At 45.6% G+C, this 72,089-nt stretch overlaps 1 long non-coding RNA gene across 1 annotated transcript; it reads left to right on the top strand.

Moving 5' to 3' along the window:
• Nucleotides 1–43,367: 43,367 nt before the first annotated feature.
• LOC121008400 lies at nt 43,368–51,539 on the top strand. Its single transcript, XR_005780575.1, has 2 exons — nt 43,368–43,470; nt 51,469–51,539. It is a non-coding gene; the product is annotated as an uncharacterized LOC121008400 (long non-coding RNA).
• The last annotated feature ends 20,550 nt before the right edge of the window (nt 51,540–72,089 follow it).

Raw genomic sequence — 72,089 nt, 5'->3', positions numbered from 1 at the left:
TTCCACTAACTTGTGACAAAAAATAAAAAGTTCCATGAACTCACTATGCCCATCAGCGAATACCTTGGGGTCTCTTCTTTCCAAAATGGGGTCACTTGTGGGGTAGTTATACTGCCCTGGCATTCTAGGGGCCCAAATGTGTGGTAAGGAGTTTGAAATCAAATTCTGTAAAAAATGACCTGTGAAATCCGAAAGGTGCTCTTTTGAATATGGGCCCCTTTGCCCACCTAGGCTGCAAAAAAGTGTCACACATCTGGTATCTCCGTAATCGGGAGAAGTTGGGGAATGTGTTTTGGGGTGTCATTTTACATATACCCATGCTGGGTGAGAGAAATATCTTGGCAAAAGACAACTTTTCCCATTTTTTTATACAAAGTTGGCATTTGACCAAGATATTTATCTCACCCAGCATGGGTATATGTAAAAAGACACCCCAAAACACATTCCTCAACTTCTCCTGAATACAGAGATACCAGATGTGTGACACTTTTTTGCAGCCTAGGTGGGCAAAGGGGCCCACATTCCAAAGAGCACCTTTCGGATTTCACAGGTCATTTACCTACTTACCACACATTTGGGCCCCTAGAATGCCAGGGCAGTATAACTACCCCACAAGTGACCCCATTTTGGAAAGAAGAGACCCCAAGGTATTCGCTGATGGGCATAGTGAGTTCATGGAAGTTTTTATTTTTTGTCACAAGTTTGTGGAATATGAGACTTTGTATGAAAAAAAAAAATAAAAAAAAAAATCATCATTTTCCACTAACTTGTGACAAAAAATAAAAAATTCTAGGAACTCGCCATGCCCCTCACGGAATACCTTGGGGTGTCTTCTTTCCAAAATGGGGTCACTTGTGGGGTAGTTATACTGCCCTGGTATTCTAGGGGCCCAAATGTGTGGTAAGGAGTTTGAAATCAAATTCAGGAAAAAATGAGGAGTGAAATCCGAAAGGTGCTCTTTGGAATATGGGCCCCTTTGCCCACCTAGGCTGCAAAAAAGTGTCACACATCTGGTATCCCCGTACTCAGGAGAAGTTGAGGAATGTGTTTTGGGGTGTCTTTTTACATATACCCATGCTGGGTGAGATAAATATCTTGGTCAAATGACAACTTTGTATAAAAAAATGGGAAAAGTTGTCTTTTGCCAAGATATTTCTCTCACCCAGCATGGGTATATATAAAATGACACCCCAAAACACATTCCCCACCTTCTCCTGAGTACGGAGATACCAGATGTGTGACACTTTTTTGCAGCCTAGGTGGGCAAAGGGGCCCATATTCCAAAGAGCACCTTTCGGATTTCACTGGTCATTTTTTACAGAATTTGATTTCAAACTCCTTACCACACATTTGGGCCCCTAGAATGCCAGGGCAGTATAACTTCCCCACAAGTGACCCCATTTTGGAAAGAAGAGACCCCAAGGTATTCGCTGATGGGCATAGTGAGTTCATAGAACTTTTTATTTTTTGTCACAAGTTAGTGGAATATGAGACTTTGTAAGAAAAAAAAAAAAAAATAAAAAATCATAATTTTCCGCTAACTTGTGACAAAAAATAAAAAGTTCTATGAACTCACTATGCCCATCAGTGAATACCTTAGGGTGTGTACTTTCAGAAATGGGGTCATTTGTGGGGTGTTTGTACTGTCTGGGCATTATAGAACCTCAGGAAACATGACAGGTGCTCAGAAAGTCAGAGCTGCTTCAAAAAGCGGAAATTCACATTTTTGTACCATAGTTTGTAAACGCTATAACTTTTACCCAAACCATTTTTTTTTTACCCAAACATTTTTTTTTTATCAAAGACATGTAGAACTATAAATTTAGAGCAAAATTTCTATATGGATGTCGTTTTTTTTTGCAAAATTTTACAACTGAAAGTGAAAAATGTCATTTTTTTGCAAAAAAATCGTTAAATTTCGATTAATAACAAAAAAAGTAAAAATGTCAGCAGCAATGAAATACCACCAAATGAAAGCTCTATTAGTGAGAAGAAAAGGAGGTAAAATTCATTTGGGTGGTAAGTTGCATGACCGAGCAATAAATGGTGAAAGTAGTGTAGGTCAGAAGTGTAAAAAGTGGCCTGGTCTTTCAGGGTGTTTAAGCACTGGGGGCTGAGGTGGTTAATGGGGTTCTGTGGCTCTAGTTCAGATTGTGGTCCCCCATTCCAAGTCCAGCTGATCACAGGGGGTCTTAGTGCTGAAACTGCTTTGTGATCATTTCTTATTGCAGTGGAGCCAGGTGAATATAAATGCTATTAATTATTACTGCAGTGCTACAAAGGGCAGTTATTACAGGTCTTATGGGGGAGGGGTTTCTTGATCTAAAGCAGCTAACCCCTTTAATTATGCATTCTTTATCCTGAGGACAAGTTAACGGTACAGCTGTTGTGCTGTATGGGAATGCTGCCTTCATTTGGAACGATTTCAATACCACCATATGCGTCCACGAGCGTAGAATACATAGGACATGCTGGGTGCATGATGTATATGTTGGTTTTGTGTGTGTGGCTGCAGCAGGTATGTGCTGGATGAGGAGCTCCAAGCTGCTGACTTCCTTTTGTGTGGAAGGGAGTTCCCTGCTCTGCGCTGACTACAAATCACTCTGCAGCAAGAAGAAAGTCCAAGCAGAGGAGACAGCCGCAGAATGAGAATGAGGAGGGTAGAGAGAGCCCAGCTCCTCCGAGCTCTCCCACGCACATAGGGTACCTCTTCACTGCTGGTGATCTGACTCTCCAGAAAGCATGGGCCTATGTTCTTCATGTCTGGTGTAAAATACATATGGTGGTTTATTTGTCTTGGAGAACAGTGTGACTACTATTTGCTTATCCCAGCAAAGTGAGAATTGAAATTATACAAGTTCCCTGGACAGAGTGCCCCACTGACAAATCTTACTGCATATTAAGATTTTGTATTTTTCTTAGGGTAGGGCTACACTGTGGTCTTGGATGTGCGAAAGCTGTTGCACCCTAGTGTCACAGGCAGTGTCGGACTGGGGTACCTAGGGACCACCAGTAAAATCTATTTTAGGGGCCCACCGTACGGATACATTCAAATATAATAAATAATCTAACAAGTTTTTTATATGAACATAGGCTGGTTGAGGTGCTGTACATTGAATATATGTATGTAGTGTACTAAATCTTATGTGTTATGTGCCACTTGTGCAGGGGGTGGGAGACTAGGGGCCCACCTTGCTCAGGGGCCCACCAGGGGATTCCCCTATACCCCTGTGGGCCAGTCCGAGCCTGGTCGCAGGGCAACCAAAGAAATGAATAGGATTGCAACACAACTCGTACGTTTGCCACGACCATGACCCCAGAATTGCAAAGAAAATCCAACCCTGTGGGATTTTTTGCTATTTTGGGGTTGCAATCGCACCAAACATGCAACCACATTAATTTCTATAGCTGCCCTGCTACTCTGCTTGGACATGACTACTTGTGTATAGGGCAATGGAGTGTGCAGGGACTGTACAGCTTCACACAAACTCCCTACAGCAGGGATGCTCAGCCCTCCAGCTGTTGCAAAACTACAACTCCCATCATGCCTGCACAGCCTACATCTATTAGGGCATGTTGGGAGTTATAGTGTTGCAACAGCTGGAGGGCTGCAGGTTGGGCATCCTTGCCCTACAGATTACACACGCTGGGGCAGATTTACTAATCCTAAAGATGACCCCCATTTCCCCACAAAGTCATGCCCCTTCTCATTAAGCCCCACTCCCTTTTAGAGCAAGACAAAAAATTGGAGAAACCCTAGTTGTACCATATTGCACCCAAATTGGCCAATTTGTGCCACTTTTTAGACAGGTTCCAGGCCTATACACTTTTGCTAAATTTTTTGTTAGCATTTTATACTTTAATACCGTTGCAACCACCCACTGTCCAATGAAGGTAGGCAGTGCAGGTGCCGAGTCTCCACTAACATCTTTTGGTGTCACTGAAGTAATGTCCCTACAGTCTAGCTACAGCAGGTTGGGTCCCCAGCTTTCAGACTCAGCCGGGGCATTGAGGCGTATAAGGCTGGGTTCACACGAGCGTGTCCGGATTAGGTCCGGATGCGTCCCGGTGTATTGCGGCAAACCCGCGCGAGTAGGAACGCAATTGCAGTCAGTTTTGACTGCGATTGCGTTCCGATGTTCAGTTTTTATCAGGCGGGTGCAATGTGTTTTGCACGCGCGTGATAAAAAACCGACTGTGGTACCCATACCCGAACTTCTTCACAGAAGTTCAGGTTTGGGTTCGGTGTTGTGTAGATTGTATTATTTTCCCTTATAACATGGTTATAAGGGAAAATAATAGCATTCTGAAAACAGAATGCTTAGTAGGTGATCAATTGAGGGTTAAAAAAAATAAAATAATTAACTCACCTCCTCTTGTTCGCGTAGTTGCCGGTCTCTTCTTTACTTCTTTAATGATGAGCTGTGGGCTAATGGACCTGTGGTGACGTCAGATCACATGCTCCAATCACATGGTCCATCACCGTGGTGATGGACCATGTGATTGGAGCATGTGATCTGACGTCACCACAGGTCCTTTAGCCCACAGCCAAGTAAAGAAGAGACCGGCAACTACGCGATCAAGAGGAGAAGGTGAGTTAATTATTTTATTTTTTTAACCCTCAATTGATCACCTACTAAGCATTCTGTTTTCAGAATGCTATTATTTTCCCTTATAACCATGTTATAAGGGAAAATAATACAGTGAATAGACTGTCACCTAGCAACCATGCGTGAAAATCGCACTGCATCTGCACTTGCTTGCGGATGCTTGCGATTTTCACGCAACCCCATTCACTTCTATGGGGCCTGCGTTGCGTGAAAAACGCAGAATATAGAGCATGCTGCGATTTCCACGCAACGCACAAGTGATGCGTGAAAATCACCGCTCATCTGAACAGCCCCATTGAAATGAATGGGTCGGGATTTAGTGCGGGTGCAATACGTCTACTTACCGCATTGCACCCGCTCTGAAATCTCGCCCGTGTGAACGCAGCCTAACTCTGTCTTCTTTATTCTCTTGTGAAATCTACATAGAAGTCAATGAGCACTATGTAGTAAACAGAGGAAGCAGCTATGCCACTGCCTCTATGATCGCCAGGTACCTCTTACCATAGCAGTGCTACTGGGACTTGGGCTACGCTCACATCAGTAAAGGTATCTGTCAGAGAACAGCCTGCTGGAGTTCACCAGAGCCAACATTTCCGGATACTGCCATTCACCACTGGACCCCAAAAACTATAATGGGATCTGGTGGGGATATGGCTGCTTTCCGGCATGAGTGCTGTGTTTCGACTGGACAAAAACCATACCAGAGGCTCAGAAATAAATGATGTCCCCCCTCCTAGGGTTTTTTTATGACCTCTTTGGGAAGAATACCATTTAATAAAAAAAATACACTTATTAGGTACTAGCTGAAGGACCCAGGTATATTTCATCTATTTAATGTAATGTTCGTGTGTGTCATTAAAAGATATTGACAGTATCCACTATAACAGTGACATCTACAGCACCCCACCCCCTTAACAGTGAACTCCACAGCCCCCCACCCCTTAACACTGACCCCCCCTACAGTGCCACGTCTCCTTAAAATGAGATGTCCATAGCAGCCCACCCCCTTAACTTTGACCTTCACAGCAGCCTGCCCCTTTAGCAGTAAGTTCCACAGCACCCCACCCCCTTGACAGTGACCTCCACAGAGGTCCGCCCCCTTAACAGTGACCTCTACAGCACCCGTCCCTTAACACTGACCATAAGTTACAGTCCCCTTAACTGAGACCTCCACCATTCCCGGCCCCCTTAACAGAGACCTCCACAGCGACTGCCCCTTTAATAGTGACTGCCACAGTACCCCACTCCCTTAACAGTGACCCCACAGTACCCCGCTGACTCTTTAATAGTGGTCTCTACAGTCCCCTCCTCCCTTAACAGTAACCTCCACAGTGCCCGCCCCTTTAACATTGATCTCCACAGCGGCCACCCCTTCATTAGTGACCTCCACAGTACCCCGTTTCCTTAACAGTGATTTACAAAATAACCTGCCCCCTTAACAGTGACCTCCACAGATCTCTGTTCCCTTAAAATGTGACCTCCACAACACCCCGCCCTCTTAACAGTGACCTCCACAGCATCCTGTCCCCTTAACAGTGACCTCCACAGCGACCTTCCCCTTTAACAGTGACCTCCACAGTGGCCGCCCCTTTATTAGTGACCTCCACAGTAACCTGTCTCCTTAACAGTGATTTCCACAACCCCCGCCTCCTTAACAGTGGCCTCTACAGCAATCTGCCCCTTAACACTGACCTCCATAGCGGACCGTCCCCTTAATTGTGACCTTCACAGCAGCTTGCCCCTAGGGTGGCCAGAGGTCTGGTTTTAGGCAGGACAGTCCGGCTTTCAGACTCCCTGTCCTCCGTCTGGCGCAGGGCCTGGAAGGATGCCCTGGAGCGATGTCCCTTTGAACAGCTCACTCTCAGACAGCAGCACTGTGCTGTCTGAGCGTAAGCTGCAGGCAGTGTCGGACTGGGGTGCCTAGGGCCCACCAATAAAATTTATTTTGGGGGCCCACCGTACGGATACATTCAAATATTACCTGCTCACACAGCAGCAAGATGCTACCAGATGATGGAATATGAGGGTCCATGCAGCAGCTTTGAGAAGGGAGGTCCTGGGGAGAAGAGGACACTGGTGGCTTTCCTCTATACCTAGTAGTCATCTCAGCTCTGATCGTGTCTATAATAATAAAGTGTGTAGTTTCTTTAATAATCTATCTCTTTATATGAACATAGGCTGGTGGAGGTGCTGTACATTGAATATATGTATGTAGTGCAGTAAGTCTAGTGTGTTATGTGCCACTTGTGCCTGAACTGTGACCTTCACAGCACTCTGCTTCCTTAACAGTGTCATCCATAGCACCCTGCTGCTTTAAAGGAAATCTGTCACCAGGATAGTCGCTATTGAAGTAAAGCCATGGCCTAATAGCACTTAGTACCTTATTTCTAGATGTGCCTTTGTGCCAGCAATAGATGTTTTTAATCCTCTGAAAATCCAGTTTATTTGGTATGCAAATCAGCCAGTAAGGTTCCCAGAGTGGCGTCACTCTTGCAGGAAGGAGCCCAGGCACGCCTCCTGCTAGTGCCCAAGCCCGCCCTCAAGCTGGGAGCAGGGAAAAGGGGGGCAGAGTTATGGCTTGAATATGATGTAGGAGGGGTGGGTGGACACATTGTGGCAGGAGGAGTGCCTGGGCTCCTTCCTGCAAGATTGACGCCCCTCTGGGAACCTTACTGGCTCATTTGCATACCAAATACACCTGGATTTTCAGAGTATAAAAAAAACTCTATTGCTGGAACAAAGGCACTTCTGGAAATTAGTTACTAAGTGCTATTAGGCCATGGCTTTACTTTAACAGCGATTATCCTGGTGAGAGATTTCCTTTAAAGCTCACCTACAGCAGTGAAGAAAAATGGCTGGGTTGTTATGGAAACCTTGTGTAAAACTGGTTGTATGTGGAGACTAAGAGCCTGCGAGCTTGTATTGGCTGATAAGGGTCATGTGACCAGTCTTCTATTGGCTAATGCATTTTTTGGGAATATCTCAGGAACGGCATATGCTAGAGAGCTGAGACCGTCTAAAACCTTCCCGGACACCTGATGTACCCGTGTGCCAAATTTCGTGATTGTAAATGCGACGGTGTGGATTCCTTTAGCGGACATACACACACACACATACACTCAGCTTTATACACTGCGTGCAGAATTATTAGGCAAATGAGTATTTTGACCACATCATCCTCTTTATGCATGTTGTCTTACTCCAAGCTGTATAGGCTCGAAAGCCTACTACCAATTAAGCATATTAGGTGATGTGCATCTCTGTAATGAGAAGGGGTGTGGTCTAATGACATCAACACCCTATATTAGGTGTGCATAATTATTAGGCAACTTCCTTTCCTTTGGCAAAATGGGTCAAAAGAAGGACTTGACAGGCTCAGAAAAGTCAAAAATAGTGAGATATCTTGCAGAGGGATGCAGCACTCTTAAAATTGCAAAGCTTCTGAAGCGTGATCATCGAACAATCAAGCGTTTCATTCAAAATAGTCAACAGGGTCGCAAGAAGCGTGTGGAAAAACCAAGGCACAAAATAACTGCCCATGAACTGAGAAAAGTCAAGCGTGCAGCTGCCAAGATGCCACTTGCCACCAGTTTGGCCATATTTCAGAGCTGCAACATCACTGGAGTGCCCAAAAGCACAAGGTGTGCAATACTCAGAGACATGGCCAAGGTAAGAAAGGCTGAAAGACGACCACCACTGAACAAGACACACAAGCTGAAACGTCAAGACTGATTTTTCTAAGGTTTTATGGACTGATGAAATGAGAGTGAGTCTTGATGGGCCAGATGGATGGGCCCGTGGCTGGATTGGTAAAGGGCAGAGAGCTCCAGTCCGACTCAGACGCCAGCAAGGTGGAGGTGGAGTACTGGTTTGGGTTGGTATCATCAAAGATGAGCTTGTGGGGCCTTTTCGGGTTGAGGATGGAGTCAAGCTCAACTCCCAGTCCTACTGCCAGTTTCTGGAAGACACCTTCTTCAAGCAAAGGTACAGGAAGAAGTCTGCATCCTTCAAGAAAAACATGATTTTCATGCAGGACAATGCTCCATCACACGCGTCCAAGTACTCCACAGCGTGGCTGGCAAGAAAGGGTATAAAAGAAGAAAATCTAATGACATGGCATCCTGGTTCACCTGATCTGAACCCCATTGAGAACCTGTGGTCCATCATCAAATGTGAGATTTACAAGGAGGGAAAACAGTACACCTCTCTGAACAGTGTCTGGGAGGCTGTGGTTGCTGCTGCACGCAATGTTGATGGTGAACAGATCAAAACACTGACAGAATCCATGGATGGCAGGCTTTTGAGTGTCCTTGCAAAGAAAGGTGGCTATATTGGTCACTGATTTGTTTTTGTTTTGTTTTGGAATGTCAGAAATGTATATTTGTGAATGTTGAGATGTTATATTGGTTTCACTGGTAAAAAGAAATAATTGAAATGGGTATATATTTGTTTTTTGTTAAGTTGCCTAATAATTATGCACAGTAATAGTCACCTGCACACACAGATATCCCCCTAAAATAGCTAAAACTAAAAACAAACTAAAAACTACTTCCAAAAATATTCAGCTTTGATATTAATGAGTTTTTTGGGTTCATTGAGAACATGGTTGTTGTTCAATAATAAAATTAATCCTCAAAAATACAACTTGCCTAATAATTCTGCACTCCCTGTATATTAGATTTACACGACCTGAACAACCTGAAGAATTAATTCAACAGGTTGTTTAGTTGGTGGCATTTTTTTTTTTTAAAGTAGCATGCTCTGTGTTTTTCTAGTATTTCTGATATTCTTCCCCATAGGTCTGTTTCACACGGTCAATATTTTGCATCAGTATCTGTTCAGTATTTGTAAGCCAAAACCAAAAGTGAAACCTACAGAGAAAAGGTATAATAGAAATTTTTGTGCATCTTCTGTGTTTTGGACCCACTCCTGGTTTTGGCTTACAAATACTGACCAAATATTGACCATGGGAAAGAGGCTATAGACTTTTCTGTAGCACGTCAAAAAAGATAAAAAAAAAGTGTTTAACCACTTAAGGACACAGCCATATTTCACCTTAAGGACCAGGCCATTTTTTGCAAATCTGACCAGTGTCACTTTATGTGTGAATAACTTTGAAATGCTTTTACTAATCTAGGCCATTCTGAGATTGTTTTTTTTTGTCACATTTTGTACCACATGACACTGGTAAAATGGAGTAAAAAAAAATATTTTTTATTTATAAAAAAAAATGCCAAATTTACCAAAAATTTGGAAAAATTAGCAAATTTCCAAGTTTCAATTTCTCTACTTCTATAATACATAGTAATACCTCCAAAATAGTTATTACTTTACATTCCCCATATGTCTACTTCATGTTTGGATCATTTTGGGAATAAATTTTATTTTTTGGGAATGTTACAAGGCTTAGAAGTTTAGAAGCAAATCTTTAAATTTTTCAGAAATTTTCTAAAACCCACTTTTTAAGGACCAGTTCAGGTCTGAAGTCACTTTGTGAGGCTTGCATAATAGAAACCACCCAAAAATGACCCCATTCTAGAAACTACACCCCTCAAGGTATTCAAAACTCATTTTGCAAACGTCGTTAACCCTTTAGGTGTTCCACAAGAGTTATTGGCAAATGGAGATGAAATTTTAGAATTTAAATTTGTTGGCAAATTTTCCATTTTAATACATTTTTTCCAGTAACAAAGCAAGGGTTAACAGCCAAACAAAAGTCAATATTTATTGCTCTGATTCTGTAGTTTGCAGAAACACCCCATATGTGGTCGTAAACTACTGTACGGGCACACGGAACGGCGTAGAGGGAAAGGAGCGCCGTGTGGTTTTTGGAAGGCAGATTTTGCTGGACTGGTTTATTTACACCATGTCCCATTTGAAGCCCCCATGAAGCACCCCTAGAGTAGAAACTCCATAAAAGTGACCCCATCTAAGAAACTACACCCCTCAAGGTATTTCAAAACTGATTTTACAAACTTTGTTAACCCTTTAGGTGTTCCACAAGAGTTATTGGCAAATGGAGATGAAATTTAAGAATTTCTACTTTTTTGGCAATTTTTCTTAATTTTAATCAATTTTTTCCAGTAACAAAGCAAGGGTAAACAGCCAAACAAAACTCAATATTTATTGCCCTGATTCTGTAGTTTGCAGAAACACCCTATATTTGGTCGTAAACTACTGTACGGGCACACGGAACGGCGTAGAGGGAAAGGAGCGCCGTGTGGTTTTTGGAAGGCAGATTTTGCTGGACTGGTTTATTTACACCATGTCCCATTTGAAGCCCCCCTGATGCACCCCTAGAGTAGAAACTCCATAAAAGTGACCCCATTTTGGAAACTACGGGAGAAGGTGGCAGTTTTGTTGGGACTATTTTTAGGGTAGATTAGTGGCGTGCCCAGGGGGGGCGGTGCGCCCCGGGTGCCGGTTCTGATAGGGGTGCCAGCAGGCCCAGAAGCAATGAGCGCTTCCATCAATACAGATGGAAGCGCTCATTGCTGAAGCGCTGACACCCCTGACCCAGTCCCACATACTGCGGCAGGGCCAGGAGCGGAGAGCATAGTTCCCTGCCCCACCGCCGATCACCGCCATAGGCTTCAGGCCTAGTAGGCCTGAAGCCTATGCGGTAGTGAAATCCCGGCGCAGGCGCGCGTGGTGACGTCATCGTGCGCCTGTGCCGGGACTCAGCAGCACAGTGCCAGGACTCTGCAAGCAAGCGCAGGTAAGTATTTAGCTTTTTTCTTTTATGTGCCAACTTTGGGGGGACATGAGGGGGCCGAGGTGGACAGAGGATGTGTGGGGGCAAACTTTTATTTTATAATGTGGCAACTTTGGGGGACATGAGGGGGGTGCACACAGGAGGACGTGGGGAGAATATGGTGGGATACTGTGTGGCACAGTGGGGGGGCAATTTATTATGGGAGGGATGGCAATGTGGGGGACACTACTGTGTGGGGGGCATCGTGGTGGACACTACTGTGTGGGGGGCAGCGTGGGGGACACTACTGTGTGGGGGGCAGCATGGGGGACACTACTGTGTGGGGGGCAGCGTGGGGGACACTACTGTGTGGGGGCAGCGTGGGGGACACTACTGTGTGGGGGGCAGTGTGGGGGACACTACTGTGTGGTGGACACTACTGTGTGGGGGACAGTGTGGGGGAAATTACTGTGTGGGGGGCAGTGTGGGGGACACTACTGTGTGGGGGGACTACTGTGTGGGGGGCAGTGTGGGGGAAATTACTGTGTGGGGGACACTACTGTATGGGGGTAGTGTGGGGGACACTACTGTGTGGGGGCTGTGTGGGGGGACTACTGTGTGTGGGAAATTACTGCGTGGGGGACACTACTGTGTGGGGGGCAGCGTGGGGGACACTACTGTGTGGGTGGCAGTGTGGGGGAAATTACTGTGTGGGGGACACTACTGTGTGGGGGGCTGCATGGGGGCATTGCTATTGGGGAAACACTGTAGAGGCCAGTCTATTATTTCTGGGGACACTATAGAGGGATTATTACCTGGAGCACAATATAGGGTGTTATTATTATTACTGGGGGCATTCTAGGGGACGTTATAGCTGCTGTAGACACTCTAGGAACATTTGGGGTCATTTATCAAACTGGTGTAAAGTAGAACTGGCTTAGTTGCCCATAGCAACCAATCAGATTCCACCTTTCATTTTTGACAGCTCTTTTGGAAATCCAGTTCTACTTTACACCAGTTTGATAAAGGACTCCAATTATGTCTATTAGGGTAACTATTTTTTCAGCAGTATAGTACCTGGGGCATTGGGGGGCACAACGGGCACAGGTATTGGGGGTGGCAGCAGGATGACACTGTGGGGACACCAGGATGGAGAGGTTGATGGAAAAATTGAGAAATCTAACATGTCTGTTTTACAAAATCTGTAGAGACGAGATGCGGCTGAAAGAATTTCTCATGGCGGTCTAACGGAGGAGAAGAGGAAAGAGAAGGTCTACATGACAGGAGATGTCCCTGGATGTAAGAGGTATGTGGTCAAGTATTGGGGGAGGGGGGGGTGCCAGAGAAATGACCCGCCCCAGGTGCCAAACACCCTGGGCACGCCACTGGGGTACATATGATTTTTGGTTGCTCTATATAAAATTTTTGGGAGGCAAGGTTACTAAAAATAGAAATTCTGAAATCTCATCTCCATTTGCCATAAACTGTTGAGGAACACTTAAAGGGTCAATAAAGTTTGTAAAATAAGTTTTTAATACATCGAGGGGTGTAGTTTCTTAGATGGGGTCACTTTTATGGAGTTTCTACTCTAGGGGTGCATCAGGGGTTCTTCAAATGGGACATGGTGCAAAAATAAAAAGGCCATCAAAATCTGCCTTCCAGAAACCATATGGCGTTCCTTAACTTCTGCGCCCTGCCATTTGGTCATACAGCCGTTTCCGAACACATATGGGGTGTTTCTGTAAACTGCAGAATCAGGGTAATAAATATTAAGTTTTGTTTGGCTGTTAACCCTTGCTTTGTTACTGAAAAACATGGATTAAAATGGAAAATTTGCCAAAAAATAGCTGTTTTGGCACCGTTTTTATATATTTTTTTGACCGTGTTCATCTGAGGGGTTAGGTCATAGGGATTTTATAGAGAAGATTCTTACAGATGCGGAGATACCTATGTCTACTTTTTTAAAATTTATTTAGGTTTTACACTATATTATCCTTTTTTAACCAAAAAAAAACCATTTTAGTATCTAGTCTAAGAGTCAGTTTTTTTTTTTTTTTTAGCTGATTGTCTTAGGTAGGGGCTCATTTTTTGTAGGATGAGAGGACGGTTTTATTGGCACTATTTTGGGGGGCATATGACTTTTTGATCGCTTGCTATTACACTTTTTGTGATGTAAGGTGACAAAAAAAGACCTTTTTTTGCACCGTTTTTATTTTATTTTTTTAACCATGTTCATCTGATGGGTTAGGTCATGGGGTATTTTTATAGAGAAGATTCTTACGGACGCGGCGATACCTAATAGGGCTATTTTTTATTTTATTTTTAGTTTTACAAAATATCATTTTTGAAATTTTTTTTTTTTTGGGTGTCTCAAGTCTGAGAACCATAGTTTTTTCCGATTGTCAGTGGCTAAATGGAATTAAAATTGGGGCAGGGGATTATAAATTTAGTACTCCATGGAAGTGTGGTACTCCCTGAAGCAACCAATAATGCAGAGGCCCAGATGATCGGGGCACGTGTCACACTGAGTGGTGGTGTACTTCCGTATCCCCCTCCTGTGACACACTCCACACCTTTTTTAGGACCATCCCTTCTTTCCAGTATGGGGGACCACACCTGGAAAGTGTTGGCCAGGGACGATCTGGGCGCCAACAGTTCCCGAGGTACTCCGGCCTGCTCTTTCCCGGTCAGAAAAGATCAGGTCCTTGAGGACCTGAAGGAATTTCCCTGTGTTGCCAGCGCTCTGGGACAGCACAAAAGCGTTGTACAAGGCAACCTGTACCAAGTAGACCGCAACTTTTTTGTACCATGCCCGGGTTTTGCGCATGGCGTTATATGGCTTGAGGACTTGATCAGAGAGATCAACTCCTCCCATATACCGATTGTAGTCGACGATACAATCGGGCTTGAGGGGTGATGCCGTTACCGTGAATTGTGGACAGTACAAGGACATCCCTCTTGTCCTTATATCTGACCAGCAACAGGTTTCCACTGGTAAGGGCACGGGTCTCTTCCCTGGGGATAGGTACCTAGAGGGGGAGGGTAGGGAGGCCGCGTTAATTTTTCTGCACGGTCCCACAAGCGGATGTGGATCTGGCGGCGAGGGACTGGAACAAGGGTATACTAGTATTTAAGTTATCCACGTACAGGTGGTAACCCTTATATAGCAGTGGGTGCATAAGGTCCCACACAAGTTTCCCGCTAACACCCAGAGTGGGGGGACATTCTGGGGGTTGAATACGGGAATCTCGCCCCTCGTACACACGAAACTTGTAAGTGTACCCGAGGTACTCTCACAAAGTTTGTACAGCTTCACGCCATACCTCGCCCGCTTAGAGGGAACATACTGGCTGAAAATGATTCTCCCCTTGAAAGCAATGAGAGACTCAGCGACCTCCCTTCCAGGTACAAAGCCCTCCAAAAATTGCAGGCATTTCCAAATGGCATCAAAACGGGAACGTGTCATGGCCATACAGTAGAGTGGGGTCTGGTAGAGGACGTCTCCACTCCAGTACTTCCTGACACTGTTTTTTTTTACTAGGCCCATGTGCGGCACGAGGCCCCAAAACGTCCTCATCTCGGCTGCACTGACCGGAGTCCAGCCACCGGACCTAGCCAAAAAGGAGCCCGGGTGTTGAGCAATAAACTGTTGGGTGAACAAGTTCGTTTGCTCCACCATCAGATTCTCAAAGTGGTCACTGAAAAAACCCCGAAAAAAGTCATATTCAGTGAAGCCTACTGTGGGAATCTGGATTCCTGGTTGGCCAACAAAGTCAGAAATCACGGGCTCAAAATCCTCTGGGGTACACCAGACAAGTTCACCCGTAGGGGGCTCAGGTGGACTTATCTGGTGGGCCCCAGAGCTGCTCGTACTAGTGTGGGCCACAGGGTCCCTGACATGGCAGTCCCCTTGCTCCGCCTGGCGGCGTCTCTGCCGCCTTGGGGGCTCATCATCATCGCTAGATGATGAGGACGCGGATGACAAGAGGAAAGTGGGGTCATCCTCATCCTCACTGGGGCTCTCGGAGTCGGAGACAAGCTGGGCGTATGCCTCCTCGGCCGAGAACATCCGGCGGGCCATAGGGGAGTGTGTGTGTGCGTGTGTGGAAAACTTTATTTAGTGTGCGTGTGTGTGGGGGCACGGGTGTTCGCGGACTTTGCCCTGAACCTGACAGAAAAAAAAAACTAAATAAAAAAAGTGAAAACCCCAAAAAAGGCAAAAAAAAGATTCAAACTCGCTGATCAGCCGTCCGAAGCTGATCAGCGGTGGGGTGGGCAATGTGCTAACAGTGGCCGGACGCTAAGAGTGCTGGCCACAGTCAGCGTATGCTAAAATAAAAACGTGTGTGGGGGGGGTGGGGCGGGGGGCAAGCTGCAGCACCCCTTGGGGTCTAGGGTCACACAGCTGTGCTGTGGACCCCAGACACCCGATCAGGGTGATGCAACAGTGAAACTTTTTTTTTTTTTTTCCTAAACTTTCCCTTAATATCCCTGCCTAACCTAACCTTTCCCTAACCTGTCCCCAAGTACGGTACCTTTTAGTGCCAGATGGCACTGTGGAGGGTCAGAAGGGGGGTGCTGGGCAGAGATGGGGGTGCTGGGTCAGATCCGACGCAGTCTGCTCTCTCTCCTCGCTCCCGGACACAGAATGGAGGAGGAGAGGAGAGCTGGGGAGAGTTAACCCCTGCCCGCCTGCGCAGCCAATAGCAAGCGATCCTGAGAGGTAATGTCACCATTACCTCTCAGGATGGTGATTGGTGGTGTATTATCACACCACCGATCACCATCCTATTCCGGGTTATCGGATCACCAGAGACCCGAATAACCCGGAAATGCAGCAAACCGCAGGTCTGAATTGACCTGCGGTTTGCCGCGATCGCCGATATGGGAGGGTCACAGAACCCCTCTTGGCATTGTGACAGAGTGCCTGCTGAATGATTACAGCAGGCACTTTGTTCCGATCACTGCGTGCCGTGCGGCGGTGATTGTAAATGCACATGACGTACCGGTACGTCATGTGTCTTTAAGTACCAAGGCATCATGACGTACCAGTACGTCATGTGTCCCCAACAGGTTAGAATATGAAATGCCATGAAAACCACTTGCTTCAAAATTGCCATGAAATATGCATTGTATACAAGACTTTAAAATGCTGAAAAATAGTGCGAAGAAACACTTATAGACCTATTTCTGGGTTCCCATATAGTATATCTGCCCAATGGCTGTAGTCAGTGTTGGGCTGGCACACCAGCATACCAGTGGACCCAGTCTTTGAAACCACAGTCCAGGGGAATCCCATTTGGAGCTGACTTTGGAGCTAATCATTTGCCACTGGGGTCTATTTCTTTGATTCAAAACTTATTGGACATTATTGATGATATAGGAGTTGGGCTGCATGGTGGGCCCAAGAAACTCCAACACTGGCTGTAGTTTCCCTACAGTTTCGTACAGAAACACTGGGAGGGAAACTGATGCCAGAACTGATCCCACCGTTTGCTATGGGATCGTTCCTGTCACCCAGCTCTTCAGTTTTGACACCAGAAGTCTCCTAGCTACAAACAGAAAAACGTATAATATAATATAACAAGAGACCAAGATAAGAACACTCAGAGATAGTAGACTTTTTTTTTGGGCTTTTTTCAATTTTTTTTGTTTGTTCATGCACATTTTCACTTTTCAGAGAAATACAATGCTTTATGCCCACAAAACTCCTGATACATTGAAGCTTCCATCTATCTTGGGTACACAAGTATGAGTTGTGCAATTATCCAGGAAATTTAATTTTTAAAGTATCCAGTTCAGAGAAATGCAGTTTTGCATTCAGTTATTTGTACTAATAAACCCTGCTCTGGGTAAAAAACAAACAAAAACAAGTACATATGCGGCCCAATAATGACTGACAATGCAGAAATGTGGCGGCTTTGATTGCTGGATCAGTATTTCAATTCTGTGTAATAGAAATGCTAATTACAGTGTCACTAATATCAATATACAGTACTATGGCCTGAGAAACCTTTAGTCATTAATGTAGAAATGTAAATTTCTGATACTAATTAGGGAGAATAGCAAAACCATCTTAGTTATTGCAAAGTATAGAATGGCTCTCTGAGAGTGCGGACAGTTATATTCTTAAATGGAATCTGTCAGCAGATTTGTACCTATGACACTGGCTGACCTGTTACATGTGCGCTTGGCAGCTGAAGGCATCTGTGTTGGTCCCATGTTCATATGTGCCCGCATTGCTGAGAAACATGATGTTTTAATATATGCAAATGAGCCTCTAGGAGCAACGGGGGCGTTGCTGTTACCCCCACAGGCTCTGCTCTCTCTACAACTGCCACGCCCTCTTCACTTTGATTAAGAGGGTCAGGCATTGTAAAAGTGATCACACCTGGCCCTGTCAATCAAAGTGCAGAGGGCTCAGCAGTTGCAGAGAGAGCAAAGCCTCTAAGTGTAACGGCAACGTCCCTGTTGCTCCTATAAGCTCAATTGCATATATTAAAACATTTTTCTCAGCAATACGGGCACATATGAACATGGGACCAACTAAGGTTACCACCTGGCCGGTAACAAGACTGCTACTAATGAGCGCTTTTATTGCGGAGGGCTCATTAGTGCAGCCTTTAACCCCCCCCGTGTTAATAAAAAAAAAAAACCACTTAGGCTGGGTTCACACGAGCGTGTCCGGATTAGGTCCGGATGCGTCCCGGTGTATTGCGGCAAACCCGCGCGAGTAGGAATGCAATTGCAGTCAGTTTTGACTGCGATTGCGTTCCGATGTTCAGTTTTTATCGCGCGGGTGCAATGTGTTTTGCACGCGCGTGATAAAAAACCGACTGTGGTACCCAGACCCGAACTTCTTCACAGAAGTTCAGGTTTGGGTTCGGTGTTGTGTAGATGTTATTATTTTCCCTTATAACATGGTTATAAGGGAAAATGATAGCATTCTGAAAACAGAATGCTTAGTAGGTGATCAATTGAGGGTTAAAAAAAAGAAAAAAAATTAACTCACCTTCTCCTCTTGTTCGCGTAGTTCTCCCGGTCTAGTTCTTTAAAAGATGAACTATGGGCTAAAGGACCTTTGGTGACGTCAGATCACATGCTCCAATCACATGGTCCATCACCGCGGTGATGTACCATGTGATTGGAGCATGTGATCTGACGTCACCAAAGGTCCTTTAGCCCATAGTTCATCTTTTGAGAAGTAAAGAAGAGACAGGGAGCTACGCGAACAAGAGGAGAAGGTGAGTTAATTTTTTTATTTTTTTTTAATCCTCAATTGATCACCTACTAAGCATTCTGTATTCAGAATGCTATTATAAGGGAAAATAATACAGTTTATAGACTGTCACCTAGCAACCATGCGTGAAAATCGCACCGCATCCGCACTTGCTTGCGGATGCTTGCGATTTTCACGCAACCCCATTCACTTCTATGGGGCCTGCGTTGCGTCAAAAACGCAGAATATAGAGCATGCTGCGATTTTCACGCAACGCATAAGTGATGCGTGAAAATCATCGCTCATCTAAACAGCCCCATTGAAATGAATGGGTCCAGATTCAGTGCGGGTGCAATGCGTTCACCTACCGCATTGCACCCGCGCGGAAATCTCGCCCGTGTGAACGCAGCCTTACCGTACCTCCTCCATTAGCTCGCGCTGCTGACTGGAGGACAGGACCTGTGAAACGTCATCACACTGGAGCGCAGGTCCTGTTCTGAGCTTACAGTCAGCAGCAAGCGTTCACAGCAGTGTGAGCAAATGGAGAAGGTGAATGTTTTTAATTTCTTTGCAGAAACAGAGAAGGGGCACTAATGGGAGCATTATTCCAACTGGGGGCATTATACTAATGGGGCATTATTCCAACTGAGGGCGTTATACTAATGGGGGCATTATTCCAACTGGGGGCATTATACTAATGGGGGCATTATTCTAACAGGGGCACTAATGGGGACATTATGCTAACTAGGAGGGGTTATGGGGGGCATTATTCTAACTGGTGGTGCTAATGGGGGGCATTATTCTAACTGGGGGTGCTAATGAAGGCATTATTCTTCCTGGGGGGCACTAATGGGATGCATTATTCTAACTGGGGGCACTAATGGGGCATTATTCTAACTGGTGGGCACTAATGGGGGCATTATTCTTGTTGGGGGACACTAATGGGGGTATTATTCTCCCTGGTGGACACTAATGGGGGCATTATTCTTCCTGGGGGCACTAACGGGGGCATTATTCTTCCTGGGGGAGCACTAATGGTGGGCATTAATTCTGGGGTGCACTAATGGGCCCATTACTCTTAATGGGGGGCATTAATTTTGGGGTGCACTGATGGGGGCATTACTATTACTGGGGGGCACTAATGGGGGCCTTACTATTACTGGGGGCACTAATGGGGGCATTATTAATTCTGGGCGGCACTAATGGGGGCATTAATATTATTGAGAGCCACAGTATGGAGATTTACAAAAAATGGTGCACTACAATGGTAAATGCAATTGACAATATATGGTTAAACCCTTACACTGATGTTAAAATGAGACTTTCGACAATATATTCTTATATCAAGAGATTCCAGAACAATGGTTTGAATGTGCCTTGATTTTGATCTATGGGGAACATTCAGGTGCACCTTTGCGGCCTGCGTCACATGAGTCAGTGACGCAGGCCGCAAATTGTATGTGTGATTGGAGGTAACTGGGAGTTGTTCGCTGTGTGTCGGACTTTATGCCCCTGTAATTGCCCATCAGGCATAGGTAGGTTAGCTTTAGGTCCCGTGCCACTTTGAGATACCTTGACGGGGTGCACGGGCTCCGGTATGTTCTTGATATAAGAATATATTGGCAACAGTCTCATTTTAATATCAGTGTGAGGGTTTAGCCATATATTGTCAATTGCATTTACCATTGTAGTGCACCATTTTTTGTAAATCTCTGTTTAATATAGCCAATCACATCCACACATTTGGCCATCCTGTGTAGGATGTCTTTGTGGTACATGTGGTCCGCTGCAAGCATCCACCATTGTATGCATTTTTTCTGGGGATTGCTGTTAGCAATGGATCACATGTGCACAGGGCCGATTTTAGACAAAATGTGGCCCTGGACTGAATTAAAAGCGGGGCCCCAAATTCTGAAGTACTATCACATTTATTCACTTGACGCAAGGGGAGAAGTCACCGCCGTGGCCCAGGATTAGTTGCAGGCAGCTTTAAAATGGATGATGACATCCAGGGACCTGAGCAAAGGTCAGAGTTGTTTGGTCAGTTATTTCCATCAGTAAAGCCTCATGCACACAACCGTATTTTTTCACGGTCCGCAAAACGGGGTTCCGTTGGTCCGTGATCCGTGACCATTTTTTCGTCCGTGGGTCTTCCTTGATTTTTGGAGGATCCACGGACATGAAAAAAAAGTCGTTTTGGTGTCCGTCTGGCCGTCCGGAGCCAAACGGATCCGTCCTGACTTACAATGCAAGTCAATGTGGACGGATCCGTTTGACGTTGACACAATATGGTGCAATTGCAAACGGATCCGTCCTCCATTGACTTTCAATGTAAAGTCAGGAGTTAATATACCATCGGATCGGAGTTTTCTCCAATCCGATGGTATATTTTAACTTGAAGCGTCCCCATCACCATGGGAACGCTACTGCAGTCCTGGTTGCCATGGTTACTTAGCAATATTAGAAGCATCATACTTACCTGCTGCGCTGTCTGTGACCGGCCGGGAGTTCCTCCTACTGGTGACAGGTCTGTGCAGCGCATTGCTTAATGATCTGTCACTTACCAGTAGGAGGAGCTCCCGGCCGGTCACAGACAGCGCAGCAGGTAAGTATGATGCTTCTAATATTGCTTACACTGTGCCATATTGTATTACACTGTGCCACCAATGAAAATAATACAATAGAGGGAGGGAGGGGGGGGGGGGGGGGGGGGGGTCCGCACACTGTTCCACCAATGAAAATAATACAAAAGAGGGAGGGAGGGGGGGCCGGGGGGGGCCGCACACTGTGCCAGCAATGAAAATAATACAATAGAGGGAGGGAGGGAGGGGGGGCGGGGGGGGGGGGGGGGGCGCACACTGTGCCACCAATGAAAATAATACAAAAGAGGGAGGGAGGGGGGGCCGCATACTGTGCCACCAATGAAAATAATACAATAGAGGGAGGGGGGACCGGGGGGGGCCGCACTGGCCACCAATGAAATTAAAACTGGGGAGGGAGGGGGGTCTGCCCCCTGCTGCCTGGCAGCCCCTGATCTCTTATAGGGGGCTATGATATGCACAATTAACCTACCTGAGGGGTTAATTGTGCGGATCACAGCCCCCTGTAAAAGATCGGGTGCTTCCAGGCAGCAGGGGGAAGTCATGTACACAGTTCGTAGTATATTCTAACTAGAAGCGTCCCCATCACTATGGGAACGCCTCTGTGTTATAATATACTGTCGGATATGAGTTTTCACGAAATGAAAACTCAGCTCTGAAAAAGCTTTTATGCAGACGGATCTTCGGATCCGTCTGTATGAAAGTAACCTACGACCACGGATCACGGACGCAGATGCCAATCTTTTGTGCATCCGTGTTCTTTCATGGACCCATTGACTTGAATGGGTCCGTGAACCGTTGTCCGTCAAAAAAATAGGACAGGTCCTATTTTTTTGACGGACAGGAAACACGGATCACGGCCGCTGATGAACAACGGTGCATTTTCCGAGTTTTCAATGGGTCCGCAGAAAATCACGGAAAACTGAACAACGGCCACGGATGCACACAACGGTCGTGTGCATGAGGCCTAATTGTGAGCCCAAACCAGTAGTGAAGGCTACTCAGAGATAAGGTATAATGGAAGGATTTCCTCCTGTTCTGTGTTTTTGACCCACACCTGGTTTTGGCTCACAATAATTGATGGAAATAACTGAAGTGTGAACTCAGCCTAAGGGCTCATGCACACGGCCGTATGCCCTCCAAGACATACGGTCCGTGAGCGGGCCATATGTCCCGGAGCGGCATACATTGTGTGCACGGGAGCACACAGCATCATAGGTTACTATGATACTGTGCACATCGGGCGGCCCGCGGGGCAATTGTCGTCCTGCACTCATATGATCATATCTATCTATCTATCTATCTCATATCTATCTATCTAAAATTATGGAAGAAAGGCAGCAAACTTCAGCAAAACAAGTGGATTCCTTTATTCACCCAACACTCAATATGAGATAGATAGATAGATAGATAGATTATAGATAGTACAACCTATATAATCATCAATAAGATGAAGATCAATGTGTGGCAGAATACATAATATCACCAAAAGACCAAAGACACACATATATTACAACGACATATTTTATTGAATTACCTAAATTTTAAACAACATATAAATAAATGAATAAGTATGTAGCAGCAATGCGGTCAGCGCTGCGAAAAAGCAGCTCCCCAGCAGGTACACAAGAAAAATGGATTCCCCCTGGGAGTAACCTATATGTCCATCAGTAAAATACATAGAAGGACATTAAAAAAAAACCACAAACAGAAATACACTATAACTTATAATTAAGGTACAAACGCCACAATTACATAAACCCAGTAGGCAAGATAAGTGACGACAAGAAAATACCACTTGTAAGTAATCTAACCTAAGTGAAGCCTAATGGCAGCGAATACCTGGTATAGTGATTAGAGGGTGACATTCTGAACTCAGCAGTACACCTCGGGAGCAGGCTAGAGGAGGCCACTACATTCACAGTGGAGGGCCTCGGGTGAGGGGCCAAGGTCTGCCTGACTGCTGTGGAGCCGGAGCTATGGATGCAGCACCCAGCCCCTCACTACCTTACTACAGCACCCTGCGGGCTACAGTGGGCGGGAGACCAGGGACCAGCGCTCCTTGCTGTGCTGTCTGTGCTCTTCTCAGGTGCGGCCACCAGCTCTCTTACACATCTGTCTGGGCAGCTCAGCAGGGGGCCCCATTTAGGAATGAAGGCCCTGGGCGATTGCCCTGTTTGCCCCCCCAACGCCGGCCCTGCATGCAGGGCCGCTGATAGGCCAGTACAGCTGGCCCAGTTGTACCGGGCCCGGCTGGCAGGGGGGCCCGGGCTGCCGACTCCCGAGCCATTTTAATTTTTTTGCTGTCAGTGGGCTGGCTCCAGTAACAGCAGGCAGTGTGGGGGCGGCGCTCACTCACTGACGTCACACGCCTGCTCCTCCCACTAGGCGGCGCAGGCGCGTGACGTCAGTGAGTGAGCGCTGCCGCCCGCACTTGTTACTGGAGGCTGGAGGGTGGAGGGAGGAGGCAGGAGCTGAATGTAAGGTAGTATTTTAGTAAAGAGATGAGCGCTGTGCCTGTGCTAAAATTAAAGTTACTGTCTGCAGCCTGCACGGCTGCACCGATTTATTAATGTATACTACTGTGAGTGGCGGGGGGGGATCTATATGGATGACGTCATGACGGCACTGTTATAGGGAGGGCGGGGGATCCGTGGATGGCACTGTTATGGGGGGGGGGGGGGTCTGTCATGTGGATGACACTTATGGGGGGGGGCCGGGGGGTCTGTGGATGACACTTATGGGGGGGATCTGTGGATGGCACCATTATGGAGGGGGATCTGTGGATGACACTGTTATGGGGGGGATCTGTGGATGACACTGTTATGGGGGGATCTGTGGATGACACTGTTATGGGGGGATCTGTGGATGACTGTTATGGGGGGGATCTGTGGATGGCACTGTTATGGAGGGTATCTGTGAATGGCACTGTTATGGAGGGGTATCTGTGGATGACACATAGCATAAGATGCTATATACGGTATGTGTCATCCACAGATCCCCCTCTATAACAGTGCCATCCACAGATCCCCCCATAACAGTGCCATCCACAGATCCCCTCCATAACAGTGCCATCCACAGATCCTCTCCATAACAGTGCCATCTACAGATCCCCTCCATAACAGTGCCATCCACAGATCCCCTCCATAACAGTGCCATCCACAGATCCCCTCCATAAAAGTGCCATTCACAGATCCCCTCCATAACAGTGCCATTCACAGATCCCCTCCATAACAGCGCCATTCACAGACGACCCCCCATAAGTGTCATCCACAGACCCCCCCCCATAAGTGTCATCCACAGACCCCCCCCCATAAGTGTCATCCACAGATCCCCCCATAAGTGTCATCCACAGATCCCCCCATAAGTGTCATCCACATTACTTATGTTTTTTTGGATAATAAAACTTATAACTGGCTGGAGAAAAATAAATATCACTTGTAGACAAATCTGCATGTTGTTTCAAGGCGGCGTCTGGGGAGGGGCCAAGGGCGGGGCCAGGGGTGTGGCTGAAGGAGGGATCAGGGGGTGGAGCTGAAGGGGGCCCCGTCATGTATGCTGTACGGGGCCCCATGATTTCTATCAGCGGCCCTGCCTGCATGTGCAGGATTTGCTCCCCCAGTTAGAAATGTGCAACAGCATATGGGGTTTTGAGACTTTTCTGCCTTTTAAGACCACTTTATTCTGTTTGGAGCCACAGTATGATACCGACTTAACACCCTGTTAAGCCACGCCCACAGCCACACCCTCCTGGGTGGGGCTTAACTTGTTCGGTATTTTTTGTTGGGACAGGTGGCAACCCTAGGACCAAGACAGATGGCTTCAGGCCCTTCAGCTGCCAAATCCACACGCAACAGGTCAGCCAGTTTCAGAGGTACAAATCTGCTGACAGATGCCCCTTTAAGTCCAGGTTCACAGTTTGGTGCAGTTTTGGATGAGTTTTGGTCAATAGCCAAAGCCTGAATTGAAAGCATGAAGGTAAATCTGTATTGTATTCTTTTTCAGTTCAACCCATATTATAACCTACTCTAAAACTGCACCATGTGAGCAAAGCATTATGGGTTATGTGATAGAGAAATTGACAAAACTGTGACTTGTCACTCCGAGGGTGAGACTACTGTGTTTCTAAGATGCTTATTTTTCCATGATGTAATCACAGAGAGTCAAACTCCTCCTGACAGGCAGGATGTCCTTACCCTGAAAGTGTCAAGATGTTCACATTGGAGCTACAGATAGAATTCCAGGCAGTCTAATATTAAAAAGCCGTCAGGAAAAAAAGAAAGGATCATTCTAAATAAATGTTCCTTTCTGCTTCTGGTTTTTAGGATATTTTTGTAATGGTTTCCAAAACAACTAGGAGCGTCACATTTCTATCTGATCACACAACTCTACTGAGTTGCATTAATTATTTCTCCCACAGTCCAAAAATCAAGACAGGCCGAAAGACAGGGCTTGCGTCAGCACCTGGCAAATCTAGGCAGATACCGGGGCCCACTGCGCTCTAGGGGGCCCAGTACTGCCTGCCTAATTATACAGCCTCTCCACAAGTACCAACAGCAGCATCAGACTGGCAGGACCCCATAGAAATCCTATCTCTCCCTGCTGCTACAATGTTACAACAGCCGAACTTCTTGATGGCTGTTGTAACCTAATACAGAGACTGCTCTGTGACTGTAATCAACACTAGAGGAGAGGGAGAGGAGTCTGCAGAGTGGCACAGAGCAGTACAGGGAAGACATACAAGAGTCTCACAATTTCTCTCCTGCCCTCGGCCTCTGCTCTGCCTTTTTATCTGCTTTCTCCTTCTCTCTGCCCCCTCTAAGGTACTCTCTGCCCCTTTTAGCTGCTCTGTCCTGTCTCCCCCCCCCCCCTCAAGTTGCTCTCGCCTGTCTTCTGCCCTCCTCTCTACCTGCTCTCCTGTCCCTTCTAGGTGCCCCCTTCTGTCCTCTGCTCCCTCCCTTTCTAGTTGTTTCCCCTTGCCCTCTGACTGCTGTGTTCCAGAATTCCCTACCCGTACCCATTTGTGGGGGTTCATTTTCGCCTTTACGTGCAAGGACATTGGTACCATGGTACTAACAGAGTATTCTGGCCATGGCAATGCAGACTCCTTGTTCTTTGCTGGCTCAGGAACTGTGCTCCTCTTCCACAGAGCCTGCCTCTGCTCTCTCTTTGGTGGCAGCCACAGCTAGAGATCCAGAAGAACAGAGGAGTGGCCAACAGGAGAGCACAGGGCAAACATGTAGATGAACGGGCACAGTACAGGACCACACTTACATATGAGAAATGCAACAAGGGAAGGACAGACAGGCAACAGCAGGGGGACTCTGAATTTTAAGGGGGTCCACAAAACTCCACAGAGACCTGGAGCTGACCCTGCCTACAGATAATGCAATGGTTTGGAGCAAGAGAGATATATAGTGATTCATGATAAGTAAGATTGAACAAGTCCAAAAACAAGTGTATCAGAGGCGAATATGTGCAACCTGTGGAGGTAAGGGTGCACAATGGCACCATAACAACAGCCTCTAGCTTTGTATTAGAGATTGCATTTAGGTGACTGAGGTAATGAACTTTATAAATCACAGCTAGTAATGGATTGATAGAAAGGTATAATGAGAGTGCTTGATGATGAACTACTGCAGAGCAAGGGAAGCATGCGCTGTTCTTGCCCTGGGGCCCTTTGCTGTTGGCATACATTTGTGCAGACCTATACAGTATACACTCATATGCACATACAAATTATGAAAATGTCAACTTGTTGATTTTATTTGCAAATAAAAAAAGAAAATAATGACACTCATAACAGTGATGCCCCCTAGATTATGCTGCCCTGGGTGCCTTCCCTAGGGTGCTTAGAGGCTAATACAGCCTTGCCACTCATACAGTGCCAGGCACAGTGTTCCAGTGCATACCATGCAAGTGACAATTGGCCACCAAACCAGTAATTACCACAGCATGCCCCTCCATACAATGGCGGGCAACACCATTCTACCTATTGCAATGTCACCCAGAGTATGCTCCAATATAGTACCACCGCCAGGCATGTCTCCTATACAGTCCCTGCTGCACGATACACTCAATACAGTGGCAGCCAGCATGTCCCTCAGTGTTAGCCACAACGCCCAAAGTGCTGGCCACAATGTGCCCCCTTGCCAGTTCCAATGCCCATCTGCCCAGTGTTAATCACAAGTGTCTCTATTCCCTTCCACAAAAAAAAAGACCTTGCATATTGAGCCTTTTTTCCCCTAGTAGCACCATGAAAAATCCATGTAAATTTGTCTGGGGAAAAAACCTCCTTGATTATTTGTGGACGCTAAGGTCCTTTAACTTGGAAATGATACTTTCTCTGCCACCAAAAAAGAACTTCTTGCTTCAGCCAGGAGAGATGAGCAGCACCGATTTACTTCAATTATCTCTGCATGATTGTTACTTTCTGATATTCTCTGAAATCCCCAATATAGCAAATATACTATACAGAGAATATGTATTTAACTATAAACAGGAACCATTCTGTACTTGACCCATATTCAGTCTCATGACACTGACAGATAAGAAATCTCCCTTTGTACTCACACTGGCATTACTTCTTACTGCTGTGTAATTGGGATATACGGTAATGGAACTCCCTATCCTGCTGAGAAAGATTTCTTTATTAACAGGACACATCTTATTTTGGATACTATAGGGGTAATTTATTATCAGATATACTGTACACCAGATATAATTATCAGATATAATTTTTGGCGTATATCTGGCGCAGATTGTGGCGCAAAGGTTAATTGCACCACAATCTGTGACTATTCTCTGCTCCAGCCAGGTCTAAAAAGGGGGCAGTAAGGAGGCGGGCTGGCAGGCCAGTCTCACTTATCATTTTCTACGCCTGTTTTAGGCGTCGAAAATTATCTAAGTCTATGCCAGCAAGGGAGCTGGCGTATATTTAGACAGGCGGTGGATACGCCGAAGTTATGTAGAGGCTGACGCAAGGGGGTATTAAGAGCAGCGTCTAAGACGCTGGTCTTAATAAATGACCCCCTATGTCTTTACAGATGGCATGGAAATGATTAAAGATGATGAGTCATTTACATTAAGTAAACTAATGAGAAGGCTGAGCTCGGGTATCTCTGGAAAACCCATAGAGAATTAATGGAGCAGCACGGTGCATGCTCAACCTGCAGCTCCATCAGGACAGGGGTATGGGAACCCAGTTCTTGGGATCGATGGGGGTGTATTGGACTCCACTGATCAGTTAGTTATCCCCTACCCACTGGATATAGAATCCAGAATACCCCTTATGCTTGTTCATCGGGTGAAATGATCGGAGGTGTGGACACCTCATTCATCGTTCCTGGACAGCAGATTGTGCTGTCTAAACAGCACCCTGCTGCCCAGGAGGTAGGATTTTGGGAAACGTGATAGCCAGGGCCGGCGCAACCATATAGTCCCTGGTGGGCTCCCCCTGACTGGGGCTGCAGCCCTGGGCGACAGGGCGAGCGGCTCTTGAGCCGCCCCCAGCGCCGTTACAGGGGGGCCAGAAGGTGGAGGTCCTTCTTAAATATGGCAGAGCAGGCATCTGCTCACCCTGATGGCAGGTACCTGCTCTGCCAGTAAATTACCGGAGGAGAGGAGGCAGGCGGCAAGGGAGGCTGTTCTAGCAGCTCCCCACTCCTCCCTCGTGCGCCCTCTGTGATGCCGGAATATGACGTCATTCCGGCCCCGACATACTAAACGGCGCGCTGGAGGACTGAGGAGCTGCACCACACTGGACCCCAGGGAGGTGAGTGTTTAAGTGTTTAAATGAGTGAGTGTCTGCCTGTGTATTTATGTCAGTGAGTGAGTGTATGTATGTCTGTCTTTCTGTCAGTAAATGTATGTGTGTATGTCAGTGAGTGAGTGTATGTCAGTGAATGTGGATGTCTGTCGGTCAGTAAGTGTCTGTATGTTTGTCAGTGAGTATATGTGTGTGTTTGTCTGCCAGTGAGTAAGTGTCTGTCAGTGAGTTTCCGTGTGTGTGTGTTTCAGTGGGTAGGTGTATGTCTGTCAGTGAGTGTCTGTCAGTGAGTGAGTGTGTGTGTGTCTGTCTTTCAGTGAGTGTATGTGTGTCTGTCAGTGAGCTTCTGTGTACGTCATTCAGTGAGTGTCTGAGTGTGTCTGTCTGTCAGTGAGTATATGTGTGTGTCTGTCTGTCAGTGAGTGTATGTGTGTGTCTGTCTGTCAGTGAGTGTCTGAGTGTGTCTGTCTGTCAGTGAGTGTATGTATGTCTCTTAGTTAGTGTTTGTGTACGTCATTCAGTGAGTGTCTGAGTGTGTTTCTGTCTGTCAGTGAGTGAGTGTATGTCTGTCTGTCAGTGAGTGAGTGTGTGTATGTGTGTCTGTCTGTCAGTGAGTGACATGAGGGGGCGGCAAAATGGATCTTTGCCTAGGGCGGCAAAAATCCTTGCACCGGCCCTGCTGATAGCAGTAGTGAGTCCTCATACTGTGCAGGTGAAAAATGGGGTTTAGGCGGAAACCCTTCTGTCCTGTGTGGGGGCCTGGTTTGATCCTTGCTATGTGGCCCTTACTTCTCTATATACGCCACTGGTTGATGGAGGGATATATAACACCTGTTCTGAGGGAGTACATTCCCTCAGCCCCTGACGAAGCCTAAGGCGAAACCCGGGTCGGGCACGTTTTTATGAAATGCTTTTTACTCCTTGAATTTTGTAAGTACAATAAATTGTATACTTACTTTACCACTTGGGTATTGCGCCATGTGCTTCTTTTCTTTGTGAAGGTATTGGTGCTATGTATTGAAAGTTTCGGTCGGTGGCAAGACGCTGCAGGAGAGGTCCATAGGAGTGGAATGTGAACAACCATCTGTTGGATCGAGTGTCGAGTCTGCACTGTGTCTTAAACTGCTGATATCAGCGCGGTCCCTGAAATTGCTTGTGGATTTGACTATTTTAAGGAGACTGAACCTACTCCTGGATAAGGGTTCCGCTGCTTATTTGTGACTGTACACCAAGCTTTTTCTCTTTGCTGTACATTGTATGTATGTAGTGAAGTAAGTCTACTGTGTTATGTGCCACTTGTGCAGGGGGTGGGAGACTAGGGGCCCACCGGGGGATTCACCTGTACCCTGTGGGCCAGTCCGAGCCTGACCATAGTAGTAACATACTGCTATTTTCTTATAACGCCAACAAAAATATTTCTAAGTTGTCAGTTTTAAAGTGAGCAAATATATCCCAAGTGTAGTCAGATTTCCTAAATACATATAAATATATACTTTGAAATCAACTGCCTAATCTTGCGTAGTCCCCCTCCTGCCACCGACACGGTACTGACACCTCAAGAGAGGTGCGGAATTTAAAGTGGCCCTGGAAAAAGAATCTAAAAGTGGCACCATGTTGTAGGCGAGTCCAAACTGACAGGAGGCAGGGCTAAGACAAGTTGGCAGGGACAACACAAGCCACAACAGATGTAGGTGCAACCAGCAATACCTTAGTGCAGCACAATATATTGCCCCAGCAAAACCAAACACCACAGTGCAGCATAAAATACTGCCATATCACCATCCTGAGGATGCCAATACAGTTGCATTCAGGAGGGCACCTGCGGCTACTGGCCAAGTACGTAAGTACTTGATGCTCCTAACATTAATGCTGAGAACATCAGATTGTTATCTACCTGACCAAAGGCTGTGAGGAGGGCTCTGGCCTCGGCCCACTGGGAAATTTCCCTGTAGGGTCTATGGTTAGTCCACCCCTGCATCAAGGCATGGTCTCCATAAGACCCCTGAAGGTGTCCTGTGATATCTGGCACCGACATTAGCAGCAGAGCCTTTCTAAGTCCTTTTCCTTTATAAGTCCTGTAAGTTGTGAGTTGGGGCTTCCACAGATCACACTTGTTTTACCAGCGCTTCCCATAGAAGTTCGATAGGATTATCATCTGGAATTTGGAGGCCAAGTCAAAACCTTGAACTCTTTGTCATGTTCCTCAAACTATTCCTGAACAATATTTGCAGTGTGGCAGTGCACATCCTGCTGGAAAGGTCACTGCCATTAAGGAATACCGCTGCCATGAAGGTTGTAGGTGTAAGCAGGTGGTAAATGTCAAAGCAACATCCACTTTATTCCAGGACCCAAGGTTCCCCAGCATAGCCTTGCCCAAAGCATCACACTGCCTCTGCCAGCATGTCTTCTTAACATAGTGCATTGTGGTCTATCTCTTGCTCAAGTAAGCACTGCACATGCACCCACCCATCCACCTGATGAGATCAGGCTATCTTCTTTCATTACTCCATTGTCCATTTCTGATGGTCATGTCCCTGTTTTTAGTCACTTTCGGTGGTGCATAGTGGTCAGCATTGGCTTCCTGCCTGATCTATGGCTACAAAGCCTTTACACACAAATTGTGCTGCGCTATGTTCTGACACCTTTCTATCCTAGCCAGTAGTACATTTTCACCAATTTGTGCTACAGGACTTCTTATGTACTTTTATCTTCTTGAGCATCTTTGAGCCTTAAGCATCCATGACCCTGTTGCCATGCATTGGTTGTCCTTCTATGCACCATGTTTGGTAGCTAGTAACCAGTGCACTTTCTGAGCTGTAATATGGCACCTATAGCTGTCTAGAAGTCTTTACAAGGCCCCAGGCTGCCATTACAATCATGATTTTGCCAGCGGGATGGGAGAGTGACCCGATCTGAGCCCTCTCACTCTGTCTAGCGGCTCATTTTCCATGGTATCTGAGGAGTTATGAACGGAATAGGAGTTATCTCTCATACTGGTCACTATAGGCGGGTGTATAACACTGATGGCATCCGCCATGTATGAAGTGGGCTTAGCTCCTGTGCCGTCCCCATGTGCCTATAAATGTACAGATATGTCATATGTCATATTAAAGGGTTTAAGGAGCCAGCAGAATATGTGTTTGATTCTGATCAATAAGCAGTTATTCCAAAAATGATCTACTATTGGACTAAACATGAAAACTAAATCAATCATTGCGTCCTGAATATGTTTTCATAAAGATTCCTTCCATTGAAGTTGTAGCCTTGTTGGTGATCTAAAGCACCATCCCCCTCTCCACCACCTCGCGCTCCCCCACACATTCCTCAGGGAGCTGCCAATACCCTCCACTGTAGTGTACAAATTGTGCTGCACCTTACAATAACCTCTTCAGTAGTCACAAGCTAAATAGCTTTGTAGACTGTAATAAAAGTTTCAGTAGCAAAAATTCTGAAAATTAGCAGAAGATCGCTGAATTAAATTAAAGAAATTGCTGGTCAATTGCACTATTTTCTTACACTTGCAGCAACTTTGGACCAAATAGGATCCAGTTTTATATTGACACAGTGTAGAAAATCTAAGCTAATGGGGATATGCCATGGTGATATGGTCTGTAGCACTGGCTCAAAGGAAATGTGCCCGAAAATATTCTTACGTTTTCATTTATTATTATTATTTTTTTTTTATTTTATGCATTTTATATAGCGCTACTATATTCCGCTTTACAGACATTATCATCCAACTGTCCCCAATGGGGCTCACAATCTAAGGTCCCTATCAGTATGTCTTTGGAGTGTGGGAGGAAACCGGAGTACCCGGAGGAAACCCACGCAAACACGGGGAGAACATACAAACTCCATGCAGATGTTGCCCTTGGTCGGATTCGAACCTAGGACCCCAGCGCTGCAAGGCAACAGTGCTATATGATTATATACATTTGCAAACATCTCGTTTTCTTGTTTCTATATACAAGATTATTATTGATGTGAAGGGTACGTTCGCACAGTCCTGTTTCCTGCTGCAGTTTTGGAAGCAATTATCAGGAGTGGATTATAAAAGGAGACAAAGTATAAAGAAAAGATACAACTTCTCCTCTTTTTTTCTAATTCAATTCTGGTTTTGGCTTCCAAAACTACATCAGAAAACCTGATCGTGCGGCCGTACCCTAATAGCCCGTTTTAATGGATTGATGTCCAAATGCCATGGGTATATCCCATGTTCCCTTTCTGTTTGGTCACTTTCCACCTTCCCGAGATCTCTGTTCTTCAGAGAAGACAGCAGCCACCCTTCCCCCAATGCAATAGTAGATAAACATACCAGGACAGGGAGAGTCACGGGTTATCAAGCTTAGAGGCCTGGTGTGCAAGTGAATAAATTAAATGAATGGGACACAAAAACCCCACAGAAGAAAAAAAGAGTTCCCATGCACACTTCAATAGTTTAATAAGCTCCTACTAAGCAACTTTATTTTATTGTTACAAGAAGACGTGTCTTTTCCCACTGCAGCATTTAGACTTGCTCAAAGGCAATAAGAAGAATCTCATTATAACCGTCTGTTTCTCTTGAGACTGCATTGTGGTTACTTGTCCAAATAGAATTTCTGAGCCCCTCTCTTTATTCTCATGTAGTTCCTCTCCTGGAACCGGTTTAGCTCCTGTAGGATCAATCTCAGTTACACCCTATGGCTGTCAGCCAGGTTACCTGCGGGTGCTGACAAGGAAAGCTTTGTGTACCTAAGGGCCCTTTTTAGGGGTAGATGACACTTTATATTAAGGCAAGTCCCAAAAAATGCATTTAAAAAGAAGCTGCAAAATATCTTTGCAATAACACAAGCTATGGTTGAGTTCACACCACCGCTAGTCTTTCCTGTTGTCTTCTGCTCCGTTACAGAATTAACGAATGTGCCGGATATGGCACATAACTGACCCGAACGGAGCTGAATAGACTCTATTGACTATTATGGAGTCCATTCAGTTTCCTTTTGGAATCCAGTTTTCTACCGGATGTCCTGGGTGTCCTGCCTGTTTCAACAGAATCTGTGACGGATGTCCAGAACGAAGGCTCCAAAGCAGATGTGAACTTACACAGCAGGGACCTAAAAAAAGTAATTATTGGGAACCATAGATCTGGAATGACCATAATCCATGCTAAATTGAGAAAACTAATAACCTATGATTCTTTTGAGACCACTGAGACACAGGGATAATGCACATAGTAATGTCACACTAGTGGATTTGCGGCACAGGGATCAGGGATGCACGGCCAATTAGGCGAGGTGATGCGATCGCCTCAGGCGACGTGGTCCTGGTGGCAAGTGGGGGGGCGGCAGTGGCAGGGCAGCATGAGTGGAGATGAGCACTTCCATTCTGGAAGAGATCATCTCTATATTCATCTGTATCGGCGTCCTCAGGACCGCGATACAGATGAATGCTGCAGCGGGACAGGGTGAGGGGTGTCTCCCTTCCCCGTTCCTCTGATTGGCTACAGGTCTAGTGCCTGTAGCCTATCAGAGGCCAGGTCAGGCCTCTGTATATATAATATATATATATATATATACACAGTACATGAGGAGTGGTGCTGTACATTTCCGCTATATAAGAGCAGATCTTGACAGACACTCATACACATAGTCAGACACTTATTTACTTACAGGCTGCTGCAGGTTCTTCTTCTACCAGGATTCTTTTGGAGGGTTAAGGACCTTTGAGATGATTGCTCATGTGACATGCACATATGATCTCAAGGGTACTTAGGGTACTTTACCCTCTCCTACACACATCTACAATATATGCCATGTGTGCAGGAGTACAGGGCTGGAGGCCGTCCCCTGCCATGCTAGCACAGCGCTGCCTGAGGCAAGAGGATCAGTTTGCCTCATAAATGATGCGCCCCTACATAAGATATGATTATTATGAGTGATGATTTCTTCTGCATATAGTAGTTAATTTTCTGCTGTGTCACCATCTTACATTTATGTGTTTAATATATCTATTGCTACATCCCCAGAGTTGTTTAGGATGACCATAGACATGAGAGAAATAATAAAACAACCAATTTCAACATTATTTTTTGGGTGCCCATTAATTTATGCATTTTTTATGGAAGCGATCATTAGGTCGAAATTTTGAGTTGTGTTGGATACTTTTTAGGTAATAAGCAACCAAAGTTGGAATTTTACAATTATCTAACAGTCAAATGGTTATTATAGAGAGTTTTCATATTTTACCGTCCTACTGCATCTAGTACTTTTAATTGTGTTGTAATGCTATCAGACGGAATATTGACAGGTCATGCACCTGACAGCTGGTTTAAATCTCATGTCAAATTCCAGCTTTAGTGCTCTGCACATATTTTCACTCAGTCTGTCCTTCTCCAGCAGTTTCAGCCTTTCACCCTTGGCCTCCCTTCTCCATTCTGCCATCTTCTAGCATCAGTTCACAGCCCTTCACCTCCACTGCTACTTGAAGAACATAGGTGGGCTAACTTACCTAGTGGGCCAAGCACACGGTCCCTTCAAAGAGCTAATCAGTGGCGGTGTCAAGAGTTGAACCCTCACTGATCTGATATTGATGGCCTATCCAACAACATAGGGTGGTTGAAAAATGACGTATGTCCATCAAGTTCAACCAAGGGATGAGATAGAATGGGGATAAAGAGGAAGGGTATGTTTAAACTTTAGAAAGTTGAGCCCAATCCTTCTCTTCCCCCAAAAGTTGGGGGAGAGTTAGGTGCTCCCCTCACACATCAGATTGTTGAAAATAGCAAGTTCGGCTGTCAACAGTCTAATGTGTAATTGGGCCTGTATTGCTGTGAACAGCTCCGGAGTTAAGCTGGCTATACATTTAAGATAATGATCGACTACATTGCAGCCGATCAGTCATCCATGGTATTGTTCGTATCACCGATGCTACCAACGAAACTGCATGAATAGGGTGTCAGTGTTTTATAAAAACAGACTCCCTAGTGCTTGAGCACAATGGCAAGTGATCGGCTGAATTCAGCCGATCATGCCATCAACATGCAGTTTTGGCCGATGAATGGCTGAAGTTTTCCAGCACGGCGGATTGCATTTTTGGCAAACAAGAGTCTGCCATTGGCTATCACGGACGCTAGTTTTTCAAATGACAGTTGGCCAGAATGGCCGAAATCTGCCATTCCATCGACTTTCATCTTATGTGTATGGTCTCTGGAGAGTGAACTTTTTTTCTCCATGAATATTCTAAATTCATAAAATCCCTTTAATCTAGCCACACTCTTTAGAGATGTAACCCCTGCAGAGAAAGCAGTGGGTGCAGTGCAGGGACGCTCAATCTGCGGCCCTCTAGCTGTTGTAAAACTAAAACTCCCACCATGCCCTGTTGTAGGCTGATAGCTGTAGACTGTCTGGGCATGCTGGGAATTGTAGTTTTGCAACAGCTGGAGGGCCGCAAGTTGAGCATCCCTGGTCTAGTGGATGCTGCTGCTCCCAATTACAAACAGGGACTCATAGCAGCGGGCATTAGTGCTGATTCTTCTGAGGTGACGTGAACTACAAATCCCATGAGCGCTTGCTCCTACATGTTGCCAATAGCAGGGGGACCAAGGGGAAGGAAGAGAAACATCAGCCATCTCAGAGACAGCAGAATGAGCAGGAGATCAAGAGACCTCCACAGATAGAAGTGTGCCCTGATTCTGTGCAGACATTACAGCAGAGTCCTGACAGCTCCTGTATGAGAAGAGAAAGCTGCTGCATTACCCCTACAGCTCAGCCCAGACAGCCCCTGTGTTTCCAGTGTGAGAAGGGAAAGCTCAACTGCTGCATTACCCCTACAGCTCAGCCCAGACAGCCCCTGTGTTTCCACAGCTGCTGCATTAACCCTACAGCCAAGCCTGCATCCCAGGAGGATCTTGCCCTCGACTCCATTGCCATCCAAGCTTCTAAATGCTGCAGCCCCCAGCTGATCCTGGGCAGGACAATTGTAAGTGCACCAACATTAGCGCACCAATGTTTTCTGCAACCGGGCCCCAACGTTCGGACTGGGTTAGCTGCTAGGAGTAGAGACAGCTGGGAAGTGCATACTGTATTTATCTTCCAAAGTAGTGTATGTGTGACCACCATCACTGCTTACTGTTACAGATAGCCCCCCCCCCCTTCACCAAGGGTTTTTCTTTGTTGCTTTTATTGCATTATCTTTGTTTTTCACCATTGTTCACCCTTTCCCAAATAAATCTGTTGATCAGTTAGCTCCCTTCCTGGGGTGAGTGTGTACTGAGCTGGGCAGGGGTTTCCCAAGTCGGTGCCTGGCAGAGGAGGAAGACCCTCCTATTATCCTATAGAGCTCCAAGCAAGATTTGGGTGGAGGCACTGCGCCATAGTGAGGCGAGAACCGCCATACACTCCGCCTATTGAGGGCTGCTCAAAGGGGTGTCACAGAGAAATGGTGCCCAAATACTTCATCATTCTATGGAAAATGAGACAGCTACCTGTGCGGTCAACAGTTCTTTCCTTATTTTACCACTGCCTGTCTCTCCATAGCGGCTGTGCAACATCTTTAGAGGTCACATGTCAGCTGGTTTGTGCACTGTCTATGCTTGAGCACCTCTGATTATTTAAAGGAAATGTGTCGCCTGAAAATTACCTATTGTTTCATTCAGGTTTTTATGTCAAGCGTATTCTTTAAGAATTTCTGGTGATGTTATTTTTAATTTTCCATGTCATTATCAATATTTTAAAAAATTCATGAAGTTTCTGCACAGACTAACAAGCCTAATAATACAATACGCTGACAATCCCTGCTCTGTAGAGATCACTTTTCAGCAGTCATCTCATTATCATCACAGGCAGGATTACAATGTAAGATGACACCTAACTAGAGATAACACACGATCCACTATTCACAATTGGTGATGTCTTAACTTATCTATTCCCCCTGTGTACGCAATGACCTCTGCACGGGTCACATAGCATGTCCAGGAAACTCTCCCATTGAAGTGAATGAACATCTCATGCCCATTGTGTCTATGGTCCATGTGGCTTCTGTAAAGCATATCTCCAAATGCTGTTAACAGCAGCTTAAGAAAAATGGCTGCCCCATAATCATGTACAGAAAATAAAATCAGATAAGATAGAAGGAATATTTCACTATATGGTATTAATTAGTAAAATGTATATACATAAGACACATTCCCCTTAAACATGCTCAGATCTGCACACTTTGCCTGGGCAACAAGGTTCCTTCCTTGGTTCTTGTTAATTTGAGATGTTTCTTGTTTGCTATTTTGGATTTGGCCCAGACTTTTTCCTGACTCTGCCTTGTAATTATTGCCTGTCCGGACCTGTATCCATCTCTTTATATTGCATCAACTCTGCCAGCTCTGACCTTGAATTTTAACAATCACACGTGTTTATCGATGCTGGGACTATCTGCACGGTGTCAGTGATTACTGTGCAGGGCATAACATGGGAGTTGTATGCTCAAAGTCATTATTACAGAATTTTAGGGCAAAATCCCTTAGATTCTTCCCCTGATTCTGCCCTAAACCAAATCCAGTAGGGACATAGTGGGACTGCGCTCTGTCACAGCTCTGCGCTGTCCACACGCATGCAGTTCATTCGGAAAGTCTTCAGACCCTTTCATTTCTTTTACATTTTGTTATTTTACGACCTTGTGCTTAAATTTCAAAAAGTTCAATTATTTCCCCATCATTCGACACTCAATATCCCATTAATGATAATGTGAAAACAGAATGTTCAAAATCTTTACTAAATTATTAAAAAAGAAAATCTAAAATCTTACATTGGTTCCTCCCAGTGCTCAATTTACAATTTCTCTACAGTTCCTTGGGATTTTCTAACTCTTCACCATCAGTTTGTGTGAACCTAGCTATAAAAATGGAACTTTGTTTTTTACTAAAGCCAACATCTGTAGGTATCCTATCCTTGTAATAGATGTCCTCTTTTAAAGAGAGCGCATCATTTATGATTATTTCTGTCAGTTATCTCCATAAAGACCATGCGCCGTACATGTACAGCGCATAGTGCTGGGCTTTAATCCAGAGTGGTGGATCAAAGCTCCTGCAATCTTGCAGGAGCAGGTCGGGTCCCAGGGACCCCGAGGAGAAGACAGAAGAGGTTTATTACCACTTCTGGCTTCGGGCTTATGCACACAGCCGTAGCCGTTTTGCAGTCCACAAATTGCCCAAAACATGGATACTAGCCGTGTGCATTCCGCATTTTGTGGAGCGGAACGTCCAGCCCATAAAAGAACTGTTTTATCCTTGTCCGTAATATGGACAATAATAGGACATGTTCTAGTTTTTGCGTAACGGCCATGCACACTGAGTAAATTAGATTTTTTATGCAGACCCATTGAAATGAATGGATCCGCATATGAGCTGCAAAAAAAAAAAAAAACAGCACGGAAGCTTAAAAAAAATGTTTGTGTGCATGAGCCCTTATCCTGTGCTTGGTGCATAGTACTCAATGAACGTTAAGCCATTCTGCCTCCTCTATTGGACCCCGTGATCATGTGATTGCCTGGTGTTAGGGGCAGATAAAAAAAATATGTATCCTATTACGTGCCAAAAATAAAAGTAAAACTAAATAATAAAAAAAAAAAAATACCATTTTTTTTTAAAACAATGCCCACACCAACCAAACCTATCTCCATAGCCGCCCTCCTCACAAAAATACATATGTATATATCAAAATGACTGACACAAAATGGATAACCTATTTTAATCATTTATTTTCGTGTCAGTTCGCATATTAAAAAAATGTAAAGCAAACAAAATTATTTTTTAATTTTTTTGCAGTCTTCCCAAATTGAAACTTAAAAAAAGAAAAAAAAGTCTCTAAAAAAACATATCAAATAAAAGCCTATCAGTGTTGCTGATGACGTCACTGCCACTGATGGGCGGGCTTTAGCGCTCTCCCAGCCGTTTTACAGGCTAGGGCAGCGCTATAGCCCGCCCATTAGTGGCGGTGACGTCTCCAGGCTCACTGTTAGGCGGAAGCCTCTGCCTAGCATTCCCTATGGACAGCCTGGTCACCGGATCTTCAAAAAAAACCTTTGCGCAGGGCAAAGGAGAGCATCGGAGCATGAAATGATCCAATGCTCATATCAGAGGGGCTGCCTGGTTAAAGAATGGGATATGTCCGGATTCACCTCTGAACCCGGACAACCCCTTTAAAAATAACATCCTCAAAAATTATTTTTTAACTATAATACTACAAACATTTCATTAAAACAATAGCTCATTTTCTGATGACACATTCCCTTTAAGAGTCCTTCTTGTAATATGCTCTCATGTTTAGTCTAACATCTTTGTGCAAAATGTGTCATACCAGCTCCAGTCTCCAGAACCCGTCTGTTTGTTTAAAATAAATGGTTGACACCTCACTGCGCGAGACGCTTTTACAAACTATTTTATTTTTATCGATGGCTTCATAGAAACAGGAAAGAAGTGATTTGCATGAAATCAAAACTACGTAATGCAGACTTTACTCCGCATGTAATGACTTCACCTCAGATACAGGACTCAGTAGGCCTTACAGATAGGTAATTCATATATAATGCAGAGGGGGATGGTGGCTGCGGTTCATCTCCCGACTGATCTCAGACCTGAGCCTTTCATTCTTTTCCTTCTGACTCAGCTGGTAACTGGATCCCAGTGACATAGATAATGGGAAGTAAAACAACCAACATTAACCCCTCACTGCAATGACCTCATCTTAGGCCATTAGTCAACCCTAGTGTCAGATTGCATGGCTAAAGTTAAAAATAATGGATGTCCTTTTTTCCAATGATCCTTTCACTAAAGCATTCAGATTTGGAAAGTATCACCCTTTCCGGGATTTAAGCTTTATGCACATGGCCATGTCTGCATTTCGGTCCACAAACAATAGATAAGATATTTTCCATGTACAGTACAGACCAAAAGTTTGGACACACCTTCTCATTCAAAGAGTTTTCTTTATTTTCATGACTATGAAGGCATCAAAACTATGAATTAACACATGTGGAATTATATACATAACAAACAAGTGTGAAACAACTGAAAATATGTCATATTCTAGGTTCTTCAAAGTAGCCACCTTTTGCTTTGATTACTGCTTTGCACACTCTTGGCATTCTTTTGATGAGCTTCAAGAGGTAGACTCTGCGGTCCAGCTCACCCCAAACCATCTCGATTGGGTTCAGGTCCGGTGACTGTGAAGGCCAGGTCATCTGGCGCAGCACCCCATCACTCTCCTTCATGGTCAAATAGCCCTTATTTTCAAAGTTTTCCCAATTTTTCGGCTGACTGACTGACCTTCATTTCTTAAAGTAATGATGGCCACTCGTTTTTCTTTACTTAGCTGCTTTTTTCTTGCCATAATACAAATTCTAACAGTCTATTCAGTAGGACTATCAGCTGTGTATCCACCTGACTTATCCTCAACGCAACTGATGGTCCCAACCCCATTTATAAGGCAAGAAATCCCACTTATTAAACCTGACAGGGCACACCTGTGAAGTGAAAACCATTCAGGGGACTACCTCTTGAAGCTCATCAAGAGAATGCCAAGAGTGTGCAAAGCAGTAATCAAAGCAAAAGGTGGCTACTTTGAAGAACCTAAAATATGACATATTTTCAGTTGTTTCACACTTGTTTGTTATGTATATAATTCCACATGTGTTAATTCATAGTTTTGATGCCTTCAGTGTGAATCTACAATTTTCATAGTCCCCATTGACTTATTTCATGAAAATAAAGAAAACTCTTTGAATGAGAAGGTGTGTCCAAACTTTTGGTCTGTACTGTACATCACACATTTTTGTCACTTCCATCAATAAAAGGGCTATTCTTGTCCGCAAAATGGACCAGAATAGGACCTGTTCTGTATTTTGCAGAATTTGACACATGGATTCTCTAAAAAATATGGAAGTGGGCATGGTACCATAGAAATGAATGGGTGGGTCCATGTGATATCCGCAAAAAAGGTGGCTAGCACAGTGATGAAAAAAATGGCCATGTGTACGAAGCCTAAGGCCTTATGCACACGACCGTGCTGTTTTTTTCGGTCCGCAAACCGTGGATCCGCAAAAAATGGAAGCCGCCCGTGTGCCTTCCACAATTTGCGGAACGGAACGGGCGGCCCATTGTAGACATGCCTATTCTTGTTCGCAAAACGGACAAGAATAGGACATGCTATATTTTTTTTGCGGGGCCTCGGAACGGAGCAACGGATGCGGACAGCAAAACTGCGGCTCGGATGCCAACCCGAACAACGGTCGTGTGCATGAGGCCTTAGACTGGGTGTATAGTTTAGCGGTTGCCGCTTTTTTGGGATGCAGCAATTGCCTGAACGGTTTTTACAGGTGAAAGACATGTATTTGACATGTTTGACCTCTAAAAAATGTGTGAAATTAGTGCTTTGCAAAACACATGCGGTTTTCAGTGCGTAAACCCGGCTTAAAGCATAGATGTCATCTTACCTACACATTGGTCATAAGCAGCCAGAAAGTGGCCAACCCCTTTAAGAATTCAGACTGTCTTTATTAGTTGAATATCAGGCAGCTACGTCCTAATTGGTGGTTCTTAAAAGCAGCTGACCGCAACCCGGACGGATCATGACCGCACCATGTGGTTGTACCCTTAGGAAGGAGAAGACCTGGCCATACACATTACATAGAAGTTGGTTGATGATTTAACATCAGTTGAACAATCATACACAGTTTAGTCCATATTGGTTGTTACAGTTGATCATACTGCCCACACACCTTCAATGAAACAACATGGACAAAAGGTCTTTCTCGGAATGTTCTTTCAAAGAAAGGTCTTTTATCCAAGATTTATCTTTCTTTAAATGAAAGATATTTTGTCTGGCTATCAGAAGAAAATGTTAAACACGGTCTTTTCCGGTGATAATGGTCTGCCGTCAGTCAGCGAAAATTATTGTTCATGGTTAACCATCGTTTTGGTTGAAATTGTTCACTTTTATCATCTTTAGGCTACAATCACATGACTATATTTTGGGTCCGTGTCCAAGTCGCATTTTTTGCAGATCGCAAGCAGCCCCATTCATTTCCACTGGGCTGCAAAAAATGTGGAAAGCAAGCGTATTTCTTTCGCAGACAAGAATAGACAAGAATAGACATTTCAACAATGAGAGACCCGTCTCCGTATAGACAATGCTATGCAGAGACGGGTCTGCGTATAGCATTCAAACAAGGTTTTGAATATAGTGACTTCGGATCTATGATCCGAAGCGCGTTTCACTCAACACTAATGGCCACCTAAAGAATCTCAGGAGATACTACAACATGCAGGACGGCAGTCAGGTTCAGGGATCTAGATAACAAATGTTTGTTCTGGGAATTCCTCATGGATTACACACCAGTTCACCCTCCCCCACTCCACAAATGGACACACTGCCAACGAGTGAGTGGTATTTGTTAATTTTTTCTAAGAGGGTTGCCTATTAGTTTGTACTCGCTCTGCAGACTATGACATGGCTAGCTAAACCTGAAGCATGAACAGAGCAGCGAAAAGCAGACAATCGCTTTAGGCCTTTCCTGATTTTTGCTTCAAAATCTCACATTAAGACCTCATGCAGGTAACCGTGTCCGTTTTGCAGTCCGCAAAACACAGATTCGCAAAACAGATCCCTTCTGTGTGAGCCACGTACTTTTCCGTTCTGCAGGTCCCGCACTATTGTAGAAATGCCTATTCTTGTCCCACAAAAATATTCTATATTTTTCAAACCAGCTCCTAGATCTGAATACTTTTTAAATTGCATTTAATTATAAGTTTAATATAGTTACTATATATCATAGAGTTATTCAATAAAATCTGTTTCGCACCACCTGCTGTATGTTTGAGGTGTTCTCACCAGCTCAGCTGAAATCTTCAACTCTCACCAGACATATCTTTTCTTAGAAGCTGTGTCAGTTATAGGTAAAGAGCTGCAGAAATGACACGCCCCCTGACAAAGGACACGCCCCCTGAGCTGCTAGCCTGAAATAAATCTAGCAGAACAATGGATCCATGCGAGGTTCAGGGCTGGTTTCAGCTTTGGTAGAGATAGTGTTGTATACTACAGGTGAAACTCGAAAAATTAGAATATCGTGCAAAAGTCCATTTATTTCAGTAATGCAAATTAAAAGGAATTGCAGTAATGCAGCTTAAAATTTGAATTTTGTGAAAAGGTTCAATATTCTAGGCTCAAAGTGTCACCCTCTAGTCAGCTACTTCATCCATACCCCCTGAACAAAGGGTACCTGAGATTGTGACTTTGGGGTTTCATAAGCTGTAAGCCATAATCATCCAAATTATAACAAATAAAGGCTTGAAATATCTCGCTTTGCCTGTAATGAGTCTATCTCATATGTTAGTTTCACCTTTTAAGTTGCATTACTGAAATAAATGAACTTTGCACGATATTCAAATTTTTCGAGTTTCACCTGTATATGGTGTCTGCTTTTCAGTTTTCTATCAATCATGGCATAACCTTCTGTCCTGTGGCATGAGTTACCATGTCCCGACGCAGGCGGTGGCCATGGCATCACCTTAACCTTCTGCACCAAGTTTAAGGAGGGCGCTGGAGGTTGAGGTGATGTCATTGCGATCTGTGCTTTTCTACTTCTTCATAGGCTTCAGGCCTAGTGGCCTACAGCTTATGAGGATGAACAGCGGGCACAGAAGCCATGGCCTTCCGTTCCCCAACGGCCGCCACCTGAGGTGAGATGCTCATCAAGCCTCATGGCAGATGCGGTCATGCCGCCCACACTTCGCCCCCTTTTTTGGAAACCAGCAAGGGCAGCGCGAAAATCTCCCTCTTAGTTCTTATATTTCCGCTACGTAATTCTGTTCCTGATTTACATATCAGGAGAAGCTGACATCAACTTCAAGATATCGATAAGTGTAAATGTGAGGCTAGGTTCAAGGCTGCAAGGCTTAGGGCGGTGTGATCTGTGCTGTTGCACTGGGTTTATTATCTGTTTATTACCTGAAGAGGGTGTCACTGATGACCTGGCCTCATGGCTTGTGATAACTATAAATCCTAAAATTAATTGTATTGCAGTGTTGTTTAGACATTGTCTTATTTGCTTACTTATGGATTTCATACAGAAGCATACCAAAGTGTTTTTTTCTGTGGAATTCCATTACTAAAGGCTTTGGATCAAACAACTCAATCAAAAACTGCACCAAAAACTCTGTGTGAGTCCAGCCTTATAATGATTATTATGCAGGAAAATACTTTGAAGTAGAAGGCAACAGGATTCTGCTCAGCAGGGCTTGAAATTAAAACATACCAAAACCTTGACGCACATGGTCTCTGTTATGGATGCTCTATGATCTCATCTCTTAGTGTTGTGAATTAGTCAGGTTTGAGGGTTGAGTAATTTTGGATTAAATACAAAATGTTAATAACTAACTAGATTTTTTGAAAATCTATTTAAAGGGTTATCTGGTAAAAGGAAATTATTCATCAAGGACTTTATGTCTTGAAAACAGAGCACTTAATAGCTTAAAGGGGTTATCCCATCATAATGATCACTGTTAAATCTGTTAATGATTTGACAGTGATCATTTTTGTAAATATACTTTATTAACAAATTCCCACCGATTAGGAGAAAATTCATCCCCACTTACCTCATTGTTGTGACTCGGTCTCCCCTGGTTACGAGCACCGCTCTTCCGCAAAATCCCGATGGTCGCGCTTGCCCAGAAGACTTCTTCTTTTCTCCCGGCCGGGCCACTCGCTGTCCTGAACGCGCACGCTGCCGCGCATGTGCGACGGTGACTTCTTCCCGGCCAGAATAGTACAGAGCTGCGAACGAGCACGCCGGCTCTGTACTATACTGGCCAGAAATAAGTCACATTGCGCATGCGCGGCAGCGTGCGCGTTCAGTCCAGCGCGCGGCCCGGCCGGGAGAAAAGAAGAAGTCTTCTGGGCAAGCGCGACCATCGGGATTTTGCGGAAGAGCGGTGGTCGTAACCAGGGGAGACCGAGTCACAAGAAGACTTCAATCAAGATGAAGCCCGACCCCAGCCAGAATCCAGGAAGTGAACGCGCGGTGGCAGCAGGTAAGTATGAAACTGCTAAGTGGGATAACCCCTTTAAGGTCTGTTTTGTTTTCTGGAACCAGCATTGCCGGATGTAACCGTAATGCCCGTTGGCCCCATTGACCATGCAGCAGTATTTGTCCTCCCGAATCCTGAAATATGTGTCGGGTAGTGGATGGATCTCCGCCGGGCTCCATTATAGTCAAAGGGGCCGATGGGCATTCTGCTGATGTCTGGCAATGCTGGATCCAGAGAGCTCTGGCAGGCTGTTCTGGCTCCTGCCACAGATGTGGAACTTGGTCTACTAAAGAGGTCCACTCCGCAGTCACGTGCTGTAGTTTCGTCTTGGGTTGTGATGTAATAGCACAGTGTCATGTTACTGAGGACTCAGTACCAATAGATTTAGGGGGCACACAACCAATAAGTAGGAGTGCACAAACGGTTCGAAAAACTATACTCACATACCCAAAGGGCCAAACAGCATAGAAAACCGTAATAATATGCACATCCAAAGTATAAAATCAATCAAGTAATTTTATTAGAGAACATAAACATACAAACATAAACATGCTGGTACAGGTAGATCCAGACACAAACACACAGCCCACCAAAGTCCACCAATAGGGACAAAGCATATATAGTCCGGAATAATTAAGAATACAATACAATATCACAAAAAAATGATAATATAGCATCAAGAAATATGAAACAATACCTAGGAAGAAAAAACACTGAGAAAGCCAGACTTCGCCGCCGATACGCGTCACAGGCCCACTCATATAGCCCGGACCACACACTATTGCTTTTTTCTTCCTAGGTACTTTTATTGTTATAATATCTTTTTTGTTATATATATTGTATTGTATTCTTAATTAATCCGGACTATATATGTTGTCTAATAAAGTTACTTGATTTATTTTATACTTTGGATGTGCATATTATTATGGTTTTCTAGGCAGTTTGGCCCTTTGGGTATCTGATGTTACTGAGGACTGTCTTTCCCTCCAAGTCATAAAGTCTGACACTGTTGGCTCAGACCGTGCAGAGACACCCCCAAATGACAATACCCATATGGACTTTTTTTTGCAGACAGCAGGCAATTCATTCATACATTTCTAGAAGGTATAATAGAGAAATGGCACAACATATAATCATAAAAATGGATCCTCCAGAATTGTTACATGGAGGATACAAGTATTTACTAAAACAGATATGCCAGAGGAAGTGACAGGTCCTCTTTAAAGGAGTCGTTCTCATTAAATGTTATTTTAATATAATTTAGAATGTAAAACTAGTTAATTTTGTAATTTCCTTTATGTTACAAAAGTGATCTAGTTATGAGATATTCTCTTTACTTAATTAAAATAGTGCTCGTCGGTGTTTAATCTGTATAGTGATGTGCACAGCAATATCTACTGTTAGAAGCTGTGACAGTTTCAGGGAGAGAGCTGCAGCAGAATGAACACTCCTCCTGAGAAAGGACACACCCATGGGAAAGAACATGTTGCCTGAGCTGCCAGCCTAAAATAAATCTAGCAGAGCAATTGGAGTAATGAATGGGGAGATCTCTGGATTAAGCGAGAGCTGCAGCAAAAAGAATATGTCCACTGGGAAAAGACACGCCCCCTGTGAAAGGACTCGCCCCCTGAGCTGCCAGCTTAGGGCTACTTTCACACTTGCAGCAGAGTGATCCGGCAAGCAGTTCCGTCGTCGGAACTGCCTGCCGGATACATCAAAATGTATGCCAACTGATGGCATTTGTAAGACTGATCAGGATCCTGATCCGTCTTACAAATGCATTGAAATAGCGGATTCGTCTTTCTGGTGTCATCCGGAAAAACAGATCCGGCATTTATCTTTTTCACCTTTTTTTCGGTCTGCGCATGGACGGATCCGGCATTCCGGTATTTTGAATTCCGGATCCAGCACTAAAAAATTCCTATGGGAAAAAAATGCCGGATCCGGCATTCAGGCAAGTGTTCAGGCATGCGCCGGTTTTATCTCTGTCCTAATCAGTCAAAAAGACTGAACTGAAGACATCCTGATGCATCCTGAACGGATTACTCTCCATTCAGAATGCATGGGGATAAAACTGATCAGTTCTTTTCTAGTATAGAGCCCCTAGGACGGAACTCAGTGCCGGAAAAGAATAACGCTAGTGTGAAAGTGCCCTAAAATAAATCTAGAAGAGCACCTGGGGTAATGAATCAGGAGATCTTTGATCCTATGTGAGGTACAGGGCTGGTTCTAGCTTTATTAGAAAAATATTGTCATGTACAGTCGTGGCCAAAAGTTTTGAGAATTACATAAATATTGGAAATGGGAAAAGTTGCTGCTTAAGTTTTTATAATAGCAATTTGCATATACTCCAGAATGTTATGAAGAGTGATCAGATGAATTGCATAGTCCTTCTTTGGCATGAAAATTAACTTAATCCCAAAAAAACCTTTCCACTGCATTTCATTGCTGTCATTAAAGGACCTGCTGAGATCATTTCAGTAATCGTCTTGTTAACTCAGGTGAGAATGTTGACTAGCACAAGGCTGGAGATCATTGTGTCAGGCTGATTGGGTTAAAATGGCAGACTTGACATGTTAAAAGGAGGGTGATGCTTAAAATCATTGTTCTTCCATTGTTAACCATGGTGACCTGCAAAGAATCGCGTGCAGCCATCATTGCGTTGCATAAAAATAGCTTCACAGGCAAGGATATTGTGGCTACTAAGATTGCACCTCAATCAACAATTTATAGGATCATCAAGAACTTCAAGGAAAGAGGTTCAATTCTTGTTAAGAAGGCTTCAGGGCGTCCAAGAAAGTCCAGCAAGCGACAGGATCGTCTCCTAAAGAGGATTCAGCTGCGGGATCGGAGTGCCACCAGTGCAGAGCTTGCTCAGGAATGGCAGCAGGCAGGTGTGAGCGCATCTGCACTCACAGTAAGGCGAAGACTTTTGGAAGATGGCCTGGTGTCAAGAAGGGCAGCAAAGAAGCCACTTCTCTCCAAAAAAAACATCAGGGACAGATTGATCTTCTGCAGAAAGTATGGTGAATGGACTGCTGAGGACTGGGGCAAAGTCATATTCTAAGATGAAGCCTCTTTCCGATTGTTTGGGGCATCTGGAAAAAGGCTTGTCCGGAGAAGAAAAGGTGAGCACTACCATCAGTCCTGTGTCATGCCAACAGTAAAGCATCCTGAGACCATTCATGTGTGGGGTTGCTTCTCATCCAAGGGAGTGGGCTCACTCACAATTTTACCCAAAAACACAGCCATGAATAAAGAATGGTACCAAAACACCCTCCAACAGCAACTTCTTCCAACAATCCAACAACAGTTTGGTGAAGAACAATGCATTTTCCAGCACGATGGAGCACCGTGCCATAAGGCGAAAGTGATAACTAAGTGGCTCGTGGACCAAAACGTTGACATTTTGGGTCCATGGCCTGGAAACTCCCCAGATCTTAATCCCATTGAGAACTTGTGGTCAATCCTCAAGAGGCAGGTGGACAAACAAAAACCCACTAATTCTGACAAACTCCAAGAAGTGATTATGAAAGAATGGGTTGTTATCAGTCAGGAATTGGCCCAGAAGTTGATTGAGAGCATGCCCAGTCGAATTGCAGAGGTCCTGAAAAAGAAGGGCCAACACTGCAAATACTGACTCTTTGCATAAATGTCATGTAATTGTCGATAAAAGCCTTTGAAATATATGGAGTGCGTGTAATTATATTTCACTACATCACTGAAACAAAGATCTAAAAGCAGTTTAGCAGCAAACTTTGTGAAAACTAATATTTGTGTCATTCTCAAAACTTTTGGCCACGACTGTACTATATTATATTATATTTTCTTTCTTTTTTTTTACATCAGCAATGACAATCCCTTTAAGCAATTTTGTTTGACTGTATATGTGTACCTGAATATGTGTAAACCCTACCTATAAATTTGAAATCAATTTGTGTTTTTTTATATTCTATATATTGAAATGTAGACATAATCATTATAATTTGGTTATGTGATGGCTGTTGTGCCCTGGGGCAAGGATACTTTGTACTATGGACGTTTGTGGACCTTTAGTGCACTTGGAAGAGTTAACTTGCACTATGATTTATGCTGTTATTTACACTCATACTGTTGTATATTGTTGATCTGCATTTTATATGTTTATTGCAATATATCCTATTAATTTGCACTGTTATTGCACTGTATTTGCACTGCACTTTGGAAAGGTTTAATACACAGCCAACCTATACTGAAAGACTTTGGGACTTTCTATGTAAGTACTGAGAAGTTAGACTAGTTTCACACTAGCGTTCAGAAATGTGCTGTTTCAGCATTTATTTCTTCCATTTAAGATTAATTGCTGTATTCGTGTTGTTATATCATTACCATACTATGTAATAATAACAGATCACAGCAGTCGATCTTGATCCAAGGTTTCTTTTTTATTGCTGAGTACATAAAAGTCAAGAGGCAGTACGTGTGTTAAAGTTTTCGGGAAGCAGGCCTTCATCAGACACTAAAAGTGCAACAAAATAAATACAATCATATAAGAAACACTGAAAATAACAAAACAAAACAATGACTGACGTCAGACTGAGAATAACTGATAATTCCGAAAATAACACAGAAAATGACTATGTTCGAAATAAATTTACTCCACAAGTATTACGCTGGTTACAAAATGCCGCTATTGTATCCACTGGAATATTATGGTGATACTTCTACAACAAGAAGAAAGGACATATATCCTGGTGAATCTGATGAAATATTAAGGTATATACACAGGCATAAGGTCTTGTCAGTGGAGGTTTGTATGGATACAATAATCTATGTCATCATGATGGTAAACAGAGCTCCTTAAATATACAATAGGTACACTCAAGGTAATAGTCTACTGTACTAATGGGAGATAATTGAGTCACCTCATATTGCTTACAGGTAAATTCTGTCTAGTGATAAGGAACACTTAGTGGTATACAGATAACACAATGATGAGGTCATAGTCCCCTGTAGTGGACTTACCTGTGCCGCAGTTTGGTATATGCGGAAAAAAGTGGAATCACACCATAGGAAAAGGTGCTTATTGGCACCAGTGGCAGGTGTGAAGAGCTGCCCGTCCAGCGCAGGTTTAAATAGAGGTTGGAAAAATTGCGAACTTCCAGGAACGGCTCATGTGGCCTGGAGCACATGGTTACCACGGATGCCGTGCGTTTCAAGCACCGGAAGTTGGCCAAGCAGTGAAACGCACGGAGACCGGAAGTTGCATTCCACAGACCGGAAGTGAGTGGAGTGTAAACTATCACTGGTATGAAGACTATATGTCCTTTCTTCTTGTTGTAGAAGTATCACCATAATATTTCAGTGGATACAATAGCGGCATTTTGTAACCAGCGTAATACTTATGGAGTAAATCTATTTCGAACATAGTCATTTTCTGTGTTATTTTCGGAATTATCAGTTATTCTCAGTCTGACGTCAGTCATTGTATTGTTTTGTTATTTTCAGTGTTTCTTATATGATTGTATTTATTTTGTTGCACTTTTAGTGTCTGATGAAGGCCTGCTTCCCGAAAACTTTAACACACGTACTGCCTCTTGACTTTTATGTACTCAGCAATAAAAAAGCAACCTTGGATCAAGATCGACTGCTATGATCTGTTATTGCTAATAACTGGGGTGGGAACCCTATACACAGCAGACGCCATGCAGTGTGCGACAAAGTTCTGTGAACCATACTATGTAATGCTGTCACCCTGTGGTCATTCTCTGCCAGGCTGCATGAGTGTCCAGAAGAGACGGGGACTCTCTTCCACAGACTCTGGATCATCAACCCGTTGACCAGAGGGCCAGATGGATGACTGAGCCACAGACCCTGGGCCACCAGCCATTTGGCCAGGGTACCAGCCTTCTGAGAGTGAGTGAGAGAGAGGGACAGCTAGCTCAGACCTTTCCTCAGGACAGAACCTACTCCTGCAAGAGAAGAGACTGGAGAAGCAAGCCCAGTGCCTTGCCTGTATTTTTTTCCACTTGCAGGGCTGGGACAAGGTCCACCACCAACAGAGGCTGAGCTGCCCAAGTGCGCCCCCCCCCCCCCCCTTCCCCCCAACTTGTGGAGTCTTTACTAAATACTTACTGTTGTAATCACACATAAATATGCACGGTTTAATGTACCAATTAACTATAGCTGTAAACAAATGCACAACCTCTTTAGATCCATATAAAGATAGAAATAAAGTGCAAAAACAAGTGCAGAATATAAAATCAGTGATACAGTCCTAACCTCAGTATCTGAGGAAAGGGATTTAGGGATCATTATTTCAGAAGACTTAAAGGTAGGCAGACAATGTCACAGAGCAGCAGGAAATGCTAGCAGAATGCTTGGGTGTATAGGGAGAGGCATTACCAGTAGAAAGAGGGAGGTGCTCATGCCGCTCTACAGAGCACTAGTGAGACCTCATTTGGAGTATTGTGCACAGTACTGGAGACCATATCTCCAGAAGGATATTGATACTTTGGAGACAGTTCAGAGAAGAGCTACTAAACTAGTACATGGATTGCAGGATAAAACTTACCAGGAAAGATTAAAGGACCTTAACATGTATAGCTTGGAAGAAAGACGAGACAGAGGGGATATGATAGAAACTTTTAAATACATAAAGGGAATCAACAAGGTAAAAGAGGAAAGAATATTTAAAAGAAGAAAAACTGCTACAAGAGGACATAGTTTTAAATTAGAGGGGCAAAGGTTTAAAAGTAATATCAGGAAGTATTACTTTACTGAGAGAGTAGTGGATGCATGGAATAGCCTTCCTGCAGAAGTCGCAGCTGCAAATACAGTGGAGGAGTTTAAGCATGCATGGGATAGGCATAAGGCTATCCTTCATATAAGATAGGGCCAGGGGCTATCCATAGTACTCAGTATATTGGGCAGACTAGATGGGCCAAATGGTTCTTATCTGCCGACACAATCTATGTTTCTATGTTTCTATAAGACAATAACCACATAATATAAATAAACATAATCCTCTGTGGAGGACACTGTTATGGGGGGATCTGTGGATGACACTGTTATGGGGGATCTATGGATGACACTGTTATGGGGGGATCTGTGGATGACAGTGTTATGGGGGGGGATCTGTGGATGACACTGTTATGGGGGGATCTGTGGATGACACTGTTATGGATTGTGATTCACAATGGATATTGGGGGCCAGCAAATTACAAGGAAGGCAGCGGTGGGGGATGATGATTGATAACATACATATCTAATTGGCTGGGGGGGGGGTTGAGGGCTTGACTTGAGTCATCTACTGATCAGAGCATTAGAATTACAGGAATAAATAACATCTAAATGTCTGGTGGGGTAGATGGGGTGGTAGGACAAGGGCTGATGGGGGAAGGGGGGCTGGGTTAGATCATCTAACCCCCCCTCCCCCCACCAGCCCTCGACCCCCCCCCCATCTACCCCACCAGACATTTAGATGTTATTTATTCCTGCAGCTCTAATGCTCTGATGATCACTGATCAGTAGATGACTCAAGTCAAGCCCCCCCCCCCCCGCCATTTAGATATGTATGTTTGTTATTAATCATACATCCACCCCCCCTAGTCAGCACTCTGTTAGTCATTTGGCTTTGTTGGGAGACACACCTCTGCCCTGTGGGATTGTGGGAGTGGGTGCTAAGCAGGTTAATTGTTCTCGTAATTTGTAAGCATTTATAGCTTAGCCTGGAAAGAAACATTACAATTAAAATCACCGGATGTCAGGTGAACACCTCAATAAGAACAAGTCTTTTGTTTCTTCAGTTTTAGAATGCATGGTCAGTTATGTGGCTTTCTTATTTAAACTGGTCTGTGAGTGAAAATAGGAATTTACCTAGAATATTGAATAATGATGATGGAAAGGAGAGGGTGCAGATGGTATCTGTCAGCAGACATGGAGTCAGAAGGTCGAGTCCAGCATGGTCCTGTGTTTGCATTCTTGAAGTGCTTGAAAGTCCTTTGTGCATTTCAAGTAGGGATAAAGAGCTGATGTATAATACTGTGCAACCTGTGCCATGCTGTAACCTGTGCCATGCTGCAACCCTTGCCATACTGGAGGTTGTAGAATATTGTTGTAGGCTACATTGTTATACAGCTGCTTTGTGTAGTCACAGATCTGCAATTATTATAGTAGCCCTTGCATTAAACAGTAATGAATCATGCCACAGAATATTTAGTGTCACTGAACTTTGAGAAAACTTTTTTGATAGGTCATAGCGATATATCAAAGGTTTTGATTGGTGGAGTTCTGAGTGGAGATACCCTCGCTGATAGCTACGAGGCAGAGATGGACTAGAAACTTAAAGTGGCCCAGGAAAAAAAACTAAAAGTGACCCCAAGTTGTAGTCCAAAGGTGGGGCAACACAAATAGGCAGGGTCCACAGAAGGAGAAAGGGCCAGCAATACTGTAGTGCAGCACAAAATACTGCCCCTGCATAACCAAATACCACAGTGCAGCATACAATTCTGCCATATCACCATACTGAGGACAGTAATATAGTTGAATTCAGGAGGACATATGCATCTGCAGGTGCATAAGTACCTCATGCTTCTATGTTAATTAAAGCTGAGAGCATCAGATTGTTATGTACCTGGCCAGCAGCCGAGAGAAGGGCTTGGGCAGCCCCATGGGCATCGGCCCAAAAGGAAAATTCCCTGTAGAATCTATGGCCAGTCTGCCCCTGCAATGAGGAGGGAGAAACATTCATATATCACATTGCTAGAACGAGGATAGAGAAGCACTCACATAGCGCATATGTAACGCCCCAGAGTGGCATTACCACTTCTGCACCCTGCTACTATCTCTAATGAGCTAATATCATGTCATCTGTGTATTTATTGCCGGTCCTTCACAGTGTGCATTTCCTATTTTGCAACTGTTGTGTTAACATGTAATGTGCCTGGTTCACCAGCAGGTGGCAGAAAATATGGCAGAGCTATATGTAGATAGAATTGAACTCTCCCTTCCATTCTAACACCCCCCCTCTGTGGAGGAGTGGGCGAGTCCTACTTCCTGCAGGAAGGGTGGGGATCAGTGAGAATTAGTCTAGCTTACCCCCTGCTAGGGGAGGGAAGCATGTGCACGTACCTGTTGGACGAGCCCTGTCTAAACCAACTAGAGCACCTTCAGCTCTGCTGGATCTCGAGGCCACAGCTTGAAGCTTGTGAAGCCAGGAGGAGTTCTCCCTGGCATAATCAAGAGACAGACCAGACTACAAAGTGAAATACAGCATAAAGAGGAAGCTGAGTTCTATAGTCAGCCGGTCAGCACAGCAGAGCCAGAGAGCAACAGATGTAGCAGAGAGGAGTTTGCCTGCGACACTTAATGCTAACGCCTGCTGGGACCAAGATAAAGTCTGTGAAACCGTTTTGGTCAAACGTTCATTCAAGTAAAGCTCTTATTGAACTTTGTCCCAAGGTCTGGACTCAAGTTATTGCTTCAAATCCCTTAATTATTCCCCCTATTTTTTCTGCTTTCGGAAGGCAACGCCTGGGGTCCAGCGTATCCAGGTAGGAGCACCGTGACACGTGCACAAATACACTTAAAGGGACATTTAGGCTACCCTACACCACTCTGACATTCCTACTCCTGGGTACCATCCACAGTCTCACTAAAAGGGGCCCTGTGCCCTTGTTGCTTCACTGCAACTGGCGTCATGAAAAACATGTACTTTAAGGGACTCCTTGCCATGCGCCCGACAACTGCACATTCCCTTTCCTCGCCGTAAGAGACGGTATTGGGACAGGCCCATAGACTTTCTATTGAGTCCATATCGCTTCTGTCTCCTGCAGCGAGGAGAGAGAGACAGCATTATGTGAGAGCTTCTCTCTCCTTGTTCTAACAGTGTGATATGTGAGCACTTCTCTCTCCTCATTCTAAGGGCTCATGCACACTGGCATTGCCCGGCCGTGGCCATATTGTGGCCTGCATATAGCGGGTCTGCAATACACGGGCATTGGCCATGTGCACCCCGCATCACAGATGCGGACCCATTAACTTGAATGGGTACGCAATCCGGGAGATGCGGTGTGGTGCAGAACGGAGGCACGGATCGGAAGCCCACGAAAACACTACGAAGTGCCACCGTGGGGTTTCTTTCTGTGCCTTTGCACCGCAAAAAAGTAGTGCATGCACTACCTTTTTGCGGTGCGGACCGTCGGATGCAGATATTCCAGCCGCCTCTCAGCATGTTTACCGTGGCCAGAGCGGACTTCCGGTGGCACGGTGCACTAGCAGTAGCACGGATCCAGCAGGCTGTTCCACCGCCAGAACAGCCTGCTGGAGAAGGCTGCCGCTAGTGTGAAAGTAGCATTATATGGATTCGAATTTTAGATGCATTTCCAAAATCCACTTCTTAAAGGGGTTATCCGGGTTCAGAGCTGGCAGCCCCCCTGACAAGAGCATCGGAGCATGAAATGCTCTCCTTTGCCCCGCGCTGAATATTTACTTGTATATAAAGTGCAAGTGCTGCCAAAAATTACAATAAAGAGGCACTCCGATCAGGGCCGTCTTTACCAAGGGGCAAAAGGGGCAGCTGCCCCGGGCCCAGTTGCTCCTGGGGGGCCCAAGGCAGCTGCCTCTTGAGCCCTGCTAGCCACTGCTCCGGGTGTCAGGCTGTCAGCTCTACCAGGATTCCAGGCATCATGATCGTACTGTGTTAAAGTTGTGATTTAGGACCTTAATGACATCATCACCATGTGACCAGTAACCTAGCAATTACTGGTCACATGGCTATGAGGTCATCACAGGTCCTGTGGAGTGTTGCAGAAGTTAAAGGGTTTCTATCACTTGGTATGACATAATTAGCTGTCAGACACTAGCGAACCGCTAGTGTCTGCTCTGGCCAACCATCCTACTATAATCACTTGTGGGGCAGCGGTTTTGCTAAAAAACTAACTTTTATAAATATGCTAATGAGCCTCTAGGTGCTATGTGGGCGTCATTAGCACCTAGAGGCTCCGTCTACCTTCATACACAGCCGCCGCCCAGCGCGTCCCTCCAGCCCGCCCATGTCCTCCTCCGTGTGACGCAGCGGCCGAATTCTCGCGCATGCGCCGTGCGCGGCTGTATTCGGCGCATTTGAGATGTCTGAGCTCGGAGCGGTCAGACATTCAATGCGCATGCGCGGATGTATTCGGCGCATGCGCATTGAATGTCTGACCGCTCCGAGCTCACATCTCAAATGCGCCGAATACAGCCGCGCACGGCGCATGCGCGAGAATTCGGCCGCTGCGTCACACGGAGGAGGACATGGGCGGGCTGGAGGGACGCGCTGGGCGGCGGCTGTGTATGAAGGTAGACGGAGCCTCTAGGTGCTAATGACGCCCACATAGCACCTAGAGGCTCATTAGCATATTTATAAAAGTTAGTTTTTTAGCAAAACCGCTGCCCCACAAGTGATTATAGTAGGATGGTTGGCCAGAGCAGACACTAGCGGATCGCTAGTGTCTGACAGCTAATTATGTCATACCAAGTGATAGAAACCCTTTAACTCTGGAGCTTTTTTGTGTGAAGATTACATCAGAAAAAGGTGCCAGGGGCTGTTATGTTAATATATGGTAAACTACTGTATAGTGGGGTGCTGTATACTGTGTGGGGGCCTGTATACTGTGTGGTGGGCTGTATACTGTGTGGTGGGCTGTATACTGTGTGGTGAGCTGTGTACTGTGTGGTGGGCTGTATACTGTGTGGTGAGCTGTGTACTGTGTGGGGGCCTGTATACTGTGTGGTGGGCTGTATACTGTGTGGTGGGCTGTATACTGTGTGGTGGGCTGTATACTGTGTGGTGAGCTGTGTACTGTGTGGTGGGCTGTATACTGTGTGGTGAGCTGTGTACTGTGTGGGGGCCTGTATACTGTGTGGGGGCCTGTATACTGTGTGGTGGGCTGTATACTGTGTGGTGGGCTGTATACTGTGTGGGGGCCTGTATACTGTGTGGTGGGCTGTATACTGTGTGGTGGGCTGTATACTGTGTGGTGGGCTGTATACTGTGTGGGGGCCTGTATACTGTGTGGTGGGCTGTATACTGTGTGGGGGCCTGTATACTGTGTGGGGGCCTGTATACTGTGTGGTGGGCTGTATACTGTGTGGGGGGCTGTATACTGTGTGGGGGCCTGTATACTGTGTGGGGGCCTGTATACTGTGTGGGGGCCTGTATACTGTGTGGGGGCCTGTATACTGTGTGGTGGGCTGTATACTGTGTGGTGGGCTGTATACTGTGTGGTGAGCTGTGTACTGTGTGGTGGGCTGTATACTGTGTGGTGGGCTGTATACTGTGTGGTGGGCTGTATACTGTGTGGTGAGCTGTGTACTGTGTGGTGGGCTGTATACTGTGTGGTGGGCTGTATACTGTGTGGTGGGCTGTATACTGTGTGGTGGACTGTATACTGTGTGGTGGACTGTATACTGTGTGGTGGACTGTATACTGTGTGGGGGGCCTGTATACTGTGTGGGGGCCTGTATACTGTGTGGGGGCCTGTATACTGTGTGGGGGCCTGTATACTATGGGGGGGGGCTGTATACTGTGTGGGGGGCCTGTATACTGTGTGGGGGGCCTGTATAGTGTGTGGGGGGCCTGTATAGTGTGTGGGGGGCCTGTATAGTGTGTGGGGGCCTGTATACTATGGGGGGGGGCTGTATACTGTGGGGGCCTGTATAGTGTGGGGGGCTGTATAGTGTGGGGGGGCTATACTGCTGTACTGTATACTGTGGGGGTCTGTATAATGTATACTGAGGGTGCGGTATAGTGTGGAGTGCTATACTGCTGTACTGTATAGTGTGGGGGCTGTATCGTGTATTGTTTGGGGTGCTGTATACTGTGGGGTGCTGTATACTGTGGGCTGCTATACTGCTCTACTATATACTGTGGGGTACTGTATAGTGTGGGGTGCTAAACTGCATACTGTGTGGTGCTGTATACTATAGGGTGCTATACTGCATACTGTGGGTTGCTGTATACTATAGGGTGCTATACTGCATACTGTGGGGTGCTGGGGTGCACTGTAACACTAGGGTGAGCCGAGCCCTGGTCTCCTTCCTGCAGAGTGGTGCCTACTTCCAGCCTGAGCCCAGCTGCACAGAGCACTGACCCTGAGCCGCTGGAGTCTTCAGAACTGGAAGTATTTACAGTAATTTACTGGACTCTACCAGGTGTGTGGATTTTTTGTGTGTGTGTGTTGTGGTGGAGGGCGTGATTGCCTGCTAAGGTGTGGGAAAGCGGGATCCAGGGGGCCCAAGTAAATTTTTGCCCAGGGTCCAATCAATATTAAAGACGGCCCTGACTCCGATACACCCTTAGTTACACATAAAGGAGGGCATCATACACACCCTTTAAAAATTATGATTGATGGCCTGCTGGTGACCCTCAAAAACATAAGGAGCAAGGGCCTGCTGATCTGACCGTCTAAAACATTATGGGCGGTGGCCTGCTGCCGCTTTGGTGACTCTAGTTAACCTGGGGCTGATGGCACGTCCCCGTGACGGCGACGATCCATTCGGATGTCTGCCCTATCAACTTTCGATGTTCTTTTATGCGCCTAACATGGTGACCATCGGTAACAAGGAATCATTGTTCGATTTCGAAGAGGGAGCCTGATATACAGCTATGGCTACTACTTCAAAGCAAGGCAGCATGAGTTGCGGGCCTGCAGGTGAGCTGACCCTATAAAAGATTTTAGGTGCGGGCCTGCTGGTGAGCTGACCCTATAAAACATTATATGGGAGTGCCTGCGGGTGTTGACCCTGTAAAACATTATATGCGAGTGCCTGTGGGTGAGCTGACCCTGTAAAACATTATATGCAAGGGCCTGCAGCTGAGCAGACCCTCTAAAAAATTATATGTGAGGGCCTGCGTGTGAGCTGACCCTGTAAAAGATTTGAGTTGCGGGCCTGCAAGTGAGCCGACACAGTAAAACATTTTAGGTGCGGGCCTGCTGGTGAGCTGAGGAGGAACAGACAAACCCAACTTGATTTTGATGGCTGCATTAATCTGCAGGTGACCGTCATACAGCTCTACAGATTTGTTTTCACCTGCATCTTTCTCAACAATCTGTGGCCTCAGTCTTTTATCCAGACTCAGTCATTGTGCCACTATGTGGCCTCCTCATGCTGCCATCTCCACACCATGTCACCTTGCCACTCATTTTTATCACCATGCTGCTGCTGCTGCTGCTGCTTGAAAGGCCTTAAACTGATCACCAGGCCCACAATCTAATTAAGGTTTTGTAGTCGATAAACACAACTTGCTTTTGTGGGCTGCATCAGTGGCGTAGCTAGAAATGACTGGGCGCCACAGCAAATTTTTGAATGGGGCTCCATCCCACAGTAATTTTTTAGCGACCCCTTCCTTTCATGCTGCCCCCATTCCTGTGGCTAGTAAAGATCGCTCTCTAACACCAGGGCCGGCAGCTGTTCCATCCGTTTAATACACTGTCTATACTGTCACTGTATATAATTTCATTGTGTAATACTGTTGAGGGGGCCCTGATCAAATCCTTTAGTCCTCCTCCTCCTGGATGGGCCCCTACTGGGTCAAAGCCCCAAAGCTGCAGCTTCCCCTATAGCTACGCCCCTGGTCTGCATTAATCTGCAGGCGACTGTGATACAGCTCCACAGATTGTTTCCACCTGCATCTTTCTAAGCAATCTGTTGTCTTAGTCTTTTATTCAGACTCGGTCATTGTGCCACTATATGGCCTCCTCATGCTGCCATCTCCACACCATGTCACCTTGCCACTCATTTTTATCACCATGCTGCTGCTGCTGATGCTGCTTAACCACTTCAGCCCCCATAGCTTAAAGGGCTTCTGTCACTCCACAAAAGTCTTTTTTTTTTTTTTAGATAGTTACATTCCTTATAGCGCGATATAGGAGAATATAATCTTGTCACTTACTTTCATGCGGCCGTTTCTTTAGAAAACGAAGTTTTATAATATGTAAATCCAGTCTCTACCAGCAAGTAGGGCGTCTACTTGCTGGTAGCCGCAGCAGAAAACCGCCCCCTCGCCGTGTTGATTGACAGGGCCAGCCGTGATCTCCTCCTCCGGTCGACCCTGTCAGTATTTCAAAAATCGCGCGCCTCTGTTCATTCGGCGCAGGCGCTCTGAGATGAGGAGGCTCGTCTCCTCAGAACTCCCTCAGTCCGCCTGCGCCGATGACGTCTTCTCTTTCGGTGATGTCATCGGCGCAGGCGCACTGAGGGAGTTCTGAGGAGACGAGCCTCCTCATCTCAGAGCGCCTGCGCCGAATGAACAGAGGCGCGCGATTTTTGAAATACCGACAGGGCCGGCCGGAGGAGGAGATCACGGCTGGCCCTGTCAATCAACACGGCGAGGGGGCGGTTTTCTGCTGCGGCTACCAGCAAGTAGACGCCCTACTTGCTGGTAGAGACCGGATTTACATATTATAAAACTTCGTTTTCTAAAGAAACGGCCGCATGAAAGTAAGTGACAAGATTATATTCTCCTATATCGCGCTATAAGGAATGTAACTATCCAAAAAAAAAAAAAAGACTTTTGTGGGGTGACAGAAGCCCTTTAAACACCCTTAATGACCAGGCCACTTTTTACACTTCTGACCTACCCTACTTTCACCGTTTATTGCTCGATCATGCAACTTACCACCCAAATGAATTTTACCTCCTTTTCTTCTCACTAATAGAGCTTTCATTTGGTGGTATTTCATTGCTGCTGACATTTTTACTTTTTTTGTTATTAATCGAAATTGAACGATTTTTTTGCAAAAAAATTACATTTTTCACTTTCAGTTGTAAAATTTTGCAAAAAAAACGATATCCATATATAAATTTTTCTCTAAATTTATTGTTCTACATGTCTTTGATAAAAAAAAAATGTTTGGGTAAAAAAAAATGGTTTGGGTAAAAGTTATAGAGTTTACAAACTATGGTACAAAAATGTGAATTTCCGCTTTTTGAAGCAGCTCTGACTTTCTGAGCACCTGTCATGTTTCCTGAGGTTCTACAATGGCCAGACAGTACAAACACCACACAAATGACCCCATTTCGGAAAGTAGACACCCTAAGGTATTCGCTGATGGGCATAGTGAGTTCATAGAACCTTTTATTTTTTGTCACAAGTTAGCGGAAAATGATGATTTTTTTTTTTCTTACAAAGTCTCATATTCCACTAACTTGTGACAAAAAATAAAAACTTCTATGAACTCACTATGCCCATCAGCGAATACCTTGGGGTGTCTTCTTTCCAAAATGGGGTCACTTGTGAGGTAGTTATACTGCCCTGGCATTCTAGGGGCCCTAATGTGTGGTAAGTAGTTTGAAATCAAAATCTGTAAAAAATGGCCGGTGAAATCCGAAAGGTGCTCTTTGGAATGTGGGCCCCTTTGCCCACCTAGGCTGCAAATAAGTGTCACACATCTGGTATCTCCGTATTCAGGAGAAGTTGGGCAATGTGTTTTGTGTCATTTTACATATACCCATGCTGGGTGAGAGAAATATCTTGGCAAAAGACAACTTTTCCCATTTTTTTATACAAAGTTGGCATTTGACCAAGATATTTATCTCACCCAGCATGGGTATATGTAAAATGACACCCCAAAACACATTGCCCAACTTCTCCTGAGTACGGAGATACCACATGTGTGACACTTTTTTGCAGCCTAGGTGGGCAAAGGGGCCCACATTCCAAAGAGCACCTTTCGGATTTCACCGGCCATTTTTTACAGATTTTGATTTCAAACTACTTACCACACATTTGGGCCCCTAAAATGCCAGGGCAGTATAACTACCCCACAAGTGACCCCATTTTGGAAAGAAGACACCCCAAGGTATTCCGTGAGGGGCATAGCGAGTTCCTAGAATTTTTTATTTTTGGGGATTCTAGGGGCCCTAATGTGTGGTAAGTAGTTTGAAATCAAAATCTGTAAAAAATGGCCGGTGAAATCCGAAAGGTGCTCTTTGGAATGTGGGCCCCTTTGCCCACCTAGGCTGCAAAAAAGTGTCACACATCTGGTATCCCCGTACTCAGGAGAAGTTGGGCAATGTGTTTTGGGGTGTCATTTTACATATACCCATGCTGGGTGAGATAAATATCTCGGTCAAATGCCAACTTTGTATAAAAAAATGGGAAAAGTTGTCTTTTGCCAAGATATTTCTCTCACCCAGCATGGGTATATGTAAAAAGGCACCCCAAAACACATTGCCCAACTTCTCCTGAGTACGGGGATACCAGATGTGTGACACTTTTTTGCAGCCTAGGTGGGCAAAGGGGCCCACATTCCAAAGAGCACCTTTCGGATTTCACCGGCCATTTTTTTACAGATTTTGATTTCAAACCACTTCTCACGCATTCGGCCCCTAAAATGCCAGGGAAGTATAACTACCCCACAAGTGACCCCATTTTGGAAAGAAGACACCCCAAGGTATTTCGTTATGGGCATAGTGAGTTCATGGAAGTTTATATTTTTTGTCACAAGTTAGTGGAATATGAGACTTTGTAAGGAAAAAAAAAAAAATCATAATTTTCCGCTAACTTATGACAAAAAATAAAAAATTCTAGGAACTCGCCATGCCCCTCACGGAATACCTTGGGGTGTCTTCTTTCCAAAATGGGGTCACTTGTGGGGTAGTTATACTGCCCTGGCATTCTAGGGGCCCTAATGTGTGGTAAGTAGGTAAATGACCTGTGAAATCCGAAAGGTGCTCTTTGGAATGTGGGCCCCTTTGCCCACCTAGGCTGCAAAAAAGTGTCACACATGTGGTATCGCCGTATTCAGGAGAAGTTGGGCAATGTGTTTTGGGGTGTCTTTTTACATATACTCATGCTGGATGAGAGAAATATCTCGGCAAAAGACAACTTTTCCAATTTTTTATACAAAGTTGGCATTTGACCAAGATATTTATCTCACCCAGCATGGGTATATGTAAAATGACACCCCAAAACACATTGTCCAACTTCTCCTGAGTACGGCGATACCAGATGTGTGACACTTTTTTGCAGCCTAGATGCGCAAAGGGGCCCACATTCCTTTCATGAGGGCATTTTTAGACATTTGGATCCCAGACTTCTTCTCACGCTTTAGGGCCCCTAGAATGCCAGGGCAGTATAAATACCCCACATGTGACCCCATTTTGGAAAGAAGACACCCCAAGGTATTCAATGAGGGGCATGGCGAGTTCATAGAATTTTTTTTTTTTTTGGCACAAGTTAGCGGAAATTGATATTTTATTTTTTTTCTCACAAAGTCTCCCTTTCCGCTAACTTGGGACAAAAATTTCAATCTTTCATGGACTCAATATGCCCCTCACGGAATACCTTGGGGTGTCCTCTTTCCGAAATGGGGTCACATGTGGGGTATTTATACTGCCCTGGCATTCTAGGGGCCCTAAAGCGTGAGAAGAAGTCTGGAATATAAATGTCTAAAAATTTTTACGCATTTGGATTCCGTGAGGGGTATGGTGAGTTCATGTGAGATTTTATTTTTTGACACAAGTTAGTGGAATATGAGACTTTGTAAGAAAATAAATTATAATTTCCGCTAACTTGGGCCAAAAAAATGTCTGAATGCAGCCTTACAGGGGGGTGATCAATGACAGGGGGGTGATCAATGACAGGGGGGTGATCAGGGAGTCTATATGGGGTGATCACCCCCCTGTCATTGATCACCCCCCTGTAAGGCTCCATTCAGACGTCCATATGTGTTTTGCGGATCCGATCCATGTATCAGTGGATCCGTAAAAATCATACGGACGTCTGAATGGAGCCTTACAAGGGGGTGATCAATGACAGGGGGGTGATCAGGGAGTCTATATGGGGTGATCACCCCCTGTCATTGATCACCCCCCTGTCATTGATCACCCCCCTATAAGGCTCCATTCAGATGTCCGTATGTGTTTTGCGGATCCGATCCATGTATCAGTGGATCCGTAAAAATCATACGGACATCTGAATGCAGCCTTACAGGGGGGTGATCAATGACAGGGGGGTGATCAATGACAGGGGGGTGATCAGGGAGTCTATATGGGGTGATCACCCCCCTGTAAGGCTCCATTCAGACGCCTGTATGTGTTTTGCGGATCCGATCCATGTATCCGTGGATCCGTAAAAAACATACGGACATCTGAATGCAGCCTGACAGAGGGGTGATCAATGACAGGGGTGTGATCAGGGAGTCTATATGGGGTGATCACCCCCGTCATTGATCACCCCCCTGTAAGGCTCCATTCAGATGTCCGTATGTGTTTTGCGGATCCGATCCATGTATCAGTGGATCCGTAAAAATCATACGGATGTTTGAATGGAGCCTTACAGGGGGGTGATCAATGACAGGGGGGTGATCAATGACAGGGGGGTGATCAGGGAGTCTATATGGGTGATCACCCCCCTGTAAGGCTCCATTCAGACGTCCGTATGTGTTTTGCGGATCCGACCCATGTATCCGTGGATCCGTAAAAATCATACGGACGTCTGGAGCCTTACAGGGGGGTGATCAATGACAGGGGGTGATCAGGGAGTGTATATGAGGTGATCACCCCCCTGTCATTGATCACCCCCCTGTAAGGCTCCATTCAGATGTCCGTATGTGTTTTGCGGATCCGACCCATGTATCCGTGGATCCGTAATAATCATACGGACGTTTGAATGGAGCCTTACAGGGGGGTGATCAATGACAGGGGGGTGATCAGGGAGTCTATATGGGGTGATCAGGGGTGATCAGTGGTTCATAGGGGGTTAATAAGTGACGGGGGGGGGGGGGGTAGTGTAGTGTAGTGGTGTTTGGTGCTACTTTACTGAGCTGCCTGTGTCCTCTGGTGGTCGATCCAAGCAAAAGGGACCACCAGAGGACCAGGTAGCAGGTATATTAGACGCTGTTATCAAAACAGCGTCTAATATACCTGTTAGGGGTTAAAAAAATCACATCTCCAGCCTGCCAGCGAACGATCGCCGCTGGCAGGCTGGAGATCCACTCACTTACCTTCCGTTCCAGTGAACGCGCGCGCCTGTGTGCGCGCGTTCACAGGAAATCTCGGCTATCGCGAGAGGACGCGTATATGCGTCCACCCAGAGTAACAGGACCGCCGCAAAGACACAATCCTGCGTACAGCGGTCCTGAGGATGTTAAAGGGCCTTAAAGTAATCACCAGGCTCACAATCTAACTAAGGTTTTACGCATAAAACCAAAGTAAAAAATCGATTTTATAGGAAAAATTGATTGAAAACATTCTTTCCTGTATATTTACTTGTATATAAAGTGCAAGTGCTGCCAAAAATTACAAGGAAGAGGCACTCCGATACAACCTGTATATCACATAAAGTAAAACCTCATTCACATTGAGTTGCGGGCCTGTGGGTGAGCTGACCCTGTAAAAGATTTGAGTTGCGGGCCTGCAGGTGAGCTGACCCTGTAAAAGATTTGAGTTGTGGGCCTGCAGGTGAGCTGACCTTGTAAAAGATTTTAGGTGCTGGCCTGCCAGTGAGCTGTGACGGTAACGTACACTACACACAGGGGGGAGGATAGTGACCACTGCGCTCCACCCTCACCCCTGGCCCTGCCTACTTGCCTCGCAAGTCCTAATGACAGGGGACAACTAGACGGCAGTCCCTAACTTAGGATACGTGCTGGGAAGACAGACAAGACAAATAACGGAACGTGAACGGACCGGGTCAATACCTAGAGAGCTACGCAGTACTAAGGAATGAGCAGAGAATAGTCAGGAAAAGCTGAGGTCAAATACCAGGAGAGAAACGAAGTACAACAGGAGTCCACAAAGAATCGTGAGGCGGAAGCCGGGGTCAGGATACCAGGAGAGATGCGCAGTACAGGAGGAGCAGGCAGAGAATCATCAGGGAACACAGGATCAGGTAAGTATGCAGGAACAAAACAATCACCAGATACCTAAAATTAACAGGCAACCTGTGGCCAGCAGGCTGCCTGTATTTATAGTGGGGAGTGAGGGTCATGTGATGTCGCCAGCATCACATGACCGACAGACTGACCAGTCGAGCACCGAGTGATCAGCTCGGCGCTCAAGGCAGACCTAGGAGCAGGGAGCCTCCCAGCTAGCAAAGCTGCCCTGGGAACAAGGTCAGACACAGATCCTCGCTCCCGAAGCTAAGCAGCAGGTCTGCGGCTGATGGGAGACCGAGTGCGCCTTCGGCACCCCGTTACATGAGCTGACCCTGTAAAAGATTTGAGTTGCGGGCCTGCAGGTGAGCGGACCCTGTAAAAAATTTGATGTGAGGGCCTGCTGGTGAGCGAACCCTGTAAAAAATTTGATGTGAGGCCCTGCTGGTGAGTGGGCCCTGTAAAAAATTAGATGTGAGGGCCTGCTGGTGAGCGGACCCTCCAAATTTTTTTTTTAGAAGGCCATATATGCGAGGGCATTATATGTGACGAATAGGCAATGCATTGATATGATATGACGGAAGAGGAGGAGGAGGATGAGAAAAGGAAGATTCAAACATATACCCTTGTTTGTGGTGGAAGGGGTGCATGGGAATACAGTCTACTAACTGCATTTAAAACAACACATGTAAAGTGCCTTTATGTTCATCAGCGTTCCTCTGGTGGAGTCGAGAAGTCATGGTCAATCCAGGCCTTGTTTATTTTTATATGAGTCAACCTGTCAGCATTTTCAGTTGACAGGCGGATACGCTTATCTGTTATAATGCCACCAGCCTACTGGGATACGCCCTCTTGAGGACCTATCGCACATACTCCCATCATCTCCTGGAAGATGGTTCCTCTATTTTCAACTCAGGGGATTTGTTGGATCTCTGATGCCTGGTTTGCGGTCCCATACATCTCTAACGGATTTTGAAAAGCTATGTGTTGCTCAGGCTGCCCTTGGCCATGCTATTTCCTTGCTTTACATCATGCTGAACACCGAGGTGACTGAGGGCAGCCAATCTGGAGATTCCTACCCCAAACTCAAGTTTATGCTTGATTGGGAGACGGAATTAGGTGATACTTTTACTGGGGATCAATGGAAACGCTCTTTGCTTTTCACGCATAAGATCTCTATATCGTGTAATTTACAAGAACTCAACTATAAAATACTTACCAGATGGTATCGGACACCGGAGAAACTGCATCGGTTCTACCCCTCGGTTTCTGAACTATGTTGGTGATGCCATGGTGCTAGGGGGACTATGACCCATATATGGTGGGATTGTCCGAGGCTTAACCCATTATGGAAAGATGTCTTCAAGCTTTATAATTTTCTATTCCGGGCCTCCATTGCATTTTCCCCTTCCATCGCTCTGCTTTCTATTTTCCCGGGGCGGATCTCACATGTTAAGAAAGGTTCATTGCGGCTCTTTATGCTGGCCATGAGGCAAATTATCCCACGCAATTGGAAGTCAACCGAGAGTTTGAAAAGGATCACTTGGGCCTCTGCACTGGATGAGCTGTTACACAGGGAAGAGATGTATGCCTCTGATCACAACAAGATTCCGGCGTTTCTTAGGAGTTGGGAGCCATGGTCCAGGTTTAGATCATCTATGTCGTTTTCGGTTTGGTTGGCATCTGGGGTTCTCCCTGATTCTCCTCCTTAATAGTACCTAGCTATTCTCTAGATATGACCTATGATTTCTCCCCCCCCCCCCTCCCCTCCTCTTGTGTGTCACCCTGTCTTCCCCCCTTTTATGTCAAGTTTGTCTAGAATTATTGGCCTATACATCATTTGTTTGAGGCCTTATTAAGCCCTTTAGGGCCTTTGTTTCCGCTGACTTTTTGTCAGCTGACTGTTTGTTATACAGATACAGATACATGCTTATACTTTGTCCTTTATGCTGTACTGCTGTTCATGATTGCATGTCGCAATGTATCTTTGTATGCGGTATGTATACTGCAATTTGGAATGTTCTCTTATGATTGTATTTGATAATAATAATAATAATAATAATAAAATCTTATTGAACCATAATGCCACCAGCAGCACCAGATACCCGCTCAGACAAAACGCTGGCAGCAGGGCAGGCCAGCACCTCCAAAGCATAGAGCGCCAGTTCGTGCCACATGTCCAGCTTGGACACTCAGTAGTTGTAAGGCACAGAGGGATCATTGAGGACGCTGGCACGGTCTGCTATGTATTCCTTCACCATCTTCCAAAACTTTTCCCTCCTTGTATCACTAGGCCGCGCTTCAGGGTGAGGTTGCTTGCGGGGTGTCATGAAAGTGTCCCATGCCATGGAGAGTGTTGCCTTGCCTTTGTTGGAACTGCTGTGTGTTCACCTTGTCTCCCTTCCTCGGTTGCCTAAGGAAGTACGGACTCTGCTGGCCGCGTTGTCAGATGGAAAATTTTGGAGCAATCTCTCAACAAGTACCTTCTGGTATTGCACCATTTTACTCATCCTCTCCACCACAGGAATGAGAGATGAGAAGTTCTCTTTGTAGCGGGGGTCGAGAAGGGTGAACACCCAGTAATCCGTGTTATATAAAATGCGTATTACGCGAGGGTCGCGGGAAAGGCAGCCTAACATGAAGTCAGCCATGTGTGCCAGAGTACCAACAGGCAAGACGTCGATGTCGACATCATGATGATTCTCCATCTCCTCATCCTCCTCCTCTTCTGCCCACCCACGCTGAACAGATGGAATTAAAGTTCCATGGGTACTACTCTCTATAGCAGAGGCAACTGTCTCCAGCTCCTTCTCCTCCTCCTCTTTATGGTCCAATTTGCGCTGAGAAGACGAACTGAGGGTGGGCTGGCTATCACCCTGTGTCAGGGCCGGTGCAAGGATTTTTGCGGCCGTAGGCAAAGATCCATTTTGTTGCCCCCTCATGTCACTCACTCACTGACAGACACACACACACACAGACAGACATACACTCACTCACTGACAGACACACTCACTGACAGACACACACTCACTCACTGACAGACACACTCTGACAGACATACACCTACCCACTGAAACACACACACAAGGAAACTCACTGACAGACACTCACTCACTGGCAGACAAACACATACACATACTCACTGACAAACATACAGACACTTACTGACCGACAGACATCCACACTCACTGACATACACACACAGACACTCAATGGCAGACACACATACATTTACTGACAGAAAGACAGATATACACTCACTCACTGACATAAATACACAGGCAGACACTCACTCAAACACTTAAACACTCACCTCCCTGGGGTCCAGTGTGGTGCAGCTCCTCAGTCCTCCAGCGCGCCGTTTAGTATGTCGGGGCCGGAATGACGTCCTATTCCGGCATCACAGAGGGAGCACGAGGGAGGAGTGGGGAGCTGCTAGAACAGCCTCCCTTGCCGCCCGCCTCCTCTCCTCCGGTAATTTACTGGCAGAGCAGGCACCTGCCATCAGGGTAAGCAGATGCCTGCTCTGCCATATTTAAGAAGGACCTCCACCTCCTGGCCCCCCTGTAACGGTGCTGGGGGCGGCTCAAGAGCCGCTCGCCCTGTCACCCAGGGCTGCAGCCCCAGTCAGGGGGAGCCCACCAGGGCGCCCCCAGTGGGCCGGCGCCCTAGGCGAACGCCTAGTTCGCCTATATGGTTGCGCCGGCCCTGCCCTGTGTAATGTCCTCCCCCATTTCCTCATCTGCGACATTTATAGCGTCGTCCTTAATTGTGAGCAGCGATCTTTTGAATAGACACAGAAGTGGGATGGTTACGCTGATAATCGCCACTAACCATCTGTGTGGATTCATCAAAGTTTTTTAAAACCTCACAGAGGTCTGACATCAATGCCCACTTCTCGCTTGTGAATAGTGGCAGTTGACTCAAAAGGCGACGACCATGTTGCAGCTGGTATTCCACAACTGCCCTCTGCTGCTCACAAAGCCTGGCCAACATGTGGAACTTGAAGTTTCAGCGCGTGCTCACGTCGCACAACGGTGAGCTGGAAGCTGCAAGCGCTGCTGCAGCGTTGAGAGACTGGCTGAAGCTGTGCACGACTTGCGAAAATAGGCACACAAGCGGCGCGCCTTCACTAGTAGCTCTGGCAAATTGCAGTAGGTTTTAATAAACCGCTGAACTACTAAGTTTAAGACGTGGGCTAGGCATGGGATGTGTGTCAGGTTGCCGAGCTCCAAAGCCGCCACCAAGTTACGGCCATTATTAGACACAACCATGCCTGTTGTAGGTTGAGTGGCGAGAGCCACAGCTCGATCTGGTCCCTTATACCCTGCCACAGCTCTGCGGCGGTGTGCCGTTTGTTCTCTAAGCAGATCAGCTTCAGCACGGCCTGTTGACGCTCACCCACAGCAGTGCTACACTGCTTCCAGCTAGCGACTGATAGCTGACTGCTACTGGTGGAAGTGGAGGAGGAGGCGGCGGAGGAGGAGAAGTGAGGGTTGGAGCCAGTAACATAGCTGCTGGCGGAGACCCTGATGGACGTAGGGCCCGCAATCCTGGGCGTGGATTGCACCTGTGCCATCCCAGGGTACGACTCGGCCTCCACAATATTCACCCAGTGTGTGATCAGGGAAATGTAGTGTCCCTGGCCACCAGCACTTGTCCATGTGTCTGTGGTTAAGTGGACCTTCCCAGTAACTGCGTTGGTCAGGGCACGGGTGATGTATGTAACATCAGGCTGGGTGATGTATGTAACATCAGGCTGCGGAAGGCCTCAGTGTCCACAAGCCTAAATGGCAACATTTCAAGGGCCAATAATTTTGAAAGTTGCGCATTTAGTGCTATAGCCTGTGGGTGGGTGGGTGGATATTCGCGCTTGCTTTCAAATGAATGTGTTATGGACATTTGGATGCTGCGCTGGGACATTGAAGTGGATGTTGTTGCTGATGGTTCATGTTAAGGTCCAGGTGCAGGTCCAGGCCAGCAGTGCGTAACACAGGGGAAGAGGATGCAGTGGTGTGACCCGCAGACCCAGATTGTGGACCCAGGCATTCGGCCTACTTATTAGGGTGCTTTGATGCCATGTGGCGGATCATGCTGGTGGTGGTGAGGTTGCTATTGTTCACGCCCCAGCTCATTTTGATACGGCACAGGTTGCAAACTACCACTCTTTTGTCGTCTGCACTTTCCTCAAAAAAGCGCCATACTGCGGAACACCTACCCCTTGGCAAGGTAGATTTATGCATAGGGGTGTTCAGTGTAACGGTTGCAGGCCTGTTTTGGTGTTTTGCAACCCCACTGCCTCTTCCAG

The sequence above is a fragment of the Bufo bufo genome, chromosome 7 (genome assembly GCF_905171765.1).
Source record: "Bufo bufo chromosome 7, aBufBuf1.1, whole genome shotgun sequence".
Taxonomy (NCBI): Eukaryota; Metazoa; Chordata; class Amphibia; order Anura; family Bufonidae; genus Bufo; species Bufo bufo.
Note: the sequence above shows the minus strand (reverse complement) of the source record. Positions and strands in the feature narration are given on the sequence as shown.